At 55.2% G+C, this 60,948-nt stretch overlaps 1 protein-coding gene across 6 annotated transcripts; it reads left to right on the top strand.

The window, feature by feature from the left end:
• The first annotated feature begins 281 nt into the window (after positions 1-281).
• On the top strand, positions 282-50,254 carry LOC137313103 (von Willebrand factor A domain-containing protein 5A-like). Of its 6 annotated transcripts, none has more exons than XM_067979355.1 (20): positions 282-522; positions 6,027-6,076; positions 6,776-6,978; positions 9,953-10,175; positions 10,992-11,158; positions 13,664-13,778; positions 16,200-16,369; positions 17,449-17,537; positions 18,621-18,765; positions 19,256-19,335; positions 20,547-20,661; positions 27,319-27,477; positions 27,998-28,101; positions 30,138-30,352; positions 32,649-32,786; positions 33,612-33,701; positions 36,298-36,384; positions 37,191-37,315; positions 38,130-38,256; positions 49,882-50,254. In XM_067979355.1, exons 2-20 carry the CDS (start codon positions 6,034-6,036, stop codon positions 49,959-49,961), a joined length of 2,475 nt encoding a protein of 824 aa, XP_067835456.1. In that variant the 5' UTR covers positions 282-522; positions 6,027-6,033; the 3' UTR covers positions 49,962-50,254. The 6 variants fall into 6 exon arrangements, with proteins under 6 accessions (XP_067835456.1, XP_067835455.1, XP_067835451.1 ...); XM_067979354.1 differs by having other exon boundaries at positions 283-522; positions 32,652-32,786; positions 36,295-36,384; XM_067979350.1 differs by having other exon boundaries at positions 284-522; positions 36,295-36,384.
• Positions 50,255-60,948: the final 10,694 nt, after the last annotated feature.

Genomic DNA, 60,948 nt, shown 5'->3' with positions numbered 1-60,948 from the left:
CTCTCTGCCTGGAGGGGAACAGAGGCGTTAAAGTTTAGGTGTGGTCCATTCATCAGAACTGAAGGTAAACTGCAGCTGAGCAGCAATTAAAGAGGGAAGTGGGGGAGGGCACACAGATTACACGCACACACACACACACTCATTACACACACACACACATTTATTACACCCACCGCGCACACGCACACACCACATGCATGCACACCGCACTCTCTCACACACAATGGGAAATGACGGAGAAAAATGCTTAAGTGGGAATCAGGAGATGGTTAAGTCACTGCCCTGAGGCCATTCTGCAAACTCCACTGATTGAGAGACACTCCCTTCAGTTAAAGCTGCTGCTGAGGTTCTGCTGGGACCAGTGAGTCAGCAGCAAGGAGTGGGAAGAACCAGCTGATGCTGACATCGGAAACTAGGGGAGTTTAAACCGTACTGAGAGACAGGGCACGGCAGGCAGAGTGGGAGAAGAGTGAAAGAAAGAGGAGTACAGAGAGAGAGAACGAGAAAGGAGAGAGCGAGAAGGTAAAGCATTCTTCGGTTTAAAACCTTTTTATTTGAACTGCCTGGAACTTTCCGACCGTGGGACAGAGAGAGAGAGAGAGAGAGAGACTCTCTCCCGGATCCGGAGACTCATTCCCGGGGAGAGAGGGGTACATTTTAAGAACGGGTGGGTTGGGCAGTGAAAATGCTACGTTTTCGGAGCGGGGCCGCATCCCGGCTTCAACGCACCCACTTTTGGGTTTAACCCAGGCAGATTCGTCTGTGTGTGGAGAGCAAACACCAGGAAGACGCGTCCCACACTGACAGCTGGCGGGCCGAGACCTAAAAGGGCAGTGTACCTCATTGAGATACTCGAGGGACTTAACACCTGGTGTATTGGACAATTAAAACAACTTTAACCTCACCTGTTCGGGTTCCCCCTCACCCCTCGAGTCACGTCAGGTGAAAGCAGGCGGGAAGGGCTGGGTCCAGGAGGTGAGGGAGGGCCTTTAATGCACTGCTCGTGGGCCCGGAGGAGCAGGAGCGTTTCATCCAGGCCCAAACGCTCACCCGGCCGACAGGACCCCCGCAATCGGCCATCACCACACCCCCCCCCCGCCGATCCACGATAGTGTCTGACCTCAAACACGATCCACGATAGTGTCTGACCCCCCACCCACCCGATCCACGATAGTGTCTGACCCCCCCCCCCACCCGATCCACGATAGTGTCTGACACCCCCCCCCCCCACCCGATCCACGATAGTGTCTGACACCCCCCCCCCCCCCACCCGATCCACGATAGTGTCTGACCCCCCCCCCCACCCACCCGATCCACGATAGTGTCTGACCCCCACCCGATCCACGATAGTGTCTGACCCCCACCCGATCCACGATAGTGTCTGACCCCCACCCGATCCACGATAGTGTCTGACCCCCACCCGATCCACGATAGTGTCTGACCCCCACCCGATCCACGATAGTGTCTGACCCCCACCCGATCCATGATCCACGATAGTGTCTGACCCCACCCGATCCACGATAGTGTCTGACCCCCCACCCGATCCACGATAGTGTCTGACCCCCACCCGATCCACGATAGTGTCTGACCCCCCCCCCCGATCCACGATAGTGTCTGACCCCCACCCGATCCACGATAGTGTCTGACCCCCACCCGATCCACGATAGTGTCTGACCCCCACCCGATCCACGATAGTGTCTGACCCCCACCCGATCCACGATAGTGTCTGACCCCCACCCGATCCACGATAGTGTCTGACCCCCACCCGATCCACGATAGTGTCTGACCCCCACCCGATCCACGATAGTGTCTGACCCCCACCCGATCCACGATGGTGTCTGACCCCCACCACGATCCACGATAGTGTCCTGACCCCCCCCCCGATCCACGATGGTGTCTGACCCCCACCACGATCCACGATAGTGTCTGACCCCACCCGATCCACGATAGTGTCTGACCCCCACCCGATCCACGATGGTGTCTGACCCCCACCCGATCCACGATAGTGTCTGACCCCCACCACGATCCACGATAGTGTCTGACCCCCACCCGATCCACGATAGTGTCTGACCCCCACCCGATCCACGATGGTGTCTGACCCCCACCCGATCCACGATGGTGTCTGACCCCCACCCGATTCACGATGGTGTCTGACCCCCCCCCACCCGATTCACGATGGTGTCTGACCCCCACCCGATCCACGATGGTGTCTGACCCCCCCCCACCCGATCCACGATGGTGTCTGACCCCCCCCCCCCCGATCCACGATAGTGTCTGACCCCCCCCCCGATCCATGATAGTGTCTGACCCCCCCCCCGACCCACGATAGTGTCTGACCCCCCCCCCCCCGATCCACGATAGTGTCTGACCTCCCCCCCCCGATCCACGATGGTGTCTGACCCCCCCCCGATCCACGATAGTGTCTGACCCCCCTCCCCCCGATCCACGATAGTGTCTGACCCCCCCCCCCGATCCACGATAGTGTCTGACCCCCCTCCCCCCTCCACGATAGTGTCTGACCCCCCTCCCCCCGATCCACGATAGTGTCAGACCCCCCCCCCCCCCCCCGATCCACGATAGTGTCTGACCCCGCCCCCGATCCACGATAATGTCTGACCCCCCCCCCCCCGATCCACGATAGTGCCTGACCCCCCCCCCCGATCCACGATAGTGTCTGACCCCCCCCCCCCCCAATCCACGATAGTGTCTGACCCCCCCCGATCCACGATGGTGTCTGACCCCCCCCCCCCGATCCACGATGGTGTCTGACCCCCCCCCCGATCCACGATGGTGTCTGACCCCCCCCCGATCCACGATGGTGTCTGACCCCCCCCCGATCCACGATGGTGTCTGACCCCCGATCCACGATGGTGTCTGACCCCCCCCCCCCCATCCACGATAGTGTCTGACCCCCCCCCGATCCACGATGGTGTCTGACCCCCCCCCCCCAATCCACGATAGTGTCTGACCCCCCCCGATCCACGATGGTGTCTGACCCCCACCCGATCCACGATGGTGTCTGACCCCCCCCCCCCCCGATCCACGATGGTGTCTGACCCCCCCCGATCCACGATAGTGTCTGACCCCCCCCCCAATCCACGATAGTGTCTGACCCCCCCCCCCCTGATCCACGATAGTGTCTGACCCCCCCCCCCCCCCGATCCACGATAGTGTCTGACCCCCCCCCCCAATCCACGATGTGTCTGGCCCCACCCCCCCGATCCACGATAGTGTCTGACCCCCCCCCCCCCCCCGATCCACGATAGTGTCTGACCCCCCCCCCCAATCCACGATAGTGTCTGACCCCCCCCGATCCACGATGGTGTCTGACCCCCCCCCCCCGATCCACGATGGTGTCTGACCCCCCCCCCGATCCACGATGGTGTCTGACCCCCCCCGATCCACGATAGTGTCTGACCCCCCCCCAATCCACGATAGTGTCTGACCCCCCCCCCGATCCACGATAGTGTCTGACCCCCCCCCCCCCCGATCCACGATAGTGTCTGACCCCCCCCCCCCCGATCCACGATAGTGTCTGACCCCCCCCCCCCCAATCCACGATGTGTCTGGCCCCCCCCCCCGATCCACGATAGTGTCTGACCCCCCCCCACCGATCCACGATCGTGTCTGACCCCCCCCACCGATCCACAATAGTGTCTGACCCCCCCCCTCCCCCCGATCCACGATAGTGTCTGACCCCCCCCACCGATCCACAATAGTGTCTGACCCCCCCCCCCCCACCCCCGATCCACGATAGTGTCTGACCCCCCCCCCCCACCACTGATCAGGCTGGCTGCCGAGCGCAAAACCGGAAGTGCCATTGATGGGCCTGCAATCGCGACCCGCCCACTCACCACCCGCAAATCATCCCACCCCCATGCTCGGGCTCCATTCCGTAGATTGTGCTGAAAGTTAAAATTTACCTGAATGACTTTCCCCGGGGGGCAGAGACTCTCCCGCGAGTACAGAGTAATGTCGAAATCGCAGGAGCCAATTTACACACAGCAAGCCACCACAAACAGCTATGTGATAATGACGAGATCATCTGTTTTTACTGATAGTGGTTGAGGGATAAATATTGGCCCCAGGACATCAGGGAGAACTCCCCTTGTTCTTCTTCGAAATGGTGGCCGTGGGACCGTTCACTTCCACCTGAGAAGGGTGCCTCAGTTTTAACGTCTCATCCGAAAGACGGCCTCAGTTTTAACGTCTCATCCGAAAGACGGTACCTCCGACATTGCAGCGCTCCCTCAGTACTGGCTCTGAGAGAGTCGGCCTCGATTATGGGGAGTGGGACTCGAACCCTCGACCTTCTGACTCGAGAGGTGAGAAGTGCTACCCACTGACCCACGGTCGATGCTGTACGAGGCCGGGTTCTGCACCATCCCCTCTTCCCCGGGACACAAGGGCACGCCCGTAACATGGGAGGCAGATGTTCCCCTCCTTGACCCAGTTCTTTTTTCTGCTGTGGAATTTTCGAGAATTTCCCGAGTGGTGACGGATGGAGAGGTTTGAAATTGCTCAACGTGGTTGTAGTTTCCTCCCCAGGGTCCTCGTGCCCCAAGTGTTCGCTCCTGCACCGAAACCCGCAGTGGCCCCACACAGATGTGCCTGAGTCGTTTTTCTGTAACATGCCCGCTGACTCCCAAGTCACGCAGAATGTTCCTCGTTCTAAACCTGGCTCATCCCCCAATTACCCAGTGGCTGTGGGCCGGCCCGGTTAGTGCAGTACTGAGACCCGCAGGGCAGGAATGGCTCAGGTTCCACCCTCTCCCCAAGGTCTGCGCTGATATCTGGGGCCTTAGGACCATAGACCATATGAGATTGGAGCCATTCGGCCCCTCGAGCCTGCTCCGCCATTTAATGAGATCATGGCTGATCTGATTTTTACCTCAACTCCACTTTCCCGCCCTTTCCCCATATCCTTTGACTCCCTTGCTGATTAAAAATTTGTCTAACTCAGCCTTGAATATATTCAATGACTCAGCCTCCACAGCTTTTTGGGGTAAAGAATTCCAAAGATTCACGACCTTCTGGGAGAAGAAATTCCTCCTCATTTCCGTCTTAAACGGGCGAACCCTTATTCTGAGACTATGCCCCTTGTTGTAGATTCCCCCATGAGGGGTAACATCCTCTCAGCATCTACCCTATCGAGTCCCCTCAGAATCTTGTATGTTTCAATAAGGTCTCCTCTCATTCTTCTAAACTCCAATGAGTATAGACCCAACCTGTTCAATCTTTCCTCATAAGACAACCCTTCCATACCTGGAATCAACCTAGTGAACCTTCTCTGAACTGCCACCAATGCAAGTATGTCCTTCCTTAAATAAGGGCACCAGAACTGTCCGCAGTACTCCAGGTGTGGTCTCACCAGCACCCTGTACAGTTGTAGCATGACTTCCCTGCTTTTATACTCCATCCCCCTAGAAATAAAGGCCAATATTCTGTTTGCCTTCCGGATTACCTGCTGCACCTGTATATTGACTTTTTGTATTTCATGTACAAGGACACCCAGATCCCTCTGTACCACAGCATTTTGTAGTATTTATCCATTCAAATAATATTTTGCTTTTTTATTTTTCCTCCCAAAGTGGATGACTTCACATTTTCTCACATTATATTCCTTCTGCCAAATTTTTGCCCATTGGCTTAACCTGTCAATATCCCTTTACAGACACTTTGTGTCCTCATCGTAACTTGCTTTTCCACCTATCTTTGTATCAACAGCAAATTTGGCCACAAGACACTCTGTTCCTTCATCCAAGTCATTGATATCATGGGCCTGATACTTGAAGCCTGGGGGGAGCATTTAGTGACCCTCTGCAGCCTCTAAATACGGACTCTGTCAGTAAGCACTCACGGGGCTGGTATCTCGTCAACACAACCTTGCTTCTGCTCTCGCGAGCCTCGAAGTGGATGAGTGGTGACTGAGCATTGTGGCTTTGAAGATGAGTTACCAATGGGGAGACTGGTGGAGAGGCTCCAGATTCGATGTCCATGATATTCACCTCTTTTTCACATTCCAGCTACACGATGGAGAGACCCTGCGGACTCCTGACTGCAAAGAACACCCCAGGTAAAGGATCATCCTCTTACTGGTCGCACGGTGCCTGGATGGGAAGGGGTTTGGGTCCATTGGGATTGTGCTCAATGGGAGTGAATGGGAAGGGGTTTGGGTCCATTGGGATTGTGCTCAATGGGAGTGAATGGGAAGGGGTTTGATCCATTGGGATTGTGCTCAATGGGAGTGAATGGGAAGGGGTTTGGTCCACTGGGATTGTGCTCAATGGGAGTGAATGGGAAGGGGTTTGGTCCACTGGGATTGTGCTCCATGGGAGTGAATGGGAAGGGATTTGATCCATTGGGATTGTGCTCAATGGGAGTGAATGGGAAGGGGTTTGGTCCATTGGGATTGTGCTCCATGGGAGTGAATGGGAAGGGGTTTGATCCATTCAGATTGTGCTCAATGGGCGTGAATGGGAAGGGGTTTGGTCCATTGGTATTGTGCTCCATGGGAGTGAATGGGCAGGGGTTTGGTCCATTAGTATTGTGCTCCATGGGAGTGAATGGGAAGGGGTTTGATCCATTCAGATTGTGCTCAATGGGCGTGAATGGGAAGAGGCTTGGGTCCATTGGTATTGTGTGCAATGGGAGTGAAAGGGAAGGGGTTTGGTCCATTGGATTGTGCTCAATGGGAATGAATAGGAAGCAGTTTGGGTCCATTGACCCTCCAGGACTGACACCCCTCTCGATGCTGTTCTTTCCCCTGTTGCAGTCCCTCTGAGGAGTATCTCGGTGGAGATGGAGGTGAAGGGCTTTGTGGCCGATATCTCTGCCACCCTGGAGTACAGGAACAAGGAGACCAATCCCGTGGAGGCCGTCTTTGTCTTCCCGGTGGACAGTGATGCTGCCGTCTACAACTTCCAGGCCATGGTGGATGGGAAGAAGATAGTGGGTCAGATTAAGGAGAAACAGAAGGTGGGAGATTGGTGGGTCCCGAGGGGGGAGATTGGTGGGTCCCGAGGTGGGGAGATTGGTGGGTCCCGAGGGAGGGTGATTGGTGGGTCCCGAGGGGGGGAGATTGGTGGGTCCCGAGGGGGGAGATTGGTGGGTCCCCAGGGGGGGAGATTGGTGGGTCCCAAGGGGGGAGATTGGTGGGTCCCGAGGGGGGGAGATTGGTGGGTCCCAAGGGGGGAGATTGGTGGGTCCCGAGGGGGGGAGATTAGTGGGTCCCGAGGGGGGGAGATTAGTGGGTCCCGAGGGGGGAGATTGGTGGGTCCCGAGGTGGGTGATTGTTGGGTCCCGAAGCGGGAGATTGGTGGGTCCTGAGCCGGGGGGTGGGGGGGGGGGGGGAGGTTGTGGGTCCTGAGGGGGGAGGGTTGGGTCCTGAGGGGCAGGGGGTGGTCCTGAGGGGGGAGGGGGTGGGTCCTGAGGAGGGTGAGGGTGGATCCTGAGATGGAGGGGGTGGGTCCTGAGGGGGGAGGTGATGGGTCCTGAGGAGGGGGAGGTGGGAGGTTGAAGGGAAAGTGGGATCCTGAGAGGAGATGGGGGCTTTAGATGAAATATGTGTCTAAGGGGGAAGATAAGAGCTGAGATGAGATGGAGGCCGGAAGCGAGGGGGGACCTGAGCAGGTGGTGGGGACTGAGGGGAAAGAGGGGCCTGCGGCGTGGGGTTAACCAGAGGAGTGGTGGAGACTGAGGGGGGAGGAGGGGGACAAAGAGGTGTCAGGCCTGAGGGAAACTGGGACCTCTCTCCCCCGCCTCTCCCCAGTTACAGTCAGACACCGGGCGGCCTGTCCCTATCGGAGGGGATTAACCCTCTCTCCCCCGCCTCTTCCCAGTTACAGTCAGACACCGGGCAGCCTGTTCCTATCGGAGGGGATTAACCCCCTCTCTCCCCCGCCTCTCCCCACTTACAGTCAGACACCGGGCAGCCTGTCCCTATCGGAGGGGATTAACCCTCTCTCCCCCGCCTCTTCCCAGTTACAGTCAGACACCGGGCAGCCTGTTCCTATCGGAGGGGATTAACCCCCTCTCTCCCCCGCCTCTCCCCACTTACAGTCAGACACCGGGCAGCCTGTTCCTATCGGAGGGGATTAACCCTCTCTCCCCCCGCCTCTTCCCAGTTACAGCCAGACACCGGGCAGCCTGTTCCTGTCGGAGGGGATTACCCCTCTCACCATATACTGCTTTCTATGGTTCGGTGCCACACAGAGAGATCATATAGTCATACAGCACAGGAGGAGGCCATTCGGCCTATCATGCCTGTGCTAGCTCTTTGAAAGAGCTATCCAATTAGTCCCATTTCCCTGCTTTTTCCCCAAATCCCTGCTCATTTTTCCTTTTCAAATATTTATCCAATTGCCTTTTGAAAGTTATTATTGAATCTGCTTCCACCGTCCTTTCAGGCAGCGTGTTCCAGATCATCACAACTCGCTGCGTAAAAAGATTCTCCTCATCTCTCCCCCCTGGCTTTTTTGCCAATTACCTTCAATCTGTGCCCTCTAGTTATCGACTCACCAACTAGAGGGAATATTTTTCCCCATTTACTCGATGGAAACCCTTCATGATTTTGAACACCTCTATTAAATCTCCCCTTAACCTTCTCTGCTCTGAGGAGCACAACCCCAGCTTCTCCAGTCTCTCCACATAACTGAAGTCCCTCATCCCTGGGACCATTCTAGTAAATCTCCTCTGCACCCTCTCCAAGGCCTTGACATCCTTCCTAAAGTGTGGTGCCCAGAATTGGACGCAATACTCCAGCTGGGGCCTAACCAGTGATTTATGAAGGTTTCCCATAACTTCCCTTCCTTTCGTACTCTATGCCTCTGTTTATAAAGCCCAGGATCCCGTCTGCCTTTTTTTAAACTAACCTCATCGACCTGTCCTGCCACCTTCAAAGATGGACTGGCTCTCTGAGCCACTGGGGCAGTGGTGTATGTGATGGGGTTGCCAACTCTGGTTGGATGTATTCATCACGTGACTTCCCGCCTCCCCGGTACCGGGCCTGCCTTCACGCTCCCGCCGTTGGTCGCTCAGCCCGTCCACTTTCGCAGCTTCAGGTCAACGTTGGCGGCCAGAATACCCCCAGTCCTCTGTGCTCCAGAAACGTCTCTATCCATTGACTGGTGAGAATGGGCGAGGGCCAAAAGCTGCATTGTATCTCGGGAGGGGGTGGTGGGGGGGGGGGTGGACATTACTGCTGTTTGCTCAATTTTATTTATCTATTCTGCTGCTGCTATTGGCACAGCCGCCGATTATAAATAGAACATGGTGGGAATTTTCTTTCTGCCAGGGTGCTCGCTGCAGTGTCCTGAAGATTATCCTTACAGTCCAAAACCAACAATAACATATTGCATTTATATAGCGCCTTTAACGCAGTAAAACGGCCCCAAGGTGCTTCACAGGAGCGTAAATCAGACAAAATCTGACACCGAGCCACATAAGGAGATATTAGGACAGGTGATCAAAAGCTTGGCCAAAGAGGTAGGTTTTAAGGAGCGTCTTAAAGGAGAAGAGAGAGAGGCGGAGAGGTTTAGGGAGGGAATTCCAGAGCTTTGGGCCCAGGCAGTTTAAGGCACGGCCGCCAATGGTGGTGCGATTAAAATCGGGGGTGGGCAAGAGACAAGAATTGGAGGAGCGCAGAGATCTCGGAGGTTTGTAGGGCTGGTGGAGGTGACAGAGATTGCTTGGTGGGGGGGGGTGGAGGGCGAGGCCATGGTGGGGATTTGAACGCGAGGATGAGATTTTTAAACTCGAGGCGTTCCCGGACCAGGAGCCGATGTAGGTCAGCGAGCACAGTGGGGGTGATTGGAGAACGGGACTTGGTGTGAGTTTGGAATCCCGGGAAACTCCAGGAGAATCGGGGAGGGTTGGTGACCCGAGTCTCTGGTCATCTCTTCTATAACCAACGGTTCCTTCTTCTCCTCTTTTCCCCCTCCCTCCCCCACAGGCCAAGGATGAGTATGATGACGCGCTTTCCGCTGGACTCCAGGGCTTCCTGTTGGAGGAGGACAACAGCAGCAGTGACATTTTCACCTGCACCGTGGGCAACCTGCCCCCCGGCCAGGACGCCAGCGTCTCCTTCTCCTTGGTCCAGGAGCTGGCGCTCGATGCCGACGGGGCACTGCGCTTCGCCCTGCCTGCGGTTCTCAACCCCCGGTACACGCCGGCAGGTGAGGCTCGAGCCCTTGAGTTATACCGGCAACCGTTCCAGGGCCAGTCAATGTCGGGGGGGAGGGGGCCAAAATCGAACGGTCCCGATACTGGCACAGCACGGGTTAGATTCAGAGTAAAGCTCCCTCTACTCTGTCCCGTCAAACACTCCCAGGGCAGGTACAGCACGGGTTAGATATAGAGTAAAGCTCCCTCTACACTGTCCCATCAAACACTCCCAGGGCAGGTACAGGGTTAGATACAGAGTAAAGCTCCCTCTACACTGTCCCATCAAACACTCCCAGGGCAGGTACAGGGTTAGATACAGAGTAAAGCTCCCTCTACACTGTCCCATCAAACACTCCCAGGGCAGGTACAGGGTTAGATACAGAGTAAAGCTCCCTCTACACTGTCCCATCAAACACTCCCAGGGCAGGTACAGCACGGGTTAGATACAGAGTAAAGCTCCCTCTACACTGTCCCATCAAACACTCCCAGGGCAGGTACAGCACGGGTTAGATACAGAGTAAAGCTCCCTCTACACTGTCCCATCAAACACTCCCAGGGCAGGTACAGGGTTAGATACAGAGTAAAGCTCCCTCTACACCGTCCCATCAAACACTCCCAAGACAGGTACAGCACGACCCGCTGCCCCACCCAGTCCTCCATCAGTTCTATTCTGACGCAGTGCGATATGTCGGAGTCCATCCCACTCCACATAGGAGCCTAAGGAACACGGAGTGTGTAGTTTTCAGGTTCAGGAACCGAGTGAGTGCAGGGAGGAGATGGTTGCGAAGGGTGTTGAAATCTAACTGTGCCCCGTCTCACGCTCCCAGGTACCCAGGATGCCAGCGTTACCCACCACATTCCACGGGCATCTGCCCCTCCCTACACCTTGGATCTCAAGGCCCAGTTCCACTGTCCGCATGGGATCTCCCGTGTCCAATCCAACTGTGGCCTGACCGCCCTCGAGTATCTGACCCAGGACAAGACATCGGCCAAGGTAAGGGGAACAAAGCAATAACCCTCTCCTTCAGGGAGATATCTGTACACTGACTGGTGTTTCTCAGTCCCCCTCTCTCAGGGAGATATCTGTACACTGACTGGTGTCTCTCAGTCCCTCTCTCTCAGGGTGATATCTGTACACTGACTGGTGTCTCTCAGTCCCTCTCTCTCAGGGTGATATCTGTGCACTGACTGGTGTCTCTCAGTCCCTCTCTCTCAGGCTGATATCTGTGCACTGACTGGTGTCTCTCAGTCCCTCTCCCTCAGGGTGATATCTGTACACTGACTCGTGACTCTCAGTCCCTCTCCCTCAGGGTGATATCTGTACACTGACTGGTGTCTCTCAGTCCCTCTCCCTCAGGGTGATATCTGTATACTGACTGGTGTCTCTCAGTCCCTCTCCCTCAGGGTGATATCTGTACACTGACTGGTGTCTCTCAGTCCCTCTCTCTCAGGGAGATATCTGCACACTGACTGGTGACTCTCAGTCCCCCTCTCCCTTAGGGTGAAAACTGTACACTGACTGGTGTCTCTCAGTCCCTCTCTCTCAGGGTGATATCTGTACACTGACTGGTGTCTTTTTTTTTAATTCGTTCACGGGATGTGGGCGTCGCTGGCGAGGCCAGCATTTATTGCCCATCCCTAATTGCCCTCGAGAAGGTGGTGGTGAGCCGCCTTCTTGAACCGCTGCAGTCCGTGTGGTGATGGTTCTCCCACAGTGCTGTTAGGAAGGGAGTTCCAGGATTTTGACCCAGCGACGATGAAGGAACGGCCGATATATTTCCAAGTCGGGATGGTGTGTGACTCGGAGGGGAACGTGCAGGTGGTGTTGTTCCCATGTGCCTGCTGCTCTTGTCCTTCTCGGTGGTAGAGGTCGCGGGTTTGGGAGGTGCTGTCGAAGAAGCCTTGGCGAGTTGCTGCAGTGCATCCTGTGGATGGTACACACTGCAGCCACAGTGCGCCGGTGTTGAAGGGAGTGAATGTTTAGGGTGATGGATGGGGTGCCAATCAAGCGGGCTGCTTTATCTTGGATGGTGTCGAGCTTCTTGAGTGTTGTTGGAGCTGCACTCATCCAGGCAAGTGGAGAGTATTCCATCACACTCCTGACTTGTGCCTTGTAGATGGTGGAAAGGCTTTGGGGAGTCAGGAGGTGAGTCACTCGCCGCAGAACACCCAGCCTCTGACCTGCTCTCGTAGCCACAGTATTTATATGGCTGGTCCAGTTCAGTTTCTCAGTCCCTCTCTCTCAGGGTGATATCTGTACACTGACTGGTGTCTCTCAGTCCCTCTCTCTCAGGGTGATATCTGTACACTGACTGGTGTCTCTCAGTCCCCTCTCTCTCAGGGTGATATCTGTACACTGTCTGGTGTCTCTCAGTTCCTCTCCCTCAGGGTGATATCTGTACACTGACTGGTGTCTCTCAGTCCCCCTCTCTCTCAGGGTGATATCTGTGCACTGACTGGTGTCTCTCAGTCCCTCTCCCTCAGGGTGATATCTGTACACTGACTGGTGTCTCTCAGTCCCCCTCTCTCTCAGGGTGATATCTGTACACTGTCTGGTGTCTCTCAGTTCCTCTCTCTCAGGGTGATATCTGTACACTGACTGGTGTCTCTCAGTCCCCCTCTCTCTCAGGGTGATATCTGTGCACTGACTGGTGTCTCTCAGTCCCTCTCTCTCAGGGTGATCTCTGTACACTGACTGGTGTCTCTCAGTCCCTCTCTCTCAGGGTGATCTCTGTACACTGACTGGTGTCTCTCAGTCCCTCTCTCTCAGGGTGATATCTGTACACTGACTGGTGTCTCTCAGTCCCTCTCTCTCAGGGTGATATCTGTACACTGACTGGTGTCTCTCAGTCCCTCTCCCTCAGGGTGATATCTGTACACTGACTGGTGTCTCTCAGTCCCTCTCCCTCAGGGTGATCTCTGTACACTGACTGGTGTCTCTCAGTCCCTCTCTCTCAGGGAGATATCTGTACACTGACTGGTGTCTCTCAGTCCCTCTCCCTCAGGGTGATCTCTGTACACTGACTGGTGTCTCTCAGTCCCTCTCCCTCAGGGAGATATCTGTACACTGACTGGTGTCTCTCAGTCCCTCTCCCTCAGGGTGATCTCTGTACACTGACTGGTGTCTCTCAGTCCCTCTCTCTCAGGGTGATATCTGTCCACTGACTGGTGTCTCTCAGTCCCTCTCCCTCAGGGTGATCTCTGTACACTGACTGGTGTCTCTCAGTCCCTCTCTCTCAGGGTGATATCTGTACACTGACTGGTGTCTCTCAGTCCCTCTCTCTCAGGGTGATATCTGTACACTGACTGGAGTCTCTCAGTCCCTCTCCCTCAGGGTGATCTCTGTACACTGACTGGTGTCTCTCAGTCCCTCTCTCTCAGGGAGATATCTGTACACTGACTGGTGTCTCTCAGTCCCTCTCCCTCAGGGTGTTCTCTGTACACTGACTGGTGTCTCTCAGTCTCTCTCTGATTCCCGGTTTCTGATTCTCTACCCCAGCTCTCTCTTACTGATGGACACAGGTTTGATAAGGATGTCGAGCTGCTGATCTACTACGATGATGTTCACGAACCGAGCGCCATCGTCGAGTTTGGGGTGGAGTCTGCAAAACCAGGTAAACGGTCACGGTCGACCTGAAGGGCCCACTGGAGGGAGGGAGGCAGCATGGACTGGTGTGGGTGCTGCCTAGGGTCGGGGTGGGCTTGAGGTAGAGGCTGGGTTCGGGGTGGGTTTGGTTAGGGGATGGGCTAGGCTAGGTGAAGGATGCGCTGGCGTAGGGATGGGTTACCTTAGGGGGTGGGCTGAGGTAGGTGTGCGATTGGCTGGGGTAGGGGCGGGTTAGGTTAAGGGTGGGCTGGGGTCGGTGTAGGATGGGCTGGGGTCGGTGTAGGATGAGCTGGGGTCGGTGTCGGATGGGCTGGGGTAGGGGCGGGTTAGGTTAAGGGTGGGCTGGGGTAGGTGTAGGATGGGCTGGGGTCGGTGTAGGATGGGCTGGGGTAGGGGCGGGATAGGTTAAGGGTGGGCTGGGGTCGGTGTAGGATGGGCTGGGGTAGGGGCGGGTTAGGTTAAGGGTGGGCTGGGGTAGGTGTAGGATGGGTTGGGGTCGGTGTAGGATGAGCTGGGGTAGGTGTAGGATGGGCTGGGGTCGGTGTAGGATGGGCTGGGGTAGGGGCGGGATAGGTTAAGGGTGGGCTGGGGTCGGTGTAGGATGGGCTGGGGTCGGTGTAGGATGGGCTGGGGTAGGGGCGGGATAGGTTAAGGGTGGGCTGGGGTCGGTGTAGGATGGGCTGGGGTCGGTGTAGGATGGGCTGGGGTCGGTGTAGGATGAGCTGGGGTCGGTGTAGGATGGGCTGGGGTCGGTGTAGGATGGGCTGGGGTCGGTGTAGGATGGGCTTGGGTCGGGTCGGGTTAGGTTAGGGGTGGGCTGGGGTAGGTGTGCGATTGGCTGGGGTAGGGGTGGGTTAGGTTAAGGGTGGGCTGGGGTCGGTGTAGGATGGGCTGGGGTGGGAGTGGCTTAGGTTAGGGGTGGGCTGGGGTCGGTGTAGGATGAGCTGGGGTCGGTGTAGGATGGGCTGGGGTTGGGGCGGGATAGGTTAGGGGTGGGCTGGGGTAGGTGTGCGATTGGCTGGGGTAGGGGTGGGTTAGGTTAAGGGTGGGCTGGGGTCGGTGTAGGATGGGCTGGGGTCGGTGTAGGATGGGCTTGGGTCGGGGCGGGTTAGGTTAGGGGTGGGCTGGGGTAGGTGTGCGATTGGCTGGGGTAGGGGTGGGTTAGGTTAAGGGTGGGCTGGGGTCGGTGTCGGATGGGCTGGGGTCGGTGTAAGATGAGCTGAGGTGGGAGTGGGTTAGGTTAGGGGTGGGCTGGGGTCGGTGTAGGATGGGCTGGGGTCGGTGTAGGATGGGCTGGGGTCGGTGTAGGATGGGCTGGGGTCGGGTCGGGTTAGGTTAGGGGTGGGCTGGGGTAGGTGTGCGATTGGCTGGGGTAGGGGCGGGTTAGGTTAGGGGTGGGCTGGGGTCGGTGTAAGATGGGCTGGGGTCGGTGTAGGATGGGCTTGGGTCGGTGTAGGATGGGCTGGGGTAGGGGCGGGATAGGTTAGGGGTGGGCTGGGGTCGGTGTAAGATGGGCTGGGGTCGGTGTAAGATGGGCTGGGGTCGGTGTAGGATGGGCTTGGGTCGGTGTAGGATGGGCTTGGGTCGGGTCGGGTTAGGTTAGGGGTGGGCTGGGGTAGGTGTGCGATTGGCTGGGGTAGGGGCGGGTTAGGTTAGGGGTGGGCTGGGGTCGGTATAGGATGGGCTGAGGTCGGTGTAGGATGGGCTGAGGTGGGAGTGGGGTAGGTGTAGGATGGGTAGGGATGGGTTGGACGGATAGTGCGGATTAGGGTTTGGTGGGCTGGGGTAGAGTTGGGCTTGAGGGAGAGGTGTAAGATGGGATAGTTAGGATGGGCTGGGCTTGGGATATGGTTAGATTGGGGCAGGCTTTCGTAGCCGTAAGATGGGCTGGGCTGGGCTGGGGTGGGCTGGAGGGAGATGCTGGGTTGTGGTCTGGAATAATGGCCTGGGTTAAGGGTCACGCTGGGGTTGGGTGGGCTGGAGGGAGACACTGGGTTATGGGTGGTCTGGAATAATGGTCTGGGTTAAGGGTCACGCTGGGGTTGGGTGGGCTGGAGGGAGACACTGGGTTATGGGTGGTCTGGAATAATGGCCTGGGTTATGGGTCACGCTGGGGTTGGGTGGGCTGGAGGGAGACACTGGGTTATGGGTGGTCTGGAATAATGGCCTGGGTTATGGGTCACGCTGGGGTTGGGTGGGCTGGAGGGAGACACTGGGTTATGGGTGGTCTGTATAATGGCCTGGGTTATGGGTCACGCTGGGGTTGGGTGGGCTGGAGGGAGACACTGGGTTATGGGTGGTCTGGAATAATGGCCTGGGTTAAGGGTCACGCTGGGGTTGGGTGGGCTGGAGGGAGGGCGCCTCCTTTTCCTGTTTTTCGGGAATCTCCGATCCCTCTCCTGTTCAGTCCTGTTTTCTCTGTATTCAGGGACCCTGATGGGAGACCCCACAGTCATGGTCAACTTCTATCCCAGTTTTCCGGAGAAATCCTCCCAGGTTACATCCGGGGAGTTCATCTTCCTCCTGGATCGTTCCGGAAGCATGGAATGTGAAATGTCCAACCACAGCAATGGGTCCAGTCGTATCCAAAGTGCCAAGGTAATCTATGGGGGCAGGGGTGGGGGTGGGGGCAGGCGGGGGGGTTGTCAGGGAAACGAGCTATTTACTCCAGACAGGGAGCGATATCACTAGACTCCATGGCATTTCCTTCCGCTTCCGGCTCTTTTAAGATATGACGCCATGCTGCCCACCAGAAACAGGTGGCGCCACCTTCCAGGAGACCAGTGGACAAATGGCTCAGTAACCCAGTGCGAGAGAGGTCCTACAGTGGTGGAGGTCCGTCCGGTCTGGCTCTCCGACTCCATCTCAACCAAGGGCTGTGGACGGCAAATGGCCGCACTGGGAAATCACAGGCTCGAGTCTCCTTTGATCGGTGAGCAGACATGAGGATCAAAGTATTGCCCCTCCAACCAGAACCGTAGGAAGATGTGTGACGTTACTGTTTATTCAGCAGGGTAAGGATCACTCACTGTGTAACTGTACAGAGTCACTGGTTACTCAGCAGGGTAAGGATCACTCACAGAGTAACTGTACAGAGTCACTGCTTATTCAGCAGGGTAAGGATCACTCACTGTGTAACTGTACAGTCACTGTTTATTCAGCAGGGTTAGGATCACTCACTGTGTAACTGTACAGAGTCACTGTTTATTCAGCAGGGTAAGGATCACTCACTGTGTAACTGTACAGAGTCACTGTTTATTCAGCAGGGTAAGGATCACTCACTGTGTAACTGTACAGAATCACTGTTTATTCAGCAGGGTAAGGATCACTCACTGTGTAACTGTACAGAGTCACTTTATTCAGCAGGGTAAGGATCACTCACTGTGTAACTGTACAGAGTCACTGTTTATTCAGCAGGGTAAGGATCACTCACTGTGTAACTGTACAGAGTCACTGTTTATTCAGCAGGGTAAGGATCACTCACTGTGTAACTGTACAGTCACTGTTTATTCAGCAGGGTTAGGATCACTCACTGTGTAACCTGTAACCTTCTCACCCGAGACCAGGCCTGGGGGTGAAGCAATGGGGACTGTGGGGGATTCCCCTGCAGAGTGGGCGTGTGGGATAATTAGAGAGAGAAGTTGCTGCTGAGACTAACACAAAGTTTCTTCCGACAGGACACCCTGCTGCTCCTGCTGAAGAGCCTGCCCATCGGATGCTTCTTCAACATTTACGGATTTGGAAGCCATTTTGACTCCTTCTTCCCGTAAGTGGGAAGTGTTTCACGTGACGCGAAAGCAGGATGGGCGTCCAGGGAGAAGTTAGTGCGGATGAGAGGTCACCCTCATGGAGCACGTCCAGACACTGAGCGTTCAACCTCTGGGTCCTGACACAGGGGATGATGTTCTCCTCTCTCTCCCTGATGGGGTCTGGGTGGGGGCAGTGGGTCAGACACTGAGCTTTCAACCTCTGGGACCTGGGGCAAATCCAGCCCCAGACAGAGGGAATGAACGGCTCCTCTCTCTCCCTAATGGGGTCTGGGTGGGGGCAGTGCCCTTCCTGATACTGAGCGTAAAGTGCTCACCGACACCGATAGTCCCCAAGTCTCTGATAAATGCCCGTCTTTTCCTCGGCTGAAGGGGTGGGTTGGGGAGGAGGCAGGGTGGATGCCCCCAAGTCTGTGCCAGGTGAAGGGCGGTGGGGGGGCTGAAGAATTCTTCGCTATAGCGTCCTGGTTACACCGCGTCAAACGGCTCCACGTGTCACCGGCCGCTGCGTCCCTGCCTCTAACTTGTGCTTTCTCTCTCTCTCTCTCCTTCTCACTCTCTCTCCGTCTCACTCTCTCACTTCCTTTCTTTCTCCCGTTCTCTCTCCCCCTCCCTCGCTCTCTCTCCCCCTCCCTCGCTCCCCCACTCCCCCTCCCTCGCTCCCCCACTCCCCCTCTCTCGCTGCCCCACTCCCCCTCCCTCGCTCCCCCACTCCCCCTCCCTCGCTGCCCCACTCCCCCTCCCTCGCTGCCCCACTCCCCCTCCCTCGCTGCCCCACTCCCCCTCCCTCGCTGCCCCACTCCCCCTCCCTCGCTGCCCCACTCCCCCTCCCTCGCTGCCCCACTCCCCCTCCCTCGCTGCCCCACTCCCCCTCCCTCGCTGCCCCACTCCCCCTCCCTCGCTGCCCCACTCCCCCTCCCTCGCTGCCCCACTCCCCCTCCCTCGCTGCCCCACTCCCCCTCCCTCGCTGCCCCACTCCCCCTCCCTCGCTGCCCCACTCCCCCTCCCTCGCTGCCCCACTCCCCCACTCTCTCTCCCTCTCTCTCTCTCTCTCTCTCCCCCTCACTCTCTCTCTTGTACAGTGAAAGTGTCGAGTACAATCAGGAGTCGATGCAGACAGCGCTGGAGAAACTGAAGGGCATTGAGGCGGACATGGGCGGGACTGAGATCCTCCAGCCCCTCACCGCCATTTACAGCAAGCCACGTAAACCAGGACACCCGCGGCAGGTAATGGCCTTGAATCAATCTCTCGGAGTAACCTCCAGGGATTCAGTTTTGGTCAGCCAGAGGTAATGGGTAGTCGATGGGGGTGGGGGTCAATGAGGACGGTCAGTGGGGCAGGGTCAGTAGGAGCCGGTCAGTGGGATGTGTGTGTGTGTGTGTGTGTGTGTGTGTGTGTACGTGAGCGAGAGTGTGTGTGTATGTGTGAGCAAGAGTGTATATGCGAGTGAGCGTGCATGAGTGAGTGTGAGTACGTTTTGAGTGAGGGCAGAATGGTGCTCGACTGTGATGCCACCGACAGTTGAATATTCTGCCGACTCCCACTGTCTTGGGTGGGGGTGGAGTGACCGCCGGCCATGGTGCTGGACTCTAACAATGGGCGGCACCTTCCGAAAAGGAGTGGAGAAAGTTGGGAATAAACGGTGTAGCGAGCGGATATTTCTCAGGCCCTCCCCATACCCCCCATCCTCCGCTAACTCTTCCTTTCCTCTCCCAGCTCTTCGTTTTCACAGACGGGGAGGTGTCGAACACGAAGATGGTCCTCGCTGAGGTTCGAAAGAACGCCTCCAGTCACAGGTAAAAGGAGCCGATGTGGTGGAGCCTTCTGTCCCGTTAGACGGGCGTGTTTGACGTGTCCCGTCTGTCATTTTGGCATCGACCTGAAGCCCCCCCCCAACCCGGAGCGCATTACGTTTGCTGCAGGCGACGGTCGTCGATTCTCCGAGTGTGAACTCCTGGCACAGAGCCGCACCCACCAGGAGCCGACAAGGGGCGGAGTGATGAGGTGGGGGGTGATGAGGGAGGGGTCGTCATGGGCACACTGGCATTTTCCCCATACACACTTGTAAGAGGGCGCAATAAAATGGTCCCTGATGCATCTGGGTCGAAGCCCCTGACCCCCTCCCCCCCCCCACCCCCCGCCTTCCTCCTCCCCCCCCCCCCCCCCGCCTTCCTCCTCCCCCACCCCCCCCCTCCACCTTCCCCCAAATTCCCCACTTAAAGAACAGATTGTCTACCTATTTTTCTAATTGCTGATTGTGGGACCTTGCTGTGCACAAGTTGCCTGCTGCATTTTATGTGGAGAGACTGGAGAAGCTGGGGTTGTTCTCCTCAGAGCAGAGGAGGTTAAGGGGAGATTTGATAGAGATGTTCAAAATCATGAGGGGTTTGATGGAGTAAATAAGGAGAAACTGTTTCCAGTGGCAGAAGAGTCGGTGACCAGAGGACACAGATTTAAGGCGATCGGCAAAAGAACCAGAGGGGGAGATGAGGAAACATTTTTTTACGCAGCGAGTTGTGATGATCTGGAATTCACTGCCTGAAAGGGCGGTGGAAGCAGATTCAATAGTGACTTTCAAAAGGGAATTGGATAAATACTGGAAAATGAAAAATTGCAGGGCTTTGGGGAAAGAGCAAGGGAATTGGACCAATTGGATAGATCTTTCAAAGAGCCAGCACAGGCATGATGGGCCGAATGGCTCTATGATTACACCGTTGACTGCACTTGAAAAGTACCTCATTGGCTGTAAAGTGCTTTGGGACGTCCAGAGGCCGTGAAAGGCGCTGTAGAAATGGGAGTTCTTTATTTCCATTCTCAAAAAAGTGTCAAGATGAAAGTGCAATGGAGGGGTGTCTATCCCAGCATGCACTGCAGTAGTGAAAACCCTCTATTAAGACCATAGAACCGTAGAACGTGCCGGCCCATCGAGTCTATGCACTCCCCTCCGCTCACACAGACCCCTGCTGTTAATCTCGAACTAACCAAGCTGTTCACTCCTGACCTCCAGGTGCTTTTCTTTCGGGATCGGAGAGGGGGCCTCCACAGCGCTCATCAAAGGCATCGCCAAGGCCGCCTCGGGCAGTCACCAGTTCATCACCGGGGAGGAGAGGATGCAGCCAAAGGTACCGAGACCTGGGACAGTGACCGGAGGGGAGCCCGAGTCCGTACAGTGACTGGGGGGGGGATCCCGAGTCCGTACAGTGACTGGGGGGGGGATCCCGAGTCCGTACAGTGACTGGGGGGGGGATCCCGAGTCTGTACAGTGACTGGGGGGGGGATCCCGAGTCCGTACAGTGACTGGGGGGGGGATCCCGAGTCTGTACAGTGACTGGGGGGGGGATCCTGAGTCCGTACAGTGACTGGGGGGGATCCCGAGTCCGTACAGTGACTGGGGGGGGATCCCGAGTCCGTACAGTGACTGGGGGGGGGATCCCGAGTCCGTACAGTGACTGGGGGGGGGATCCCGAGTCTGTACAGTGACTGGGGGGGGGATCCCGAGTCCGTACAGTGACTGGGGGGGGGGATCCCGAGTCTGTACAGTGACTGGGGGGGGGAGCCCGAGTCCGTACAGTGACTGGGGGGGGGATCCCGAGTCCGTACAGTGACTGGGGGGGGGATCCCGAGTCCGTACAGTGACTGGGGGGGATCCCGAGTCTGTACAGTGACTGGGGGGGGGATCCCGAGTCCGTACAGTGACTGGGGGGGATCCCGAGTCTGTACAGTGACTGGGGGGGGGATCCCGAGTCCGTACAGTGACTGGGGGGGATCCCGAGTCCGTACAGTGACTGGGGGGGGGGATCCCGAGTCCGTACAGTGACTGGGGGGGGGATCCCGAGTCCGTACAGTGACTGGGGGGGATCCCGAGTCCGTACAGTGACTGGGGGGGATCCCGAGTCCGTACAGTGACTGGGGGGGGGATCCCGAGTCCGTACAGTGACTGGGGGGGGGATCCCGAGTCCGTACAGTGACTGGGGGGGATCCCGAGTCCGTACAGTGACTGGGGGGGGGGATCCCGAGTCCGTACAGTGACTGGGGGGGGGATCCCGAGTCCGTACAGTGACTGGGGGGGATCCCGAGTCCGTACAGTGACTGGGGGGGGGGATCCCGAGTCCGTACAGTGACTGGGGGGGGGATCCCGAGTCCGTACAGTGACTGGGGGGGGATCCCGAGTCCGTACAGTGACTGGGGGGGGGATCCCGAGTCCGTACAGTGAGTGGGGGGGATCCCGAGTCCGTACAGTGACTGGGGGGGGGATCCCGAGTCCGTACAGTGACTGGGGGGGGGGATCCCGAGTCCGTACAGTGACTGGGGGGATCCCGAGTCCGTACAGTGACTGGGGGGATCCCGAGTCCGTACAGTGACTGGGGGGATCCCGAGTTCGTACAGTGACTGGGGGGATCCCGAGTCCGTACAGTGACTGGGGGGGATCCCGAGTCCGTACAGTGACTGGGGGGGGGATCCCGAGTCCGTACAGTGACTGGGGGGGGGGATCCCGAGTCCATACAGTGACTGGGGGGGATCCCGAGTCCGTACAGTGACTGGGGGGGGGATCCCGAGTCCGTACAGTGACTGGGGGGGATCCCGAGTCCGTACAGTGACTGGGGGGGATCCCGAGTCCGTACAGTGACTGGGGGGGATCCCGAGTCCGTACAGTGACTGGGGGGGATCCCGAGTCCGTACAGTGACTGGGGGGGGATCCCGAGTCCGTACAGTGACTGGGGGGGGGATCCCGAGTCCGTACAGTGACTGGGGGGGATCCCGAGTCCGTACAGTGACTGGGGGGGGGATCCCGAGTCCGTACAGTGACTGGGGGGGGATCCCGAGTCCGTACAGTGACTGGGGGGGGGATCCCGAGTCCGTACAGTGACTGGGGGGGGGATCCCGAGTCCGTACAGTGACTGGGGGGGGGAGCCCGAGTCTGTACAGTGACTGGGGGGGATCCCGAGTCCGTACAGTGACTGGGGGGGGGATCCCGAGTCCGTACAGTGACTGGGGGGGATCCCGAGTCCGTACAGTGACTGGGGGGGGGATCCCGAGTCCGTACAGTGAGTGGGGGGGGATCCCGAGTCCGTACAGTGACTGGGGGGGGGATCCCGAGTCCGTACAGTGACTGGGGGGGGGATCCCGAGTCCGTACAGTGACTGGGGGGGGATCCCGAGTCCGTACAGTGACTGGGGGGATCCCGAGTCCGTACAGTGACTGGGGGGGGGATCCCGAGTCCGTACAGTGACTGGGGGGGGGGATCCCGAGTCCGTACAGTGAGTGGGGGGGATCCCGAGTCCGTACAGTGACTGGGGGGGGGATCCCGAGTCCGTACAGTGACTGGGGGGGATCCTGAGTCCGTACAGTGACTGGGGGGGATCCCGAGTCCGTACAGTGACTGGGGGGGGGATCCCGAGTCCGTACAGTGACTGGGGGGGATCCCGAGTCCGTACAGTGACTGTGGGGGGATCCCGAGTCCGTACAGTGACTGTGGGGGGATCCCGAGTCCGTACAGTGACTGTGGGGGGATCCCGAGTCCGTACAGTGACTGGGGGGGATCCCGAGTCCGTACAGTGACTGTGGGGGGATCCCGAGTCCGTACAGTGACTGGGGGGGATCCCGAGTCCGTACAGTGACTGGGGGGGATCCCGAGTCCGTACAGTGAGTGGGGGGGGATCCCGAGTCCGTACAGTGACTGGGGGGGGGATCCCGAGTCCGTACAGTGACTGGGGGGGATCCCGAGTCCGTACAGTGACTGGGGGGGATCCCGAGTCCGTACAGTGACTGTGGGGGGATCCCGAGTCCGTACAGTGACTGGGGGGGATCCCGAGTCCGTACAGTGACTGGGGGGGGGATCCCGAGTCCGTACAGTGACTGGGGGGGGGATCCCGAGTCTGTACAGTGACTGGGGGGGGGATCCCGAGTCCGTACAGTGACTGGGGGGGGGATCCCGAGTCCGTACAGTGACTGGGGGGGGGGATCCCGAGTCCGTATAGTGACTGGGGGGGGGATCCCGAGTCCGTACAGTGACTGGGGGGGATCCCGAGTCCGTACAGTGACTGGGGGGGATCCCGAGTCCGTACAGTGACTGGGGGGGATCCCGAGTCCGTACAGTGACTGGGGGGGGGATCCCGAGTCCGTACAGTGACTGGGGGGGATCCCGAGTCCGTACAGTGACTGGGGGGGATCCCGAGTCCGTACAGTGACTGGGGGGGATCCCGAGTCCGTACAGTGACTTGGGGGGGATCCCGAGTCCGTACAGTGACTGGGGGGGGGGATCCCGAGTCCGTACAGTGACTGGGGGGGATCCCGAGTCCGTACAGTGACTGAGGGGATCCCGAGTCCGTACAGTGACTGGGGGGGGGATCCCGAGTCCGTACAGTGACTGGGGGGGGGGATCCCGAGTCTGTACAGTGACTGGGGGGGGATCCCGAGTCCGTACAGTGACTGGGGGGGATCCCGAGTCCGTACAGTGACTGGGGGGGGGATCCCGAGTCCGTACAGTGACCGGGGGGGATCCCGAGTCCGTACAGTGACTGGGGGGGATCCCGAGTCCGTACAGTGACTGGGGGGGGGATCCCGAGTCCGTACAGTGACTGGGGGGGATCCCGAGTCCGTACAGTGACTGGGGGGGATCCCGAGTCCGTACAGTGACTGGGGGGGATCCCGAGTCCGTACAGTGACTGGGGGGGGATCCCGAGTCCGTACATTGACTGGGGGGGATCCCGAGTCCGTACAGTGACTGGGGGGGGGATCCCGAGTCCGTACAGTGACTGGGGGGGGGATCCCGAGTCCGTACAGTGACTGGGGGGGATCCCGAGTCCGTACAGTGACTGGGGGGGATCCCGAGTCCGTACAGTGACTGGGGGGGATCCCGAGTCCGTACAGTGACTGGGGGGGGGGGATCCCGAGTCCGTACAGTGACTGGGGGGGGGGGATCCCGAGTCCGTACAGTGACTGGGGGGGGGATCCCGAGTCCGTACAGTGACTGGGGGGGATCCCGAGTCCGTACAGTGACTGGGGGGGATCCCGAGTCCGTACAGTGACTGGGGGGGATCCCGAGTCCGTACAGTGACTGGGGGGGGATCCCGAGTCCGTACAGTGACTGGGGGGGATCCCGAGTCCGTACAGTGACTGGGGGGGGGATCCCGAGTCCGTACAGTGACTGGGGGGGGGATCCCGAGTCCGTACAGTGACTGGGGGGGATCCCGAGTCCGTACAGTGACTGGGGGGGATCCCGAGTCCGTACAGTGACTGGGGGGGATCCCGAGTCCGTACAGTGACTGGGGGGGATCCCGAGTCCGTACAGTGACTGGGGGGGATCCCGAGTCCGTACAGTGACTGGGGGGGGATCCCGAGTCCGTACAGTGACTGGGGGGGATCCCGAGTCCGTACAGTGACTGGGGGGGATCCCGAGTCCGTACAGTGACTGGGGGGGGGATCCCGAGTCCGTACAGTGACTGGGGGGGGGGATCCCGAGTCCATACAGTGACTGGGGGGGATCCCGAGTCCGTACAGTGACTGGGGGGGGGATCCCGAGTCCGTACAGTGACTGGGGGGGATCCCGAGTCCGTACAATGACTGGGGGGGGGGATCCCGAGTCCGTACAGTGACTGGGGGGGATCCCGAGTCCGTACAGTGACTGGGGGGGGGATCCCGAGTCCGTACAGTGACTGGGGGGGGGGATCCCGAGTCCGTACAGTGACTGGGGGGGATCCCGAGTCCGTACAGTGACTGGTGGGGGGGATCCCGAGTCCGTACAGTGAGTGGGGGGGATCCCGAGTCCGTACAGTGACTGGGGGGGATCCCGAGTCCGTACAGTGACTGGGGGGGATCCCGAGTCCGTACAGTGACTGGGGGGGATCCCGAGTCCGTACAGTGACTGGGGGGGATCCCGAGTCCGTACAGTGACTGGGGGGGATCCCGAGTCCGTACAGTGACTGGGGGGGATCCCGAGTCCGTACAGTGACTGGGGGGGGGATCCCGAGTCCGTACAGTGACTGGGGGGGATCCCGAGTCCGTACAGTGACTGGGGGGGATCCCGAGTCCGTACAGTGACTGGGGGGGGGATCCCGAGTCCGTACAGTGACTGGGGGGGGGGATCCCGAGTCCGTACAGTGACTGGGGGGGGATCCCGAGTCCGTACAGTGACTGGGGGGGATCCGGAGTCCGTACAGTGACTGGGGGGGGGATCCCGAGTCCGTACAGTGACTGGGGGGGGGATCCCGAGTCCGTACAGTGACTGGGGGGGGGATCCCGAGTCCGTACAGTGACTGAGGGGGGGATCCCGAGTCCGTACAGTGACTGGGGGGGATCCCGAGTCCGTACAGTGACTGGGGGGGGGATCCCGAGTCTGTACAGTGACTGGGGGGGATCCCGAGTCTGTACAGTGACTGGGGGGGATCCCGAGTCCGTACAGTGACTGGGGGGGATCCCGAGTCTGTACAGTGACTGGGGGGGATCCCGAGTCTGTACAGTGACTGGGGGGGATCCCGAGTCCGTACAGTGACTGGGGGGGGGGATCCCGAGTCCGTACAGTGACTGGGGGGGATCCCGAGTCCGTACAGTGACTGGGGGGGATCCCGAGTCCGTACAGTGACTGGGGGGGGGATCCCGAGTCCGTACAGTGACTGGGGGGGATCCCGAGTCCGTACAGTGACTGGGGGGGGGATCCCGAGTCCGTACAGTGACTGGGGGGGGGATCCCGAGTCCGTACAGTGACTGGGGGGGATCCCGAGTCCGTACAGTGACTGGGGGGGATCCCGAGTCCGTACAGTGACTGGGGGGGGGATCCCGAGTCCGTACAGTGACTGGGGGGGGGGATCCCGAGTCCGTACAGTGACTGGGGGGGGGATCCCGAGTCCGTACAGTGAGTGGGGGGGGGATCCCGAGTCCGTACAGTGACTGGGGGGGGGATCCCGAGTCCGTACAGTGACTGGGGGGGATCCCGAGTCCGTACAGTGACTGTGGGGGGATCCCGAGTCCGTACAGTGACTGGGGGGGATCCCGAGTCCGTACAGTGACTGGGGGGGATCCCGAGTCCGTACAGTGAGTGGGGGGGGATCCCGAGTCCGTACAGTGACTGGGGGGGGGATCCCGAGTCCGTACAGTGACTGGGGGGGATCCCGAGTCCGTACAGTGACTGGGGGGGATCCCGAGTCCGTACAGTGACTGTGGGGGGATCCCGAGTCCGTACAGTGACTGGGGGGGATCCCGAGTCCGTACAGTGACTGGGGGGGGGATCCCGAGTCCGTACAGTGACTGGGGGGGGGATCCCGAGTCCGTACAGTGACCGGGGGGGCGGTGGGGGGTGGAATTCCAGCCTGTGTTTAGGTGTCAGCTGTCGTTCAGTGGGGCCTCATTCTCGCGTCTGAGTCAGAAGTGGGTTCGAGTTCCCACTCCAGAGACTCGAGTCCCATGATCCAGGGCTGACACTCCTGGTGCCAGTACCGAGGGAGTGCTGCACTGTCGGAGGTGCCGTCTTTCGGAGGAAACCTTAAACGGAGGCCCCGTCTGCCTGTTCCAGGTGGATGTGAAAAGATCCCACTGCCACTATTGGAAGAAGAGCAGGGGAGTTCACACCGGTGTCCTGGGCCAAGATTTATCGCTCAACCAACATCACTAAAATCTGGTCATTATCACATTGCTGTGCACAAAATGGCTGCCACGTCTCCTACATTACAACAGTGACTATGATTCACAAAAAATGATCTCATTGTCTGTGAAACCCTTTGGGACTCCCTGAGCTGGTGAATGGCGCTGTTTATAAATGCATGTTCTGTCTTTCTTTCCTGTAGGTGCTGCAGAGTTTGAAGTTTGCCCTCCAACCAGCAGTGAGCAACCTCACCATCAGCTGGAAGCTGCCCCCCGGGCTGGAGGTGGTGGTCTTATCCCAGCCTCCCACCGTGGTGTTCAATGGGCAGAGATCCATCGTCTACGGACAGCTGAAGGGGAAGGTGAGGAACGGGGGGAAGGGGGGAGCGGGGGGGGGTGGGGGGTGGGGGGGCGAGGGCAGGGATAGGGGAGTTAGGTGGGGAGGCTGAGTGGAGGGCAGGGAGAGGGGTGTGGGAGGAGGCGGAGGGGAATGGGAGAAGGAGGAGAGCGGAAGGAGGGGAGGGGAGGGGAGGGAGGGGTGAGTGGGTGGGGGGGGGGGGGGGCGGGAGTGGGGGAGGGGGAGGAGGAGGAGGAGGCGGGCCGAACTTCTCCCAGAACATTGGGATAATGGGACCCGGGGACCCCGCGGTGGGCAACGGGAGTGCGACTGGGGGGGGCAGTAGAAAGTCCTTAAAGTGGGAAAGAAGTCGCACAGCATCTCGGAGGTGGGTCTCACCTTCAGGACCCCTTTTAAGGGCATGTGGGGTTTCCTGGGCCGGGAACGCAGGGGATGTGCGGTTTCCTGAGCCGGGACGCAGGGGCTGCAGTAAAGTGCGAGCTGCTTTGCCCTGCGATGTGACCTCTGCCCTTTACCTCCCTCAGGTTGACCCCAGTCTGGAGGCCGAGGCGTCGCTGAAATATTCACTGGGACAGCAGCTGGTCCAAAATAGCACCAAGTTCAGGCTTCAGGCCGACAAGACTGGGAGGTAACTGGGCCCCAACTCAGCCCCTGTCGTACCCAGGCCCCTGGACCCAACTCAGCCCCTGTCGTACCCAGGCCCCTGGACCCAACTCAGCCCCTGTCGTACCCAGGCCCCTGGTCCCAACTCAGCCCCTGTCGTACCCAGGCTCCTGGTCCCAACTCAGCCCCTGTCGTACCCAGGCCCCTGGACCCAACTCAGCCCCTGTCGTACCCAGGCCCCTGGACCCAACTCAGCCCCTGTCGTACCCAGGCCCCTGGACCCAACTCAGCCCCTGTCGTACCCAGGCCCCTGGTCCCAACTCAGCCCCTGTCGTACCCAGGCCCCTGGTCCCAACTCAGCCCCTGTCGTACCCAGGCCCCTGGTCCCAACTCAGCCCCTGTCGTACCCAGGCTCCTGGTCCCAACTCAGCCCCTGTCGTACCCAGGCTCCTGGTCCCAACTCAGCCCCTGTCGTACCCAGGCTCCTGGTCCCAACTCAGCCCCTGTCGTACCCAGGCCCCTGGTCCCAACTCAGCCCCTGTCGTACCCAGGCCCCTGGTCCCAACTCAGCCCCTGTCGTACCCAGGCTCCTGGTCCCAACTCAGCTCCTGTCGTACCCAGGCTCCTGGTCCCAACTCAGCACCTGTCGTACCCAGGCCCCTGGTCCCAACTCAGCCCCTGTCGTACCCAGGCTCCTGGTCCCAACTCAGCCCCTGTCGTACCCAGGCCCCAGGCCCCACTCTACCTGCGTCCCGATCCTGCGGGTCCTGTCATTGTGATATCCCAATACTGGGGGTCCTGTCAGTGATTCCCCAATACTGGGTGACCCATCAGTGAGATTCCCCAATTCTGGGAGTCCCATTGGTGAGATACCCCAGTACTGTGGTCCTGTCAGTGATACCTCAATACTGGGGGCCCTGCCAGAGTGATTCCCCAATACTGGACGTCCTGTCAGTGATTTCCCAATATTGAGGGTCCTTTCAGTGTGATTTCCTAATAACGGGAGTCCTGTCAGTGAGATACCCCAATACTGGGGGTCCCGATCACACGACACCCCAATACTGGGGGTTCCGATCACATGGTGCCCCAATACTGGGGGTCCAAACACACGGTGCCCCAATACTGGAGGTCCCGATCACACGGTGCCCCAATACTGGGGGTCCGGATCACACGGTGCCCCAATACTGGAGGTCCCGATCACACGGTGCCCCAATACTGGGGGTCCGGATCACACGGTGCCCCAATACTGGAGGTCCCGATCACACGGTGCCCCAATACTGGAGGTCCAATCACACGACACCCCAATACTGGAGGTCCCGATCACACGGTGCCCCAATACTGGGGGTCCGGATCACACGGTGCCCCAATACTGGAGGTCCTGATCACACGGTGCCCCAATACTGGGGGTCCGAATCACACGGTGCCCCAATACTGGAGGTCCCGATCACACGGTGCCCCAATACTGGAGGTCCCGATCACACGGTGCCCCAATACTGGAGGTCCAATCACACGGTGCCCCAATACTGGGGGTCCGGATCACACGGTGCCCCAATACTGGGAGTCCCGATCACACGGTGCCCCAATACTGGGGGTCCGGATCACACAGTGCCCCAATACTGGGGGTCCCGATCACACGGTGCCCCAATACTGGAGGTCCAATCACACGGTGCCCCAATACTGGGGGTCCCGATCACACGGTGCCCCAATACTGGGGGTCCTGATCACACGGTGCCCCAATACTGGGGGTCCCGATCACGCGGTGCCCCAATACTGGGGGTCCCGATCACGCAGCGCCCCAATACTGGGGGTCCCGATCACATGGCACCCCAATACTGGGGGTCCGTTCACATGTTGCCCCAATACTGGGGGTCCAATCATATGCTGCCTCCAATACTAGGGCTCCTGTCAGTGAGATTGGGGTCTTGTCGTGTGATTCCCCAATACTGGGGGTCTGATTGCACGTGCCCCAATACTGGAGGTCCGATCACACGACGCCTCAATACTGGGGGGTCCGATCATATGGTGCCCCTTTCCAATCCTTTTTCTCTGCTGTTGATCCAGATCAACCATCCACCATCTGGCAGCAAAGACGATGATCATGAACCTGGAGTCGGGCGTCGATCGGGAAACAGAGGCGGTGGAAAAGCAGATCATTGAGATCAGCACCCAGGCCAATGTCATCTCCTCCCACACGGCCTTCATCGCCATCAACAAAGACCTCAACCAGGCCGTGCAAGGGCCCATGATCAGGCGGAACATCCCCCTTTACCATCTTAGTACGTGGCCCTGCATTTTATTGGGATTAAGGATCTAATCCTTTAAATAGAAAGATTGCCTGAAACTTTAACCTCTGGGACCTGGAGTCAGGTCCAGCCCCAGAGGGATGTAATGAAATAAATAGAGAGAAACTCTTCCCACTGGCAGGTGGGTCAGTAACCAGAGGACACAGATTTAAGGTAATTGGCAAAGAATCCAGGAGGGAGATGAGGAGAGTTATTTTACGCAGCGAGTTGTGATGATCTGGAATGCGCTGCCTGAAAGGGCGGTGGAAGCAGATTCAATAATAACTTTCAAAGGGGAATTGGATAAATACTTGAAAGGGAAAAATTTGCAGGGTTATGGGGAACGAGTGGGACTAATTGGATAGATCTTTCAAAGACTGGCACTGGCACAGGCACGATGGGCCGAATGGCCTCCTCTGGTGCCCTATGATTTAATGAAGGTCTCCTCTCTCTGATGGGGGGACTGGGCGGGGCAGTGGGTCAGACACCGACCTCTTACCCTCTGGAACATGGGGTGAAACCCCCCCCCCAGACAGACAGATGAAGGTTCTCCTCTCTCACGGGTGACTGGGTGGGGCAGACCAGAAGGTCTCCCTGGGGCCTCGGATCCAATTAATGCCTCGGTGTGCAGATGACGCGAGGCCTGGGGAGACAGAGAACGGGGGGGGTGGGGACTGTGAGAAAATCCTTAAACCGAGGGGCGCTTCACCTCCCAGAAGGACCCCTTCAAGTATCAACAGCTAAGGATGAACGACAGATACAGAGGGATCTGAGGGGGGGAGTGGGAGGGGGCGCTGTTCAGGTGGTGGAGGGATCTGAGGGGGGGAGTGGGAGGGGGCGCTGTTCAGGTGGTGGAGGGATCTGAGGGGGGGAGTGGGAGGGGGCGCTGTTTCAGGTGGTGGAGGGATCTGAGGGGGGGAGTGGGAGGGGGCGCTGTTCAGGTGGTGGAGGGATCTGAGGGGGGGAGTGGGGAGGGCGCTGTTTCAGGTGGTGGAGGGATCTGAGGGGGGTAGTGGGAGGGGGCGCTGTTCAGGTGGTGGAGGGATCTGAGGGGGGGAGTGGGAGGGGGCGCTGTTTCAGGTGGTGGAGGGATCTGAGTGGGGGGTGGGGGCAAATGAGGGTTGACCGAAGGAGCCTGGTTCAAAGGTCGCGTCACATTGTCTCCAATACGATGGCTTCACTGTACGGCTGAAGACGAGGCCGTGGGTCCTGCGGATATTGGGTCGTGCGTCCAGTGCTGTTGGGGGGTGGGGGTAGGGTCCCGACTATGATGTGTTGGGATCTGTAGGGTTGTTAACTCTGGTTGCATGTATCCTCCAATCACCCCACCCTCCCGCCATCGGTCACCCAACACTTCCATCCTCAGGATGGTCCACCTTCCCACAGCCAATCGAAAAGGGAACAGACTCTTTGTTATCCGATTGGATGGTTATTGACTGTCAGTCAAACAGACTTTCCCCCCCCCCCCCCCCCCCATGTCCGTTATTTTTATAACCACTAAACAAAAGTGATGTTAATGCCTCTCTGATTCTACTCCTGGGTTTTTGCTGGCGGCGTCCTGGAGATTAGTCTTTAATTCCTGGAGACTCCAGGCCAATCCTGGAGGGGTTGGTGACCCTATAAATTCCTGCTTCTCTGAATTGGGGGGCAGCGTCGCCAGGGAGGCAGGAGGAGAATTGAAACGCTCGAGACCGACCATAGATGGTCCATCAAGCCTGCCCCGCACCTCATGATGCCGGGGCCATCACCTCCCACCCCGCCACAGCCACCTAATGTCCCGGGAGAGGTGACAGAAACAGAAAAGGAAACCCAGGGCCCAGAAGGGGAAAAGAAAATCTGGTAAAAAGTTCCTCCCCGACCCCCCCACCCAGGCGATGGAAACCAGCCCAGGAGACCACATTGACCGCACTCATGTTGACTGGTGAATCGCTTACCGTTTAGAAGATGCGATCTCTGCCCCGGCCAAGAAGCGGCCCATCTCCCCTCTGGGAGGCGGGCGGAGAGTCAGCGCACAGACCGCACCGGCCGGCAACGTATCCCAGAGATCCCCCGCTCTCCGGGAATAGGAGAACCCCCCGAGATCCAGCCTGTAATGGACTGAGATGGATAGATTGATTTTTTTTTTTGCCGGGCAAGGAAGGATGTGGAGGGCTATGGAGCAAAGGCAGGTAACTGGAGTTGAGGTTCAGATCTAAGCCGAATGGCGGAACAGGCTCGAGGGGCAGAACTGTTCCTAGGAGGGGGTGCGGGTTACGGTGAATTGCCTAACACAGCTTCCATTCTGTTATAGTAGGTTGCAGCAGGTCGAGTATGGTAAGCGCCTTGCACTATGGAAGCTCTAAAAGGCTGCAGATGAACAATGCCTCTCTCAATACCTGGGACTCTGCTGGACCTGTTCAATACTTCACGGGTTCCATGCAATCAAAAGGTAATGTTTACCTGTGACTCCTCACTCACCTCCACCCCCCTCCGTTCTCTCTGAAAGAATTAAGAAAGAGCTCACATTTATATACAGCGCCTTTCACGACCTCAGGACGTCCCCTAGTGCCTTACAGCCAATTGAAGTACTTTTCGAATTGTGGTCACTGTTGTAATGTAGGGAAACGCGGCAGCCTGTTTGCGCACAGCAAGATCCCATAAATCAGCACTGTGATAAATGACCAGATCATCTGCTTTTTAGTGATGTTGGTTGAGGGATAAATATCGGCCCCATGACACAGGGGGAGAACTCCCCAGCTCTTATTCCAACAATGGCTGTGGGATCTTTCACATCCTCCTGGAACAGGCAGACGGGGGCCTGGGTTTAACGTATCATCCGAGAGACGGCACCTGCGATAGTGCGGCGCTCCCTCAGTACTGGCACCGGGAGTGTCGGCCCTGGATTATGGGGCTGGAGTCTCTGGAGTGGGGACTCGAACCCCCCGACCGTCTGACCCAGAGGGGAGAGTGAGACCCCACTGAGCCTCGGCTGACACAGTGAGCGAGCAGTTTGGGTTTCGGGTTAGCCGGGGATCTGCGGCTCGTCCACGACACATCCTTCCTGCTTCCCCCTCTCCGTCTCCCGGGGAACGAGGACGAGGGCGGCAGGCTCTGCCATCCACAGGGCCGCTCGGTCGGCCTGGACCCGAAGGCCACGCGATCGGAACTGTTGGAGTGGGCGGGGGTGATGTCGGTGCGGCGGAGACGGGGGGAGGGGGGTGGTGGGGAGGGGAGAGACAGAGACTCACCGAAGGCTGTCCCGATCGTCTCTCAGCAGGCTTGAAGACCAAGTTCACGAGATTTTCTTGCCAAGGGATGCCCGCTTACGGAGGAGGCAAAGACCATGAGGAATTCCTGCAGACAGGTAAAGAAAGAAGAATCTCCCAGTTATTTATCGTCTCTCTCACCACCTCAGGACGTCCCAAAGCGCTTTACTGCCGGTGAAGTACCTTTTTTTTTGCGGTGTAGTCACTGTTGTAAAGTAGCGAAACGCAGCAGCCAATTCGCACACAGCAAGATCCCACAAACAGCAATGAGATAAATGACCGGATCATCTGTTTTTTTTTTTAAGTGATGTCGGTTGAGGGATAAATATTGGCCCCAGGACACCGGGGAGAGCTCCCTCTTCCAAATAGTGGCCGTGGGATCTCTTACGTCCACCTGAGAGGGTAGACGGGGACCTCGGTTTTAACGCCTAATCTGAAAGATGGCACCTCCGACAGCGCAGCGCTCCCCTCAGTACTGACACTGGGAGAGTCGGCCTGGATCATGAGGCTCAAGTGGGACTCGAACCCACAACCTTTTGACTCAAAAGACAAAAGCGAGACCCACTGAGCCGCGGCTGACACCTCGAGAAGGTGGTGGGGGAGCCGCCTTCTTGAACCGCTGCAGTCCGTGTGGTGAAGGTGCTCCCACAGTGCTGTACGGTCAGGGGGAGTTTCCAGGATTTTGACTCGGCGATGATAGAAACATAGAAACCATAGAAAAATTTACGGCACAGAAGGAGGCCAATCAGCCCATCGTGTCTGAGCCAGTCGAAATAGAGTTATCCAGCCTAATCCCACTTTCCAGCACTTGGTCCGTAGCCTTGTAGGCTACGGCACTTCAGGTGCATATCCAAGTACTTTTTAAATGAGTTGAGGGTTTCTGCCTCTACCACCCTCTCAGGTAATAAATTCCAGACCCCCACCACCCTCTGGGTGAAAACATTTTTCGTCAGCTCCCCTCTAATCTTCTACCAATTACTTTAAATCTATGCCCCCTGGTTATTGACCCCTCTGCTAAGGGAAATAGGTCCTTCCTATCCACTCTATCTCGGCCCCTCATAATTTTATACACCTCAATTAAATCACCCCTCAGCCTCCTCTGTTCCAAAGAAAACAACCCCAGCCTATCCAATCTTTCCTCATAACTAAAATTCTCTAGCCCTGGCAACAGCCTCGTAAATCTCCTCTGCACCCTCTCTAGTGCAATCACATCCTTCCTGTAATGTGGTGGCTAGAACTATATGCAGTACTCAAGCTGTGGCCTAACCAATGTATAATACAGTTCTAGCATAACCTCTCTGCTCTTATATTCCATGCCTCGGCTAATAAAGGGAAGTATTCCATATGCTTTCTTAACCACCTTATCTACCTGACCTGCTACCTTCAGGGATCTGTGGACATGCACTCCAAGGTCCCTCACTTCCTCTACACTTCTCAGTATCCTCCCATTTATTCTGTATTCCCTTGCCTTGTTTGCCCTCCCCAAATGCATTACCTCACACTTGTCCGGATTGAATTCCATTTGCCACTTTTCTGCCCACCTGACCAGTCCATCGATACCTTCCTGCTATCTACAGCTTTCCACGTCACTATCAACCACATGGCCAATTTTTGTATCATCTGCAAACTTCTTAATCATGCCCCCTACATTTAAGTCTAAATCATTAATATATACCACAAAAAGCAAGGGACCCAGTACTGAGCCCTGTGGTACCCCACTGGAAACAGCCTTCCGGTCGTTGAAGGAACAGCCGATATATTTCCAAGTCGGGATGGTGTGTGACTTGGAGGGGAACGTGGTGGTGATGGTGTTCCCATACACCCACTGCCCTCGTCCTTCTGGGTGGTAGAGGTCGTGGGTTTGGGAGGTGTTGTCGAAGAAGCCTTGGCGATTTACTGCAGTGCATCCTGTGGATGGTCCACACTGCAGCCACAGTGGAGGGAGTAGATGTTTAAGCCGGTGGATGGACTGCCGATTCACCAGATAATCGCTGTTTCAGCAAATCTCTGAGGAATCTTCGGTTTACAATAACAACTTGCATTTATGTAATACCTTTAACATAGTAAAACGTACCAAGGTGCTTCACAGGAGCGCTATCCCTAGATTCTAGAATGGTCCCAGCGGATTGGAAGGTAGAAAATGTAACCCTACTATTCAAGAAAGGAGGGAGAGTGAAAACAGGAACTACAGGCCAGTTAGCCTGACATCAGTCGTCGGGAAAATGCTGGAATCCGTTATTAAGTATGTGGTAACAGAGCACTTAAAAAATCATAATATGATTAGGCGGAGTCAACACAGTGTTATGAAAGGGAAGTTGTGTTTGACAAATCTATTAGAGTTTTTTGAGGATGTAACTAGCAGGGTAGATAAAGGGGAACCAGTGGGTGAAGTATATTTGGACTCGGCTGACACAGTGAGCGAGCGGTTTGGGTTTCGGGTTAGCCGGGGATCTGCGGCTCGTCCACGACACATCCTTCCTGCTTCCCCCTCTCCGTCTCCCGGGGAACGAGGACGAGGGCGGCAGGCTCTGCCATCCACAGGGCCGCTCGGTCGGCCTGGACCCGAAGGCCACGCGATCGGAACTGTTGGAGTGGGCGGGGGTGATGTCGGTGCGGCGGAGACGGGGGGAGGGGGGTGGTGGGGAGGGGAGAGACAGAGACTCACCGAAGGCTGTCCCGATCGTCTCTCAGCAGGCTTGAAGACCAAGTTCACGAGATTTTCTTGCCAAGGGATGCCCGCTTACGGAGGAGGCAAAGACCATGAGGAATTCCTGCAGACAGGTAAAGAAAGAAGAATCTCCCAGTTATTTATCGTCTCTCTCACCACCTCAGGACGTCCCAAAGCGCTTTACTGCCGGTGAAGTACCTTTTTTTTTGCGGTGTAGTCACTGTTGTAAAGTAGCGAAACGCAGCAGCCAATTCGCACACAGCAAGATCCCACAAACAGCAATGAGATAAATGACCGGATCATCTGTTTTTTTTTAAGTGATGTCGGTTGAGGGATAAATATTGGCCCCAGGACACCGGGGAGAGCTCCCTCTTCCAAATAGTGGCCGTGGGATCTCTTACGTCCACCTGAGAGGGTAGACGGGGACCTCGGTTTTAACGCCTAATCTGAAAGATGGCACCTCCGACAGCGCAGCGCTCCCCTCAGTACTGACACTGGGAGAGTCGGCCTGGATCATGAGGCTCAAGTGGGACTCGAACCCACAACCTTTTGACTCAAAAGACAAAAGCGAGACCCACGGAGGGGTGGAAGGTGGGAGTTTGGCCAGGAGAGCATTGGAATAGTTGAGACTGAAGGTACCAAAGGCACAGATCAGGGTTTCAGCAGCAGATGGCCTAGGGCCGGGGCGGGGCGATATTACAGAGATGAAAATAGGCAGCCTTGGTGATGGAGCGGATATGGGGGTCAGAAGGTCAGCTCAGGGTCAAATGGGAGGCCGAGGTTGCGAGGCACCAAAGACTTTTCCTGCTGGTGCTCGGAACAGAACATTGAAGGGGCCGTACAGAGGTGAGCTCTGTCACCCCGTCTCACAATGGCGTCTGCTCTTCCCGTCTCCTTTTATTCCCCCCACCTCTCCCAGCAGAGTCTCCGGTGATGAAACTGATTTCGCTGCAGAACGCAAACGGATCGTGGCATCTAGACGGCAGTCTGGAGACGCTGCTGGGCCTGAAGTCGAAAGAGATCAGACAGAGGATCCCCCGCCAGGTAAGGCCTCAGAGAGTGCCCCACCCGCCCTCCCACCCCTCTCTCCTGCTTATTGTTTCACTTCAAGGAAGAGGAAGGAAAGGACTCCCATTTATATTCAGAGCATTTCACCACCTCAGGACGTCCCAAAGCGCTTTAAAACCAATGAGGTACACTGTTTCAAGTTTCAATTGTACAGGGCTTTGGTGAGACCTCACCTGGAGAACTGCGTGCAGTTTTGGTCTCCTTATCTAAGGAAGGATATACTTGCCTTAGAGGCGGTGCAATGAAGGTTCACTAGATTAATTCCTGGGATGAGAGGGTTGTCCTATGAGCAGAGATTGAGTAGAATGGGCCGATACACACTGGAGTTTAGAAGAATGAGAGGTGATCTCATTGAAACATATAAGATTCTGAGGGGGCTTCACAGGGTCGATGCTGAGAGGCTGTTTCCCTTGGCTGGAGAGTCTAGAACTAGGGGGCATAGTCTCAGGATAAGGGGTCGGCCATTTAGGACTGAGATGAGGAGGAATTTCTTCACTCAGAGGGTTGTGAATCTTTGGAATTCTCCACCCCAGAGGGCTGTGGATGCTCAGTCGTTGAGTATATTCAAGACAGAGATTGATAGATTTCTGGACTCGAGGGGAATTAAGGGATACGGGGATCGGGCGGGAAAGTGGAGTTGAGGTCGAAGATCAGCCATGATCTTATTGAATGGCGGAGCAGGCTCGAGGGGCCGAATGGCCTGCTCCTGCTCCTGTTACTTATGTTCACTGTTGTTTGGTGCCAGTTTCCTTCCGCTCCTGCTGATGGTTTTCTTCTCTGTCCCTTTAAGGACATTGACCAGACTCTCTGGGTCACGGTGCTGGCGGTGATTTGGCTCCACACCTTTGGTGCTGACACGAAAGATGAGTGGGAGCTTCTGGTGGAGAAGTCGGTGTCCTGGATCAAGGCAAATGCTGGTGAGGGCAAAGGTCAGATCGGTGGTCAAGGGGCCGAGGCTGAATCAAGGAGAGAATTGAATTCCTCTCATTGAGCAGTCAGTGAAAAATGTTCTCTCAGTCCCTCTCTCTCTCGGTGATATCTGCACACTGACTGGTGTCTCTCAGTCCCTCTCTCTCTCGGTGATATCTGTACACTGACTGGTGTCTCTCAGTCCCTCTCTCTCTCGGTGATATCTGTACACTGACTGGTGTCTCTCAGTCCCTCTCCCTCAGGGTGATATCTGTACACTGACTGGTGTCTCTCAGTCCCTCTCTCACAGGGTGATATCTGTACACTGACTGGTGTCTCTCAGTCCCTCTCCCTCAGGGTGATATCTGTACACTGACTGGTGTCTCTCAGTCCCTCTCTCACAGGGTGATATCTGTACACTGACTGGTGTCTCTCAGTCCCTCTCTCTCGGTGATATCTGTACATTGACTGGTGTCTCTCAGTCCCTCTCCCTCAGGGTGATATCTGTACACTGAATGGTGCCTCTCAGTCCCTCTCTCTCAGGGTGATATCTGTACACTGAATGGTGCCTCTCAGTCCCTCTCTCTCAGGGTGATATCTGTACACTGACTGGTGTCTCTCAGTCCCTCTCTCTCAGGGAGATATCTGTACACTGACTGGTGTCTCTCAGTCCCTCTCTCTCAGGGTGATATCTGTACACTGACTGGTATCTCTCAGTCCCTCTCTCTCTCAGGGTGATATCTGTACACTGACTGGTGTCTCTCAGTCCCTCTCCCTCAGGGTGATATCTGTACACTGACTGGTGTCTCTCAGTCCCTCTCTCTCAGGGTGATATCTGTACACTGACTGGTGTCTCTCAGTCCCTCTCTCTCAGTGTGATATCTGTACACTGAATGGTATCTCTCAGTCCCTCTCTCTCTCAGGGTGATATCTGTACACTGACTGGTGTCTCTCAGTCTCTCTCCCTCAGGGTGATATCTGTACACTGACTGGTGTCTCTCAGTCCCTCTCTCTCAGGGTGATATCTGTACACTGACTGGTGTCTCTCAGTCCCTCTCTCTCAGTGTGATATCTGTACACTGACTGGTATCTCTCAGTCCCTCTCTCTCTCAGGGTGATATCTGCACACTGACTGTTGTCTCTCAGTCCCTCTCCCTCAGGGAGATATCTGTACACTGACTGGTGTCTCTCAGTCCCTCTCTCTCAGGGTGATATCTGTACACTGACTGGTGTCTCTCAGTCCCTCTCTCTCAGGGTGATATCTGTACACTGACTGGTGTCTCTCAGTCCCTCTCTCTCAGGGTGATATCTGTACACTGACTGGTGTCTCTCAGTCCCTCTCTCTCAGGGAGATATCTGTACACTGACTGGTGTCTCTCATTCCCTCTCTCTCAGGGTGATATCTGTACACTGACTGGTGTCTCTCAGTCCCTCTCTCTCAGGGTGATATCTGTACACTGACTGGTGTCTCTCAGTCCCTCTCTCTCAGGGAGATATCTGTACACTGACTGGTGTCTCTCAGTCCCTCTCTCTCAGGGTGATATCTGTACACTGACTGGTGTCTCTCAGTCCCCCTCTCCCTCAGGGTGATATCTGTACACTGACTGGTGTCTCTCAGTCCCTCTCTCTCAGGGAGATATCTGTACACTGACTGGTGTCTCTCAGTCCCTCTCTCTCAGGGAGATATCTGTACACTGACTGGTGTCTCTCATTCCCTCTCCCTCAGGGTGATATCTGTACACTGACTGGTGTCTCTCAGTCCCCCTCTCCCTCAGGGTGATATCTGTACACTGACTGGTGTCTCTCAGTCCCTCTCTCTCAGGGAGATATCTGTACACTGACTGGTGTCTCTCAGTCCCTCTCTCTCAGGGTGATATCTGTACACTGACTGGTGTCTCTCAGTCCCTCTCTCTCAGGGTGATATCTGTACACTGACTGGTGTCTCTCAGACCCTCTCTCTCAGGGAGATATCTGTACACTGACTGGTGTCTCTCATTCCCTCTCTCTCAGGGTGATATCTGTACACTGACTGGTGTCTCTCAGTCCCTCTCTCTCAGGGTGATATCTGTACACTGACTGGTGTCTCTCAGTCCCTCTCTCTCAGGGAGATATCTGTACACTGACTGGTGTCTCTCAGTCCCTCTCTCTCAGGGTGATATCTGTACACTGACTGGTATCTCTCAGTCCCTCTCTCTCTCAGGGTGATATCTGGACACTGACTGGTGTCTCTCAGTCCCTCTCCCTCAGGGTGATATCTGTACACTGACTGGTGTCTCTCAGTCCCTCTCTCTCAGGGTGATATCTGTACACTGACTGGTGTCTCTCAGTCCCTCTCTCTCAGTGTGATATCTGTACACTGACTGGTATCTCTCAGTCCCTCTCTCTCTCAGGGTGATATCTGTACACTGACTGGTGTCTCTCAGTCCCTCTCTCTCAGGGTGATATCTGTACACTGACTGGTATCTCTCAGTCCCTCTCTCTCTCAGGGTGATATCTGTACACTGACTGGTGTCTCTCAGTCTCTCTCCCTCAGGGTGATATCTGTACACTGACTGGTGTCTCTCAGTCCCTCTCTCTCAGGGTGATATCTGTACACTGACTGGTGTCTCTCAGTCCCTCTCTCTCAGTGTGATATCTGTACACTGACTGGTATCTCTCAGTCCCTCTCCCTCAGGGTGATATCTGTACACTGACTGGTGTCTCTCAGTCCCTCTCCCTCAGGGAGATATCTGTACACTGACTGGTGTCTCTCAGTCCCTCTCTCTCAGGGTGATATCTGTACACTGACTGGTGTCTCTCAGTCCCTCTCTCTCAGGGTGATATCTGTACACTGACTGGTGTCTCTCAGTCCCTCTCCCTCAGGGTGATATCTGTACACTGACTGGTGTCTCTCAGTCCCTCTCTCACAGGGTGATATCTGTACACTGACTGGTGTCTCTCAGTCCCTCTCCCTCAGGGTGATATCTGTACACTGACTGGTGTCTCTCAGTCCCTCTCTCACAGGGTGATATCTGTACACTGACTGGTGTCTCTCAGTCCCTCTCTCTCGGTGATATCTGTACATTGACTGGTGTCTCTCAGTCCCTCTCCCTCAGGGTGATATCTGTACACTGAATGGTGCCTCTCAGTCCCTCTCTCTCAGGGTGATATCTGTACACTGAATGGTGCCTCTCAGTCCCTCTCTCTCAGGGTGATATCTGTACACTGACTGGTGTCTCTCAGTCCCTCTCTCTCAGGGAGATATCTGTACACTGACTGGTGTCTCTCAGTCCCTCTCTCTCAGGGTGATATCTGTACACTGACTGGTATCTCTCAGTCCCTCTCTCTCAGGGTGATATCTGTACACTGACTGGTGTCTCTCAGTCCCTCTCTCTCAGGGTGATATCTCTACACTGACTGGTGACTCTCAGTCCCTCTCTCTCAGTGTGATATCTGTACACTGACTGGTATCTCTCAGTCCCTCTCTCTCTCAGGGTGATATCTGTACACTGACTGGTGTCTCTCAGTCCCTCTCTCTCAGGGTGATATCTGTACACTGACTGGTATCTCTCAGTCCCTCTCTCTCTCAGGGTGATATCTGTACACTGACTGGTGTCTCTCAGTCTCTCTCCCTCAGGGTGATATCTGTACACTGACTGGTGTCTCTCAGTCCCTCTCTCTCAGGGTGATATCTGTACACTGACTGGTGTCTCTCAGTCCCTCTCTCTCAGTGTGATATCTGTACACTGACTGGTGTCTCTCAGTCCCTCTCTCTCAGGGTGATATCTGTACACTGACTGGTGTCTCTCAGACCCTCTCTCTCAGGGAGATATCTGTACACTGACTGGTGTCTCTCATTCCCTCTCTCTCAGGGTGATATCTGTACACTGACTGGTGTCTCTCAGTCCCTCTCTCTCAGGGTGATATCTGTGCACTGACTGGTGTCTCTCAGTCCCTCTCTCTCGGTGATATCTGTACATTGACTGGTGTCTCTCAGTCCCTCTCCCTCAGGGTGATATCTGTACACTGAATGGTGCCTCTCAGTCCCTCTCTCTCAGGGTGATATCTGTACACTGAATGGTGCCTCTCAGTCCCTCTCTCTCAGGGTGATATCTGTGCACTGACTGGTGTCTCTCAGTCCCTCTCTCTCAGGGAGATATCTGTGCACTGACTGGTGTCTCTCAGTCCCTCTCTCTCAGGGTGATATCTGTACACTGACTGGTATCTCTCAGTCCCTCTCTCTCAGGGTGATATCTGTACACTGACTGGTGTCTCTCAGTCCCTCTCTCTCTCAGGGTGATATCTGTACACTGACTGGTGTCTCTCAGTCCCTCTCTCTCAGGGTGATATCTGTACACTGACTGGTGACTCTCAGTCCCTCTCTCTCAGTGTGATATCTGTACACTGACTGGTATCTCTTAGTCCCTCTCTCTCTCAGGGTGATATCTGTACACTGACTGGTGTCTCTCAGTCCCTCTCTCTCAGGGTGATATCTGTACACTGACTGGTATCTCTCAGTCCCTCTCTCTCTCAGGGTGATATCTGTACACTGACTGGTGTCTCTCAGTCTCTCTCCCTCAGGGTGATATCTGTACACTGACTGGTGTCTCTCAGTCCCTCTCTCTCAGGGTGATATCTGTACACTGACTGGTGTCTCTCAGTCCCTCTCTCTCAGTGTGATATCTGTACACTGACTGGTGTCTCTCAGTCCCTCTCTCTCTCAGGGTGATATCTGTACACTGACTGTTGTCTCTCAGTCCCTCTCCCTCAGGGAGATATCTGTACACTGACTGGTGTCTCTCAGTCTCTCTCCCTCAGGGTGATATCTGTACACTGACTGGTGTCTCTCAGTCCCTCTCTCTCAGGGTGATATCTGTACACTGACTGGTGTCTCTCAGTCCCTCTCTCTCAGTGTGATATCTGTACACTGACTGGTGTCTCTCAGTCCCTCTCTCTCTCAGGGTGATATCTGTACACTGACTGTTGTCTCTCAGTCCCTCTCCCTCAGGGAGATATCTGTACACTGACTGGTATCTCTCAGTCCCTCTCTCTCTCAGGGTGATATCTGTACACTGACTGGTGTCTCTCAGTCTCTCTCCCTCAGGGTGATATCTGTACACTGACTGGTGTCTCTCAGTCCCTCTCTCTCAGGGTGATATCTGTACACTGACTGGTGTCTCTCAGTCCCTCTCCCTCAGGGTGATATCTGTACACTGACTGGTGTCTCTCAGTCCCTCTCTCACAGGGTGATATCTGTACACTGACTGGTGTCTCTCAGTCCCTCTCCCTCAGGGTGATATCTGTACACTGACTGGTGTCTCTCAGTCCCTCTCTCACAGGGTGATATCTGTACACTGACTGGTGTCTCTCAGTCCCTCTCTCTCGGTGATATCTGTACATTGACTGGTGTCTCTCAGTCCCTCTCCCTCAGGGTGATATCTGTACACTGAATGGTGCCTCTCAGTCCCTCTCTCTCAGGGTGATATCTGTACACTGAATGGTGCCTCTCAGTCCCTCTCTCTCAGGGTGATATCTGTGCACTGACTGGTGTCTCTCAGTCCCTCTCTCTCAGGGAGATATCTGTACACTGACTGGTGTCTCTCAGTCCCTCTCTCTCAGGGTGATATCTGTACACTGACTGGTATCTCTCAGTCCCTCTCTCTCAGGGTGATATCTGTACACTGACTGGTGTCTCTCAGTCCCTCTCTCTCTCAGGGTGATATCTGTACACTGACTGGTGTCTCTCAGTCCCTCTCTCTCAGGGTGATATCTGTACACTGACTGGTGACTCTCAGTCCCTCTCTCTCAGTGTGATATCTGTACACTGACTGGTATCTCTTAGTCCCTCTCTCTCTCAGGGTGATATCTGTACACTGACTGGTGTCTCTCAGTCCCTCTCTCTCAGGGTGATATCTGTACACTGACTGGTATCTCTCAGTCCCTCTCTCTCTCAGGGTGATATCTGTACACTGACTGGTGTCTCTCAGTCTCTCTCCCTCAGGGTGATATCTGTACACTGACTGGTGTCTCTCAGTCCCTCTCTCTCAGGGTGATATCTGTACACTGACTGGTGTCTCTCAGTCCCTCTCTCTCAGTGTGATATCTGTACACTGACTGGTGTCTCTCAGTCCCTCTCTCTCTCAGGGTGATATCTGTACACTGACTGTTGTCTCTCAGTCCCTCTCCCTCAGGGAGATATCTGTACACTGACTGGTGTCTCTCAGTCCCTCTCTCTCAGGGTGATATCTGTACACTGACTGGTGTCTCTCAGTCCCTCTCTCTCAGGGTGATATCTGTACACTGACTGGTGTCTCTCAGTCCCTCTCTCTCAGGGTGATATCTGTACACTGACTGGTGTCTCTCAGTCCCTCTCTCTCAGGGTGATATCTGTACACTGACTGGTGTCTCTCAGACCCTCTCTCTCAGGGAGATATCTGTACACTGACTGGTGTCTCTCATTCCCTCTCTCTCAGGGTGATATCTGTACACTGACTGGTGTCTCTCAGTCCCTCTCTCTCAGGGTGATATCTGTGCACTGACTGGTGTCTCTCAGTCCCTCTCTCTCAGGGAGATATCTGTACACTGACTGGTGTTGTACACTGACTGGTGTCTCTCAGTCCCTCTCTCTCTCAGGGTGATATCGTGTACACTGACTGGTATCTCTCAGTCCCTCTCTCTCTCAGGGTGATTATCTGTACACTGACTGGTGTCTCTCAGTCCCTCTCTCTCAGGGTGATATCTGTACACTGACTGGTGTCTCTCAGTCCCTCTCTCTCAGTGTGATATCTGTACACTGACTGGTGTCTCTCAGTCCCTCTCTCTCTCAGGGTGATATCTGTACACTGTCTGGTGTCTCTCAGTCCCTCTCTCTCTCAGGGTGATATCTGTACACTGACTGGTGTCTCTCAGTCTCTCTCTCTCAGAGTGATATCTGTACACTGACTGGTGTCTCTCAGTCCTCTCTCTCCTCAGGGTGATATCTGTACACTGACTGGTGTCTCTCAGTCCCTCTCTCTCAGGGTGATATCTGTACACTGACTGGTGTCTCTCAGTCCCTCTCTCTCAGTGTGATATCTGTACACTGACTGGTGTCTCTCAGTCCCTCTCTCTCAGGGTGATATCTGTACACTGACTGGTGTCTCTCAGTCCCTCTCTCCTCAGGGAGATATCTGTACACTGACTGGTGTCTCTCAGTCCCTCTCTCTCAGGGTGATATCTGTACACTGACTGGTGTCTCTCAGTCCCTCTCTCTCAGGGTGATATCTGTACACTGACTGGTGTCTCTCAGTCCCTCTCTCTCAGGGTGATATCTGTACACTGACTGGTGTCTCTCATTCCCTCTCTCTCAGGGTGATATTTGTACACTGACTGGTGTCTCTCAGTCCCTCTCTCTCAGGGTGATATCTGTACACTGACTGGTGTCTCTCAGTCCCTCTCTCTCAGGGTGATATCTGTACACTGACTGGTGTCTCTCAGTCCCTCTCTCTCAGGGAGATATCTGTACACTGACTGGTGTCTCTCAGTCCCTCTCTCTCAGGGTGATATCTGTACACTGACTGGTGTCTCTCAGTCCCCTCTCCTCAGGGTGATATCTGTACACTGACTGGTGTCTCTCAGTCCCCCTCTCTCTCAGGGAGATATCTGTACACTGACTGGTGTCTCTCAGTCCCTCTCTCTCAGGGTGATATCTGTACACTGACTGGTGTCTCTCAGTCCCTCTCTCTCAGGGAGATATCTGTGCACTGACTGGTGTCTCTCAGTCCCTCTCTCTCAGGGAGATATCTGTACACTGACTGGTGTCTCTCATTCCCTCTCTCTCAGGGTGATATCTGTACACTGACTGGTGTCTCTCATTCCCTCTCTCTCAGGGTGATATTTGTACACTGACTGGTGTCTCTCAGTCCCTCTCTCTCAGGGTGATATCTGTACACTGACTGGTGTCTCTCAGTCCCCTCTCTCTCAGGGAGATATCTGTACACTGACTGGTGTCTCTCAGTCCCTCTCTCTCAGGGTGATATCTGTACACTGACTGGTGTCTCTCAGTCCCCCTCTCCCTCAGGGTGATATCTGTACACTGACTGGTGTCTCTCAGTCCCTCTCTCTCAGGGAGATATCTGTACACTGACTGGTGTCTCTCAGTCCCTCTCTCTCAGGGTGATATCTGTACACTGACTGGTGTCTCTCAGACCCTCTCTCTCAGGGAGATATCTGTACACTGACTGGTGTCTCTCAGTCCCTCTCTCTCAGGGTGATATCTGTACACTGACTGGTGTCTCTCAGTCCCTCTCTCTCAGGGAGATATCTGTACACTGACTGGTGTCTCTCAGTCCCTCTCTCTCAGGGAGATATCTGTACACTGACTGGTGTCTCTCAGTCCCTCTCTCTCAGGGAGATATCTGTACACTGACTGGTGTCTCTCAGTCCCTCTCTCTCAGGGAGATATCTGTACACTGACTGGTGTCTCTCAGTCCCTCTCTCTCAGGGAGATATCTGTACACTGACTGGTGTCTCTCAGTCCCTATCTCTCAGGGAGATATCTGTACACTGACTGGTGTCTCTCAGTCCCTCTCTCTCAGGGAGATATCTGTACACTGACTGGTGTCTCTCAGTCCCTCTCTCTCAGGAGATATTTGTACACTGACTGGTGTCTCTCAGTCCCTCTCTCTCAGGGTGATATCTGTACACTGACTGGTGTCTCTCAGACCCTCTCTCTCAGGGTGATATCTGTACACTGACTGGTGTCTCTCAGACCCTCTCTCTCAGGGTGATATCTGTACACTGACTGGTGTCTCTCAGTCCCTCTCTCTCAGGGAGATATCTGTACACTGACTGGTGTCTCTCAGTCCCTCTCTCTCAGGGAGATATCTGTACACTGACTGGTGTCTCTCAGTCCCTCTCTCTCAGGGAGATATCTGTACACTGACTGGTGTCTCTCAGTCCCTCTCTCTCAGGGAGATATCTGTACACTGACTGGTGTCTCTCAGTCCCTCTCTCTCAGGGAGATATCTGTACACTGACTGGTGTCTCTCAGACCCTCTCCTCAGGGTGATATCTGTACACTGGCTGGTGTCTCTCAGTCCCTCTCTCTCAGGGAGATATCTGTACACTGACTGGTGTCTCTCAGTCCCTCTCTCTCAGGGAGATATCTGTACACTGACTGGTGTCTCTCATTCCCTCTCCCTCAGGGTGATATCTGTACACTGACTGGTTTCTCTCAGTCCCTCTCTCTCAGGGAGATATCTGTACACTGACTGGTGTCTCTCAGTCCCTCTCCCTCAGGGAGATATCTGTACACTGACTGGTGTCTCTCAGTCCCTCTCTCTCAGGGAGATATCTGTACACTGACTGGTGTCTCTCAGTCCCTCTCTCTCAGGGTGATATCTGTACACTGACTGGTGTCTCTCAGTCCCTCTCTCTCAGGGTGATATCTGTACACTGACTGGTGTCTCTCAGTCCCTCTCTCTCAGGGAGATATTTGTACACTGACTGGTGTCTCTCATTCCCTCTCTCTCAGGGTGATATCTGTACACTGACTGGTGTCTCTCAGGGTGATATCTGTACACTGACTGGTGTCTCTCAGTCCCTCTCTCTCAGGGAGATATCTCTACACTGACTGGTGTCTCCCCCCCCCCCTCCCCCCCCCCCCCCCCCCCCCCAGTCCCTCTCTCTCAGGGTGATATCTGTACACTGACTGGTGTCTCTCAGTCCCCCTCTCCTCAGGGTGATATCTGTACACTGACTGGTGTCTCTCAGTCCCTCTCTCTCAGGGAGATATCTGTACACTGACTGGTGTCTCTCAGTCCCTCTCTCTCAGGGTGATATCTGTACACTGACTGGTGTCTCTCAGACCCTCTCTCTCAGGGAGATATCTGTACACTGACTGGTGTCTCTCAGTCCCTCTCTCTCAGGGTGATATCTGTGCACTGACTGGTGTCTCTCAGTCCCTCTCTCTCAGGGAGATATTTGTACACTGACTGGTGTCTCTCATTCCCTCTCTCTCAGGGTGATATCTGTACACTGACTGGTGTCTCTCAGTCCCTCTCTCTCAGGGTGATATCTGTACACTGACTGGTGTCTCTCAGTCCCTCTCTCTCAGGGAGATATCTCTACACTGACTGGTGTCTCTCAGTCCCTCTCTCTCAGGGTGATATCTGTACACTGACTGGTGTCTCTCAGTCCCCCTCTCCCTCAGGGTGATATCTGTACACTGACTGGTGTCTCTCAGTCCCTCTCTCTCAGGGAGATATCTGTACACTGACTGGTGTCTCTCAGTCCCTCTCTCTCAGGGTGATATCTGTACACTGACTGTGTCTCTCAGACCCTCTCTCTCAGGGAGATATCTGTACACTGACTGGTGTCTCTCAGTCCCTCTCTCTCAGGGTGATATCTGTACACTGACTGGTGTCTCTCAGTCCCTCTCTCTCAGGGAGATATCTGTACACTGACTGGTGTCTCTCAGTCCCTCTCTCTCAGGGAGATATCTGTACACTGACTGGTGTCTCTCAGTCCCTCTCTCTCAGGGAGATATCTGTACACTGACTGGTGTCTCTCAGTCCCTCTCTCTCAGGGAGATATCTGTACACTGACTGGTGTCTCTCAGTCCCTCTCTCTCAGGGAGATATCTGTACACTGACTGGTGTCTCTCAGACCCTCTCTCTCAGGGAAATATCTGTACACTGACTGGTGTCTCTCAGACCCTCTCCTCAGGGTGATATCTGTGCACTGACTGGTGTCTCTCAGTCCCTCTCTCTCAGTGAGATATCTGTACACTGACTGGTGTCTCTCAGTCCCTCTCTCTCAGGGAGATATCTGTACACTGACTGGTGTCTCTCAGTCCCTCTCTCTCAGGGAGATATCTGTACACTGACTGGTGTCTCTCATTCCCTCTCCCTCAGGGTGATATCTGTACACTGACTGGTGTCTCTCATTTCCTCTCTCCCTCAGGGTGATATCTGTACACTGACTGGTGTCTCTCAGTCCCTCTCTCTCAGGGAGATATCTGTACACTGACTGGTGTCTCTCAGTCCCTCTCTCTCAGGGTGATATCTGTGCACTGACTGGTGTCTCTCAGTCCCTCTCTCTCAGGGTGATATCTGTACACTGACTGGTGTCTCTCAGTTCCTCTCTCTCAGGGAGATATCTGTACACTGACTGGTGTCTCTCAGTCCCTCTCTCTCAGGGAGATATCTGTACACTGACTGGTGTCTCTCATTCCCTCTCCCTCAGGGTGATATCTGTACACTGACTGGTGTCTCTCATTTCCTCTCTCCCTCAGGGTGATATCTGTACACTGACTGGTGTCTCTCAGTCCCTCTCTCTCAGGGAGATATCTGTACACTGACTGGTGTCTCTCAGTCCCTCTCTCTCAGGGTGATATCTGTGCACTGACTGGTGTCTCTCAGTCCCTCTCTCTCAGGGTGATATCTGTACACTGACTGGTGTCTCTCAGTTCCTCTCTCTCAGGGAGATATCTGTACACTGACTGGTGTCTCTCAGTCCCTCTCTCTCAGGGAGATATCTGTACACTGACTGGTGTCTCTCAGACCCTCTCTCTCAGGGAAATATCTGTACACTGACTGGTGTCTCTCTGTCCCTCTCTCTCAGGGTGATATCTGTACACTGACTGGTGTCTCTCTCTCTCTCTCCCGCTCCAGGTCCTGACCTCGGGGGATGTGTGAAAGCTGGAAATGACCTGTTGAAAACCTCGGTCGATCCACAAATCTTTGGACTTTGAAAGAATAGGAAAAGGGAACAAATTAATACTTCCATTTTGTCTTGACAACCTGAGCTTGTCGTTGGTGGAGGAACACGGATTGTTGCTCACCACTGTCTCTCTCTGTCTCTCTTCACTCTCCTCGCTCGCTCGCTCTCTCCGTTTCATCGGGATCTCAGTCTAAAGGTAGTGCTGGGAGCTTGTTTCTTGAAACCGTTGATATGTTTTGTAACTTGAAAAAATGTATTGCTCTTTCTTTGCTGTGTGTAATCTTCTTACTCTCAAATAAATCTGACTGCCAGCTTGAACCTGAACATCTTTGGGCCTGACATTGTGATAGTTGCCGTTACTCCGGGTAATAAATGTGTAATTGTTAGCTGTGCGCTGACCCATTGAGGGCTTCTGCCTTTGAAGAATTAACCCAATAACAGATATAATTTAGTATAATTATAATCAATAGTAGAAATAGAATGAAATGTACTATAAATCTATGGATCCATAAATGTAAACACTACTGTGTATTAATATAGTATGAACCATGCAACGTGTGTTTAATGGGAAAGTGCTGGTGGGCCGAGAAGGATGCACGATGCTTATTATAGTCAAGTTTGCAGTTAAAACTACCAGAATGCTGACAGTATTGAAGTGGGAATTAACAGACCGTGGGGAAATCGCAGGCTCTGAGGGAGGATGCGCTGAGATGGCATAGTGTCTAAAGACATGTAGATAAAGGGACTGAAGGTGAAATAAATCAGGGAGTCACCCAGGCTCAGGCCTCTCGATCTCGAGCCCCCGCGAGCTAGTGAATGGAAGTCTGTTTATACAAACGGTGTCCTGTGAAGGCTGGCAGCGTAAACTCTAAAATAAGGTACCGTTAAGTCTGTAACAACAAGGCACGGATGGTACCAGGAGTTGCTTGGAACGTAACTTCTAAAGGTTGAGAGACATGACGAATGGTAAGGCTGAGAGATGCGGATGTGATAGTGAACGGCCACCTGGACTGAAAAAGGGGATAAGAGGAGACCTCAAAAGCTGAGGGGGGCGCACAAGATTCTGACGAGGAAGAAGAGAACTCTTCAGTCAACAGAACACAGCGAGAGAGGGAGAGAGAGAGACCGCGCCGCAGTCACTTGGAGGGATACTTCCGAGGTTTCAGGGAACAGACTGTGACTGTTTCTCTTTGTTAAGTATCACTTTTTTTTGTACTAATGGAGGCGGGATAGGGCGGTCCGCTCGATCACTTATGCAGCCTCGTATTGTGCGGAACGAGATCAGGACAGCATCCTGGTACAGGGTGATCAATTAAAACGGCAGCAAAAAGAACTTGCCGAGAAAGATAGTCAGATTGACGATCAGTTAGAACGGCATAAAATGGTGCTGGATGATCAGTTAGAACAGCGTAAAAAAGAACTTGCCGAGAAAGATAGCCAGATTGACGGTTTAAGATACCAAGCTGCAATCATGCAACATCAAAGAGTTAATGCTGCACCTGCTGGATCAGCATTACATCATTTAGAAGAAGCAAAACGCCAGCTAGAAACTGTAAGGAAAGGTAACACTCGCCTCACTAAAAACTTGCAAGAGGTGCTTTGCGAGAAGCCCTTCAGTGCCCCTATAAAGAGGCAGATCATCGTCAATGCCACGCCAGTTAGAAAAACAACTGAGCGCGCAACATGCAGCGGAAGCGGCAGTGACCCTGGGGGGACCCTGACGTGGATTATGGTCAAGAAAGAAATGAGTCTAGTGAGAACTTATATCCCCCTCTGCCGCCCCTCCCTGCACGAGATCCCCCGCCCCCCCCCCCCCCGCTGTGAGCCGTGAGGAGAAACCGGTTTCCGTCGCCCAGATTGAGGGGGAAAGTCCCCGACGAAGGCAAGGCCCCACTTGATGCGCCAAGTGCAGAAAACCCGGTGAGCGTTATCATCAGAACTCGGGTCGTCCCCGATGCACCTCCAGCAGCGGGAGGAGCAAATCCTCCACCTGGGGTCCCCTGGGCAGGTGCACACCAACCGTCTCAGCCCTGAGACTATTCCGAACTGCACGCATGTGTCCAACAATTAGGACCAATTAATCCACATTCCTTTTGGAATGACCGCTCCAATTTTGAAGGCGGTGATATGAAGAATGTTACTTTATCCGCTCTCACCTCGGACTTGCGAGGTAGCCTCCCTTTTTATTGTCTTTAACCAAGCTGCTGCCCCAAACAAGAAAGCTTTTAAACGTGGGAGTGAAAACAAGCCTGGTGCAAGGGCTCTCCCACATGAGATTTTGAATCAGTTTAGAATTAAGTTAAGTAGGAAAAATTGGAGATTGAAAATGGAGGGCAGAGATGAAGGATAAATGATTTAGAAAGGGAGGAGGGATAATAAGCTACAGAATGTGTTCTTTCTTCAGAGTACTGTCTCTTTAAAAAAGCCCGTCCTTGTTGTGAGTGTTTTCTGTCGGTGTTGCGGGCCACGCCCCCGTGTTTACCTGTTTTCCTCTTTGGTGTAATGCATCTGTTTTGTCTCTGTGTTTGATTCCGCTATTGCTGAATTAAAAGTGGAGTTATCGAGGTTAAGTGACCTACTAAATTCTGGTCCTTGTAAAATGTGAGTGGGTCGAATCCCAGACATGGGATCCTCACAGAAAAATTGGCATTTTGAATTTCTTAAACGTCGAGTGATTTGGAGTTTAAGTTGTGTTGAGTATTGGTGAGCATGAGTTGATGTGTAAGGAGGTAATGTTGTCTGTAACTGGTAAATTGAAGAACAACATCTTGTTATCTAGTACAGGGCATCAATTTTTGATAATTTTGGGATTAATCTTGGTTGCACTAAAATGTTAGCTCTGACAGCGCACGCCCCCTTTTTATCTTATGATTAGCTGTGGTTTGAAAAAAAAGTGACCCAAAGACAGGACAGATTTTATAAAAGGATATCTGGTATCCATCCCCTTGATAGAAAAAGCAGGAAAGCATCTTACCCACAAAAAGTATGTGAAAAAAACCATGAATTGGAAAGCTCGAGTTGTGTTACGGCAAGGACAGCAAATTATAAAACTTCAGAAACAATTAGAAACTGAGGGGGCCCTCGACAAAAAGTTGATCACAGCAATCTGGAAATAGAAACTAAAATGGACGAAGGGAAATGCTATTTCCCGGTACAAATTGTTTTTTTAAAAAGAATTTACCTGAAAGCTGCGTTGACGTATGCTGAGAACGCTGCGTGCATCTGATATCTGGCTCCGTCGTTTTGTTCCTGCAAAAAAAAAAGTAAAGTTAACCCCTTCCAAGCACACCGACATCTGTTTTCAATTCACCGAGCAACAACCTTTGCATTTATATAAAATAATTGACAAAATGAGATTTAATTGTAAAAGAAGAGATAAAGTGCAGCTTTAAAGAATTACAAGTTACAGTTGCAGGATGATCTCTGGTTATAAATTAATCTGAACTTCCCTGAAGCACTTTGTGCGATTGTGATTGGTTCCTCCCCCCACCCCGTGAGGTTTTGACAAGCAAAAGTAACTAACGCTTATTTCTGTGTTGCTGAAGTTAAGGATTTGGACTGCACTAGTTTTTTTTTAGGAAGTTGGCCTGACACCTTTGGAGTCACAGCATTCTGAAAGTGGAAAGAGCAGGTACTGGAGAAACAGTTCTATTGTCTCGTGAGTTTCGAAGGGAGACACCCCCTTTCTTCAGGGGTGCACGGTGAGGACCCCCTGAACCCCCCTCACCCGAGGGGGTGCACGGTGAGGACCCCCATAACCTTCCTCACCCGAGGGGGTGCACGGTGAGGACCCCCTGAACCCTCCTCACCCGAGGGGGTGCACGGTGAGGACCCCCATAACCCCCCTCACCCGAGGGGGTGCACGGTGAGGACCCCCTGAACCCTCCTCACCCGAGGGGGTGCACGGTGAGGACCCCCAGAACCCTCCTCACCTGAGGGGGTGCACGGTGAGGACCCCTGAACCCTCCTCACCCGAGGGGGTGTACGGTGAGGACCCCCATAACCCCCCCTCACCCGAGGGGGAGCACGGTGAGGACCCCCATAACCCCCCCTCACCCGAGGGGGAGCACGGTGAGGACCCCCTGAACCCCCCTCACCCGAGGGGGTGCACGGTGAGGACCCCCTGAACCCTCCTCACCCGAGGGGGTGCACGGTGAGGACCCCCTGAACCCTCCTCACCCGAGGGGGTGCACGGTGAGGACCCCCTGAACCCTCCTCACCCGAGGGGGTGCACGGTGAGGACCCCCAGAACCCTCCTCACCCGAGGGGGTGCACGGTGAGGACCCCCTGAACCCTCCTCACCCGAGGGGGTGCACGGTGAGGACCCCCTGAACCCTCCTCACCCGAGGGGGTGCACGGTGAGGACCCCCTGAACCCTCCTCACCCGAGGGGGTGCACGGTGAGGACCCCCTGAACCCTCCTCACCCGAGGGGGTGCACGGTGAGGACCCCCAGAACCCTCCTCACCTGAGGGGGTGCACGGTGAGGACCCCCTGAACCCTCCTCACCCGAGGGGGTGCACGGTGAGGACCCCCTGAGGGGGTGCACGGTGAGGACCCCCATAACCCTCCTCACCCGAGGGGGTGCACGGTGAGGACCCCCAGAACCCTCCTCACCTGAGGGGGTGCACGGTGAGGACCCCCTGAGGGGGTGCACGGTGAGGACCCCTGAACCCTCCTCACCTGAGGGGGTGCACGGTGAGGACCCCCTGAACCCTCCTCACCCGAGGGGGTGCACGGTGAGGACCCCCAGAACCCTCCTCACCTGAGGGGGTGCACGGTGAGGACCCCCTGAGGGGGTGCACGGTGAGGACCCCCAGAACCCTCCTCACCTGAGGGGGTGCACGGTGAGGACCCCCTGAGGGGGTGCACGGTGAGGACCCCCAGAACCCTCCTCACCCGAGGGGGTGCACGGTGAGGACCCCCTGAGGGGGTGCACGGTGAGGACCCCCTGAACCCTCCTCACCCGAGGGGGTGCACGGTGAGGACCCCCTGAACCCTCCTCACCTGAGGGGGTGCACGGTGAGGACCCCCAGAACCCTCCTCACCTGAGGGGGTGCACGGTGAGGACCCCCTGAGGGGGTGCACGGTGAGGACCCCCTGAACCCTCCTCACCTGAGGGGGTGCACGGTGAGGACCCCCTGAACCCTCCTCACCTGAGGGGGTGCACGGTGAGGACCCCCTGAACCCTCCTCACCCGAGGGAACGAATGAAATGAAAAACACAAAACATTTTTCTTAATGTGGTCACATCTTGAAAACACACAGAGAAGGACTTGGAGATGGAAGTTCCAGTCGGCCGCCCTCCCTACACCTGTGTGTGGGAGAGACCGGGTTTATTTCAGACTGGCTGCGAGCTCCAGAGAGAGAGAGAGAGAGGGGGGCTCGGCAGTCTCTCTCTCTCTCTCCCCTGTTTTGTTTTCTGGATTTGTTTCGGGTGAAGGGATTATTCCTTTGGACAGAAAGCAATAATAAATGATGATGTGACAAATTAACCCCTTGGGCTCTGAAGAAGAGCCACAATGGATTTTCAGTGTTTCTTTTAAAACAGGTGACCCTGATTTTCGGGACCGGGTGAGTGGCGATGGTGCAGGATCACCGAGAGTAGCTCTTTGACGTAAAATGGCTTTACAAAGTTACGGTGCAACCTTTGCTGGGGAAATTTGGCGCATAACACGATCCAGTGGTGTAAAAAAATTTAAGATCTTATCTGCAGACGTCGGCAGATACCGAAATTCACAGCGTGGTGATATTATTTCGATAATTCAAAATTACATAGAGAAGGAAAAGCAATCATCGGCCTTGATCCAATCTGCTTTCCTTTTGAAAACATTTTGATTTGTTTTGTTTTAACCCACTTATTGTCTTCCGAGACAGAGTGCTCGAGGTGGGGAGATGTGGGAGTTACATCCTAAAGTAATTACCAGCTCTTCTGTCTCCACTATAAAACCACAAAGCCTGGTCATAATTTGTTTCTGAAATTGGAATTGATCAGTAAAATGTATGTGAGTTGCTGTCCAAGCACTCGAGAAGGGAAAATTTATCTGTAATTTAAGGGGATAATCAAATTATATTTTAAAATAAAAGAAGTCCAGTCTAAATGGTTCCTGTCCAATGCTGAGCATCAAGGAAGAACTCTTTTGGGGAGGGAATAAAATTGTATGTTGACAAGTCCTGTCAGTCCAACAACACTGCTCTCGAATTGGGATAATTGGGAAATGACGGGAGAGACTCGGGCACAGTGTAACGGGATATTTTGGGAAATGACGGGAGGGACTCGGGCACAGTGTAACGGGATATTTTGGGAAATGACGGGAGGGACTCGGGCACAGTGTAACGGGATAATTGGGAAATGATGGGAGGGACTCGGGCACAGTGTAACGGGATATTTTGGGAAATGACGGGAGGGACTCGGGCACAGTGTAACGGGATATTTTGGGAAATGACGGGAGGGACTCGGGCACAGTGTAACGGGATAATTGGGAAATGATGGGAGGGACTCGCGCACAGTGTAACAGGATAATTGGGAAATGACGGGAGGGACTCGGGCCCAGTGTAACGGGATAATTGGGAAATGACGGGAGGGACTCGGGCCCAGTGTAACGGGATAATTGGGAAATGACGGGAGGGACTCGCGCACAGTGTAACAGGATAATTGGGAAATGATGGGAGGGACTCGGGCCCAGTGTAACGGGATAATTGGGAAATGACGGGAGGGACTCGGGCCCAGTGTAACGGGATATTTTGGGAAATGACGGGAGGGACTCGGGCCCAGTGTAACGGGATATTTTGGGAAATGACAGGAGGGACTCGGGCACAGTGTAACGGGATATTTTGGGAAATGACGGGAGGGACTCGGGCACAGTGTAACGGGATATTTTGGGATTGAAGAGCCGGTCCTCTGGCGGAAAATCTAATTGCATCATGCACGTGAGATGAATCATTCAAGGGAGGTCCCATTCTGACATTCGTACCCCTGCGATCAGCTGGGAAAGAGGTTCAGGGCTCGAATAACAATAAAAAAACAGAACGGTTTGAAGGGAAATGACCTCGATACGTTTACCCTGATGAAATCTCATCTGTCAAGGGGCAGAGAGGTAAACCGGGATAAAATATACAGACACTGGAAGAGAGGGAGAGGCAGAACGGAGAATCGACCCATCCGGAGACAGTCACCCCATCCTCCATCGTCTGGCCTGCCGTCTACAGACTCTGGGTCTCAATCAGGATTTTTTTTTATTCGTTCATGGGATGTGGGCGTCACTGGCGAGGCCGGCATTTATTGCCCATCCCTAATTGCCCTCGAGAAGGTGGTGGTGAGCCGCCTTCTTGAACCGCTGCAGTCCGTGTGGTGAAGGTTCTCCCACAGTGCTGTTAGGAAGGGAGTTCCAGGATTTTGACCCAGCGACGATGAAGGAACGGCCGATATATTTCCAAGTCGGGATGGTGTGTGACTTGGAGGGGAACGTGCAGGTGCTGTTGTTCCCATGTGCCTGCTGCTCTTGTCCTTCCAGGTGGTAGAGGTCGCGGGTTTGGGAGGTGCTGTCGAAGAAGCCTTGGCGAGTTGCTGCAGTGCATCCTGTGGATGGTACACACTGCGGCCACGGTGCGCCGGTGGTGAAGGGAGTGAATGTTTAGGGTGGTGGATGGGGTGCCAATCAAGCGGGCTGCTTTGTCCTGGATGGTGTCGAGCTTCTTGAGTGTTGTTGGAGCTGCACTCATCCAAGCAAGTGGAGAGTATTCCATCACACTCCTGACTTGTGCCTTGTAGATGGTGGAAAGGCTTTGGGGAGTCAGGAGGTGAGTCACTCGCCGCAGAATACCCAGCCTCTGACCTGCTCTTGTAGCCACAGTATTTATATGGCTGGTCCAGGTAAGTTTCTGGTCAATGGTGACCCCCAGGATGTTAATGGTGGGGAATTCGGTGATGGTAATGCCGTTGAATGTCAAGGGGAGGTGGATAGACTCTCTCTTGTTGGAGATGGTCATTGCCTGGCACGAATGTTACTTGCCACTTATGAGCCCAAGCCTGGATGTTGTCCAGGTCTTGCTGCATGCGGGCTCGGACTGCTTCATTATCTGAGGGGTTGCGAATGGAACTGAACACTGTGCAATCATCAGCGAACATCCCCATTTCTGACCTTATGATGGATGGAAGGTCATTGATGAAGCAGCTGAAGATGGTTGGGCCTCGGACACTGCCCTGAGGAACTCCTGCAGCAATGCCCAGGGGCTGAGATGATTGGCCTCCAACAACCACTACCATCTTCCTTTGTGCTAGGTATGACTCCAGCCGCTGGAGAGTTTTCCCCCTGATTCCCATTGACTTCAATTTTACTCGGGCTCCTTGGTGCCACACTCAGTCAAATGCTGCCTTGATGTCAAGAGCAGTCACTCTCACCTCACCTCTGGAATTCAGCTCTTTTATCCATGTTTGGACCAAGGCTGTAATGAGGTCTGGAGCCGAGTGGTCCTGGCTGAACCCAAACTGAGCATCGGTGAGCAGGTTATTGGTGAGTAAGTGCCACTTGATAGCACTGTCGACGACACCTTCCATCACTTTGCTGATGATTGAGAGTAGACTGATGGGGCGGTAATTGGCTGGATTGGATTTGTCCTGCTTTTTGTGGACAGGACATACCTGGGCAATTTTCCACATTGTCGGGTAAATGCCAGTGTTGTAGCTGTACTGGAACAGCTTGGCTAGAGGCAAAGCTAGTTCTGGAGCACAAGTCTTCAGCACTACAGCCGGGATGTTGTCGGGGCCCATAGCCTTTGCTGTATCCAGTGCACTCAGCCATTTCTTGATATCACGTGGAGTGAATCGAATTGGCTGAAGACTGGCTTCTGTGATGGTGGGGATATCGGGAGGAGGCCGAGATGGATCATCCACTCGGCACTTCTGGCTGAAGATGGTTGCAAACGCTTCAGCCTTGTCTTTTGCACTCACATGCTGGACTCCGCCATCATTGAGAATGGGGATGTTTGCAGAGCCTCCTCCTCCCGTTAGTTGTTTAATTGTCCACCACCATTCACAACTGGATGTGGCAGGGCTGCAGAGCTTTGATCTGATCCGTTGGTTGTGGAATCACTTAGCTCTGTCTATAGCATGTTGCTTCCACTGTTTAGCATGCATGTAGTCCTGAGTTGTAGCTTCACCAGGTTGGCACCTCATTTTTAGGTACGCCTGGTGCTGCTCCTGGCATGCTCTTCTACACTCCTCATTGAACCAGGGTTGATCCCCCTGGCTTGTTGGTAATGGTAGAGTGAGGAATATGCCAGGCCATGAGGTTGTAGATTGTGTTGGAATACAATTCTGCTGCTGCTGATGCCCACAGTGCCTCATGGATGCCCAGTTTTGAGCTGCTAGATCTGTTCTGAATCTATCCCATTTAGCACGGTGGTAGTGCCACACAACACGTTGGATGGTGTCCTCAGTGCGAAGATGGGACTTCGTCTCCACGAGGACTGTGCGGTGGTCACTCCTACCAATACTGTCATGGACAGATGCATCTGCGACAGGTAGATTGGTGAGGACGAGGTCAAGTAGGTTTTTCCCTCCTGTTGGTTCACTCACCACCTGCCACAGGCCCAGTCTAGCAGCTATGTCCTTCAGGACTCGGCCAGCTCTGGTGCTACTGAGCCACTCTTGGTGATGGACATTGAAATCCCCCACCCAGAGTACATTTTGTGCCCTTGCTACCCTCAGTGCTTCCTCCAAGTGGTGTTCAACATGGAGGAGGACTGATTCATCAGCTGAGGGAGGACGGTCGGTGGTAATCAGCAGGAGGTTTCCTTGCCCATGTATGAGCTGATGCCATGAGATTTCATGGGGTCCAGAGTCAATGTTGAAGACTCCCAGGGCCACTCCCTCCTGACTGTATATCACTGTACCGCCACCTCTGGTGGGTCTGTCCTGCCGGTGGGACAGGACATACCCAGGGATGGTGATGGAAGAGTCTGGGACGTTGGCTGAAAGGTATGATTCTGTGAGTATGGCTATGTCAGGCTGTTGCTTGACTAGTCTGTGGGACAGCTCTCCCAATTTTGGCACAAGTCCCCAGATGTTTGTGAGGAGGATCTTTGCAGGGTCGACTGGGCTTGGTTTGCCTTTGTCGTGTTCGGTGCCCAGTGGTCCGATGCCGGGTGGTCCGTCCGGTTTTATTCTTATGACGACTTTTTGTAGCGAGATTTTACAACTGAGTGGCTTGCTAGGCCATTTCAGAGTGCGATAAGAGTCAATTCCTCTGGTTGACAAGTGTTTGCTTCTGAGGTTTCTATCACCAGTTTCGTTTAACTAAAAAGCCGTGTTAAATTAAAGCTCACCTTGTTAGTTATCAGTTATTTTGTACATTTGTTCTGTACTCTGAATAATGTTTTCTAAAAAGATGTTCCATTTGAAGTTGTGATCTTTTTTACGGTGGCGCGCGCCCCCTTTTATATCGGTGCACAAACCCAAATTCGTTCCCGCAGGTGACCGAAAAGAATTAGAGGGGACGTTGGTGACCGGCCCCCTCGTGCACCCCACCCCTCCCGCCATTGGGAAATTGGCCAATTACCCCATGTGGCGGTGCCCGTTTTTGAGATTGGGTGACCCGTCGCACGATGGACCCCCCACCCCCCCCAAGACCATTTCCACCCTCAGTGTCTTTTATAGTCACGCCGGCTCCCCTCTCCCCCAGTGTTGAGTCCCCCTGGAATCGGGGGCGGTGGTGGGAGCGGGCAGGAGAGGGGAGAATCTCTGCAGCAGGCTTTGGAGGACTCGGTATTACCATGGAAACGTGCGGTTAGAAGGCCGGGCGGGGGCGGGCTCTTTAGCAAGGTGAGGTGCAGGAACCCCCCCCCAAATGCCGAAGGAGATCAGCTCGATTTGGGGGGGGGGGGGGGTGGAGGTGAGAAGGTTGGACATCCTTCACTGCCAGCCGACACCACGCTGAGTGTGAGGAAGAAGCTCAATGACCTGGTCAGGCCAGGCAAGGTAAGAGGAACCAAACAAAACAAACTGTAACACATTGTGGCAT

Source organism: Heptranchias perlo, unplaced genomic scaffold, assembly GCF_035084215.1.
Source record: "Heptranchias perlo isolate sHepPer1 unplaced genomic scaffold, sHepPer1.hap1 HAP1_SCAFFOLD_440, whole genome shotgun sequence".
Classification (NCBI taxonomy): Eukaryota; Metazoa; Chordata; class Chondrichthyes; order Hexanchiformes; family Hexanchidae; genus Heptranchias; species Heptranchias perlo.
Note: the sequence above shows the minus strand (reverse complement) of the source record. Positions and strands in the feature narration are given on the sequence as shown.

What these genes read in the sequence shown, in the direction of transcription:
- LOC137313103 (XM_067979350.1), top strand. Translation starts at nt 6,034, where the DNA reads ATGGAGAGACCCTGCGGACTCCTGACTGCAAAGAACACCCCAG. An exon ending in CAGGCCGACAAGACTGGGAG is followed by an intron (nt 28,102 to 30,137) that starts GTAACTGGGCCC and finishes CTGTTGATCCAG; the next exon opens with ATCAACCATCCACCATCTGG. An exon ending in TGAGGAATTCCTGCAGACAG is followed by an intron (nt 33,702 to 36,294) that starts GTAAAGAAAGAA and finishes ATCGTCTCTCAG; the next exon opens with CAGGCTTGAAGACCAAGTTC.